We start from the raw sequence: 72089 nt of genomic DNA on the forward strand, positions 1-72089 counted from the left end.
ATATATTTATATATAAAAAAAAGGTTTGGCTCTATATGATCTCTCTTTTAAGTTATTCGACGGGGGGTTCCTTTTCACTTCCACCGTAGAAGGAAGAGAGATTGTTTTGGCTCCGTATGACATCTCATTTTAGGATAGTGCAGAGAAGATGGATGGAGAAATATGAAAGTGTAGTTTTGGTTCTTCTTTAGTAGATTCTTGGTAGAATTTTATACGCTTAAAATTTCCCTTGTGATATTAGGGTTCCAAGCCCATTTTATTCTCCTTTTTTATTCTAGAAAGAAAGAAGAAGGAAGAATTGAATCTCTTTTGTTTTCTTTTGTTATGTTTTCTTTCATAGTGTACATTTGGCCTTTCACTCCGTAGTTAACTGCAAATACTCTTCCGTGAGGTGATGCTTTTAATGTTTTTATTTTACGCATAGTTATAGAGTGAGATGATGTATTGTTTAGTTTTTCTTAGTCGGATGAAGATGAGAAAAAGTTGAGTAAGTGTCATTTGGCAACATGGATTTTGGGTAGTTGGGAATTGAAATTTAAAATGCTCAAATCTAAATCATGCTTTGTTGTTGATATCTTAAATCTGAAAAAAGGGTGTCTGTCTATGCCATTGAAGTGCCATCGAGCAGCTGTCAATGCTATTGAAGTCCCATCGAGAAATTTTGAAAAATTCATATTTTGTTGCTGGAACGTTTTGATGTTTCTACTCGATGTCATCAAAAGTGTTCGATGCCATCGCCAAATTGTCAATGCCATTAAAGGTGCCATCAAGCGTGTGGGCAAAATTACGTAAGTGTAGGATTTGTTTCCAATTTCGATTGTGGTTTTAATAAAAGCTATATATATGGGTGTAATTGGGATTTTGGTTGCAAGAGAGTTGTTCTAGGTTTTCTAAATTTGTTCTTAAGGGTTTCAAGGGTATAGCTTGGCTTGTGAGGAAGATTCGAGGCTTGTTCGAATTGGTAATATATATCTCTTGTTATTTTTTGTTTTCGTAGTGCATCATTGTCACTTGGTGCCATTGTTTTCTTCCCACGAAGGGTTTTTCCACATAAAATTTGGTTTGTTTGTATTTGAACTTGGTTGCATGATTGGAGTACTTTACTTGATGCATCTATGTGTGTCTATGTGGTTCCCCAATAACTGGTATCAAAGCTTATCATTGGGAAGCAAATTAAATATGAAAGCATGTATTAATTGTTTATAATCCAAAGTTCAATGTTGAGAAATATTTCAGGAAAAAAATTGGAACTATGGAAGGTTAACATGACCTGTCTCCTAGTTCAGCAAGGATTAGATGATGCACTCCTTAAGAAGCGACAGGAATCTATGAAAAATGATAATTGAAACAAGATGGATAAGAAAGCGATAACCTCTATCCAATTGTGCTCAATAGATGATTTCCTCTATAATGTTATGAGAGAGAAAATTGCAGCAAGTACATGGGCGAAATTAGATGATATTTATGTAAAGAAATCTCTTGAGAATCGCCTGTACTTAAAGCTTCAGTTGTTCAATATGAAGATGGAAGGTGGGGCTGATGTTGAGGCTCACATTAGTAATTTTAACAAGATAATTTGTAAATTGTTGGATGTGGAGGAAACGATGAAAGATGAGGATCAAGTATGCATCCTATTGAACTCTCCCGACTTCGTATAAGTCATTTAAGGACTTGTTGTGCATCAATAGATCGACCATTAACGTCGATATCGTTATCTCAGCCCTTCATGCAAAAGTGATGAGAAAGGAAAGCGGTGACATGGGTGCCTCTACTGATGCATTGTTTATGAGAGGACAAAATTCTAACCTGGACAATGAGTCTTCTTAATTGAAGTCCAAATCCAAGGGCATGGGCAAATGAAAGTTAAAGTGTTGGAATTATAGGATGTCTGAGCAAATAAAGAAGGATTGTTAGAATCTTAAGGCAAGAAAAGAGAATTTAGACGCTTCTTCCCGGGAAGCCAACACTGTAGAGTTTTATGAATGTACAAGTGGTTATGATGTATTGTCAGTGTCCATGGTCGGACACTTATATGATGATCATAAGTATTAGTGTCCATGGTCTGGGCATCGTATCACATGACTCCTCATCGAAAGTTTTGACCACTATTTAATTCTAACTTTAAAAAGTTTTGATTTAAGTATATGCAAGTATTGCATATATGATAAACATTCAAGTTTATCTTTTAAATATGAAAAATATGTATGTAAGGGTGTTCTTGATTATGTGCATTCTGATATATGGGGGTCGTCGTCCGTGATTTCCGGTAGAGGGTCATCATGGTTCGTCACATTTATTGACGATTATTCCAAGAAGGTATGGGTTTATTTTATAATAAATAAAGCTGATGTTTTCACCAACTTCAACTAGTGGAAGGAAATTATGTAAAAATAGTAAGGGTGAAAAGTAAAGGTACTAAGGACAGATAACGATGGAAAATTTACTTTTCGAGAATTCAATCAATACTATAAGGATGAAGGGATCGTGAGGCACAACACAATGCACTACACACCTAAGCATAATGGTGTGGCTGAGCGGATGAATCGAACTCTCTTGTAGAGGGCCCTATGCATGATCATCAATGTTAGGTTGCGAAAGGAATTGTGAACTAAGGCTGTTAACATAGTTTATTACTTGGTAAATTGGTCCCCTTTTACAACCATCGAATGTAAAATTCTAGAGGAAGTGTGGAGTGGTCAGTAGGTAGATTACTCGGGACTGCATGTATTTGGTTGTGATGCTTACTATCATATATCATTAGTTGAGAGAGATAAGCTAGCCCAAAGAGCTAAGAAATACATCTTTTTCGGCTATGTTGGTGGTGTGAAGGGATACAGGGTGTATGACCGGGTAAAAAAAATCATCATTAGCTGTAATGTCAATTTCGATGAAGGATCCTTGTTCTATAAGAATGAGCATGAGATACCGAAAAAGTTGATGGTGGACATTCAATTAGACTGAGATGAGACAGGTTGGGATAGAGATACAGATAGAGGTACATGAGTAGGTGGAGCAGCGACCTATGAGAAGGAATTCACAACGAGATCGTAGGTTACCAGCGAGATACATGGATGACTCGAATGTCGCGTATGCCTCATTATAAATGATTGGGATCCATCTACTCTTCAGGAGGCTCTTGATGAGACGGATGCTGAAAACTGAAAAGCCGCAATAGATGATGAGATAGATTCCTTATACAAGAACAAGACGTGGGAGCTAGTGATGCTTCCCGTCAGCCAAAAAGTGATCGGGTGCAAGTGGATTTTTAAGAAGAAATGGGATAGGTATAAGGTAAGGTTGGTAGTAAAGGAATATGCTTAGAGAAAAGGTGTCGACTTCACTAAGATATTCACACCTGTGGTGAAATAAGTATCTATCAGATTCGTGTTGGCGCTAGTTGCCTAATACGATTTCGAGCTAGAGTAAATGGATGTGAAGATTGCCTTCCTGCATGTGGAATTGGAAGAGTAGATCTACATGAAGCAACCATAAGGCTTCAAAGTAAAAGGGGTAAAGAACAAGGTTTGCAGGATGAAAATGACATTGTACTATCTGGAACAGTCACTTAAGCAGTGGTATAAAAAGTTTGATTCTTTCATAGTGAGTTAGAGGGTTACTATGAGTGAATATGATCATTGTGTCTATTACATGATATTGAGTGATGAAAAGTTCTTTATCCTAGTGTTGTATGTTAATAACATACTGATTGACAGTCATAGTATGTCTAAGATTGATTTATTAAAGACTCAGCTATCAGGGACATTCGAGATGAAAGATCTAGGGGGTGCAAAGAGGGTTATCAACATTGATATACATAGAGATAGGAAGAGGAGCATGCTATGGTTATCTCACGTTGAATACCTTGAGAAGGTATGTATGAGATGGGGAAGCCAAAGCCGGTCAGCATTCCCCACGCAGCTCACTTAGAGATATCTCCATAATAGTATCTTAAAATAGATGAAGAAAAGTAGGATATGACTCATGTGCCTTATTCGAGCATGGTTGACAGCTTGATTTATCCCATGGTCTGTACTAGACCGAATATTTCACATATGGTAGGTGGTGTTAGCAGACACATGTCTAACCTCAGTAAGCAACATTGGGAAGTAGTGAAATAGTTACTTCGATACATTCAAAGTACGTAGGACTGCGTCTTATCATTTGAGAAATCAAGGGACAAGCTAATTGAATATGTGGATTCTGATTACGCGAGCAGTGTGGATAATAGAAGCTCAAGTTCCGATTACTCATTTGTGTTAGCAGGTGGAGCAATCGGTTGTATGTCAAAGCTTCAACCTATGGTAGCTCTTTTTACAACCGAAGCTGAGTCTATGGTGGTGACATAAGCATTCAAGGAAAGTGTTTAGTTGATGTAAATGATAAATCAGTTAAGGCTTCAGCAGGAGGCTGTGCCGGTTAACTGTGACAATGAAAGCACGATCAATTTAGCTAAAAAAATTTGTTTATCACTCACGTACTAAAAATATTGATGTGTGTCATCATTTTATCTTACAGGTACTTGAGGAAGGATGCGTAACTCTAGAGAAGACTCACACTAGTGTGAATCCAAATGACATGCTTACTAAAGTGCTTCCTATAAAGAAGTTCAAGTTCTGTGCAACTTCTCTAGGCTTAGCGAAGGCGTAAATGGAAGATGAAGTATGCACGATAAGAGATGTTGGAGCTATGATGCAAGGTGAAATTAGAAATGAGGATAAGGAGCTATGAAGAGTGAAGATTGAAGATATGGTGAAGGTTGTTATTGATATCTTAAATTTGAAAAAAAAAAGGTATCTATCTATGCCATTGAAGGTCCCATTGAAGTGTCATCGAGTAGTTGTCAATGCAACCTAAGTCCAATCGAGAAATTTGAAAAATCCATGTTTTGTTGTTGGAACATTTCAGTTTTTCTACTCAATGTCATCGAAGGTGTTCGATGCCATCGAAGTCCCAATGAAGGGGCCATTGAGCGCTCATCCAAAATTGTGTAAGTGCGGGATTTGTTTTCGATTTCGATTATGATTCTCATAGAGGCTCTATATATTGAGGGAATAACTTGGCTTACGAGGAAGATTCGAGAGGCTTGTTGGAATCAGTAATTTCTATCTCTTATAATTTTTTGCTTTCATAGTGCATCACTATCACTTTATGCCATGGTTTTTTCCTCGCAAAGGTTTTTTCACTTAAAATTTTGTTTGCTTGTGTTTTAACTTGGTTTCGCGATTGGAGTACTTTGCTTGATTCATCTCTGTGTTCTTCCATGGTTCCCTAACACGTTTGACACCCTCCAAAAATTTTATTTTCAAATTAAACTTAAATTGAAAATTTTCAAAATAGCCATTTTTAATATTCAAGAGAAAAGGTAGAGTGCAAAATTTTGGATTTTCAAGCCTCTCCAGTTGTAATAATTAATCACTTCTCTTTTCTAAAGCCCCTTTACTTAAAACTCGAGCTGCCAAATATAACTTTTGAATTCCATGGATTGAATGTCCAAGCTTCCAAATATGTGTAAAATATAGGTTTAATAATTCAATATTCAAATTTTTATTATTAAACATATATGATTTCCCATGCCACACGTGGTTGGGTCATACAACTGGATGGTTGTTGTGGAGGAGTATGTCACCTCAGCTGTTTATATTATGTTTATATTGTTGTTTGTATTATAATTTTTTCACTTTTATCATGCTAGGTGGCTATGTCTGTGTAGGTGTATTTTTGTACATTATTCTTTTCCTTGGTTGATATATATTTTTCCTTTCTTTGAGGGTTTGATATAATGCATACCACCAATCTGAAGTTCTGTTATGTGTGGTGATTTCTCTTAGTTTCTCTAAAACCTATTATGGTATCGAAGCAGAAGATCTAAGAAGATCAGATCTTGTGTTCTTTGTATTTTGATTCTTATATGATGGTAAGTCCTTTTTGAAATTTGTGGATTCCTTCTGGTGGTGCTGTACATTTGCAGAGATTTGATTTGAAAAAATAATTGTGACCATACGGTTCTGTTGATTTCTGTCGCACATTGTTCGAGGTAAGATCAGATGCTAGTTGTGATCTTCTGATCTTGATCCGTTAAAAAAATTATGTTTGATTGTACGGATTTTGTTGTTCCTATGCTGAAAAAAAAACTTTATTTTGGTGGATCATTGAAGCTATTTTCTATTGCATGATTTGTTGGTTGATGACACCGTGTTGTGATCTTGCATCTTGTTGTGTTTTCTTTTGTGATTATGGACAAAGAAAGTTTTCACAATGATGATCCTCAGTGTACATTTAATGGTATCAATTATGGGCTTTGGTCTCTTCACTTCTAGGCATTTGTAAAGGGTCATGGTCTTTGGGTGATGGTAAATGGATTTGTTCAAACCCCCAAAATTAGTAGATATTGAGAAACTAGCTGATTATAAAAAGAAGAATAGTCTAATAATGACATGGATTTTTGATTCGGTTGAGAAATCTATTCCTATCATCGGTTAACTCCACATTACACGACTAAATTTATGTGGGATCATTTATCAGTGACATACTAACAAAGTAATGAAGTGTGCCTCTATCATTTAAATAAGGATTTAGTGCACCTCTCCTAAGGTCGTAAAAGTATTCAAGTGTTCTATAATGATACTATGACCATTTGGATTGAGATGGCAGATGATGGACTTGGAGTTTCCTAAGGATTTTCATATTTATCAAGATTTGCATAAGCATGCATATGTTCGGTTGTTTTTGATAAAATTGCACCGGAGGTACAAGCATCTCTGGGTTGTTCTGAACTGTAGTCCTCTTCCATCCATGAATATTGTGATTAATGATTTATTGACAAAAGAACAACCATTTAAGGTTCTTTTCTCAATTCCTTAATCTCTTGATTCCTTTGATATGGCTATGTTAGCTTCATCTAGTACTCCTGATACTCATGTTGTGACATGCTTTGGCTGCAAAAAGGTGGGACGTAAGTTCTCATAGTGTACGAAGTGGTACTCTTACTATCGCTAGACTGGTCATGGCATTTCTGAATGTAAAGTGAAGATTTATTATTATTATTATTATTATTTTCTTAAGGCCAAGGATGGGTGGTCATGGCAGTAGACGTGGTCGTGGTCGTACTTTTGTTGCCGCCCATACTCTTGAGCTTGCAGCTAGTTCTAGTGACTTTGCTAGCTTTGTCTCTGCCATTTCTCTAACCCCTGAGATGATTCAAAGATCATACATTTCCTTTCTATTGCGGGCTTACCAATTATATATCAGTCATCTATTTGGTATATTAATTGTTGTATGTCAAATTATATGATCAATAGTTCTTCTTACACTCGTGATGTTAATCCTTATTTTGGTCATCAAGTTATTTTGATTGTTAATGGTGTATTATTGCCCATTAAGTTAGTTGGTACTTTACAGTTGTCTCCCAATGCTAATCGATCCTTTATTTAAAAAAATGTATTTCAAATTCCTAAATTGTCTTCTAAATTGATTTTTGTGGGTTAGCTTACTGAAAATAATTGTTTGGTTATTTTTCTTAGTAATTTTTGTATTTTGAAGGATCTAGTAACAGAAAAAGTAGTAGGTGTTGGGGACCATTGCACAAAACCTTAGGATCTAGCCTCCCAAAAGCACCAAAATTTTGGGATAATAAAGAAATGAAATAAATTAAAGCATAAACCACATGACATGAGATTTTTACGTAGAAAACCCTCTAAGAGGTAAAAACCATGGGACCTAGTCCAGAGTAACAATTCACTATGAAGTAAAACATTACAACCATCACACGCACACATCGCTTGGATCAAACCTTCTTCACTCACACAAGAATGGATAAGCAATAAGAGATTAATGAAAAACGAAACGATCTCATCGATCATGAGGATGTAGAAGCGCTGAGATGTCAACTGTAAAAACTCCATTCCACAAGCTTCCTCTCTCTTCCTTTTTTTCCCTCTCTCACTCACCTTGGTCGTGAAAACCCTTAACACAATAACTTTAGAAAGCCTTCTCAATGCCCTAGAAAGTCCTAGGGACCCCTATTTATAGTTTAGGCAACTTTCCTTTTGCACCTCTGCAAAACCACCTCCAATTTACGCAGTCCACACAAAATCCGCACAAATCTACATGACCCTCGACTGGTTGAGCATTGTTCACTTGATTGGTTGAGCTAGGCCCTAGACTAGTCGAGGCCAGAAAATTGAACTCGCTGGACTTTGAGTCGAGTGACCCTCGACTGGTCGAGCAGTCCACTCAATTGGGTCGAGCAGCGAGGTGAAACACTCTAATTTTCAATCGGCTGCACTATCTCTCCTCTGAACTAAGGAGAAAAATCCCATCAAATCTCTCCCTTTCTGACTCAGGAGGAATTCACCTTCTTCGAGCCAGCTAAGTTTCTACAAACCTCAAACTTACCCTTAAGCATTGCCTTGGTCATCATGTCTGACCCATTGTCATCCGTGTGAACCTTCTCAAGCTGTAACACCTTCTGTTCCAAAGTATCCCTGATCAAGTGATACCGAATATCTATGTGTTCGACTTGGACTGCTGACCTGGATTCTTGCTCAAGTGTATAGCACTTTGACTATCGCAATAGACCATATGCTGCTCCTGCTTTAGGCCAAGTCCTTAAAGGAACCTCTTCATCCAAAGCATCTCTTTACAAGCCTCTGTGACAGTAATATACTCGACCTCTGTTATCGACAAAGTTACAACCTTCTGTAGTATGCTTTGCTAAGAGACCGCTCTCCCTACAAACATGAACATGAACCCCGACGTAGACTTCCTGGAGTCTATGTCACCTGCCATATCTGATCTGTGTAACCCTCTAATACAGGTTTTCCTTCACCATAACATAGGCTCAACCTAGATGAGCTTCTTAGATACCGCAGTATCCATTTTACCACTGCCCAATGTCCTTTGCTAGGATTGGCAAGATACTGGTTGACAACACTAACACATATGCTATGTCTTGACGCGTACACACTATAACATACATCAAACTTCCTACTACTGACGCGTAGGGTATCTTCCTCATCTCATCCACCTCTGCCTTCATCTTGGGACACTGCTTGTCACTCAATCTGAAGTGACCATCTAATGGAGTACTGACCGGCTTCGTTGCATTCATATTGAACCGCTCTAGGACTTTCTCAATATACCGCTCTTGTGACAACTAAAGCTTCCTGTTGCTTTTGTCATGGGTTATCTTCATTCATAGGATCTGCTTAGCTGGACCCAAGTCTTTCATCGCGAACGACTTGCCCAACTCCTGTTTCAGCCTGTCAATCTTCTTGATCTCTTTTCCCATGATGAGCATGTCATCAATGTATAATAGTAAAACTAAAAAATTACCATCTACGAACTTGCACGTGAACACACAATGGTCCGACTCCGTTCTGTCATACCTATACTTTAACATAAATGAGTCAAACTTCTTGTACATTGCCTTGGTGATTCTTTCAGTCCATACAAGCTCTTCCTCAGCCTATACACCATATGTTCTTTGCCTTCGACTTCAAACCCCTCGGGTTGATGCATGTAAATCTCTTCTTCCAGGTCACCATGGAGAAAGGCAGTTATAACATTTAACTGCTCTATCTCCAGATCCATGCTAGCTGCCAACCCAAGCAACACCCGTATGGATGTCATCTTTACCACTGGTAAGAATATCTCCTCGAAGTCTATACCTTTCCTTTGACCGAACCCTTTCACTACAAGTCTGGCCTTGAACCTCATTTATGAATTCTTCTACTCAATATTCTTTCTGAAAACCCACTTGTTGCTCAGAACTTTCTTGCCCTTAGGTAATTTCACCATATCATAGGTGTGGTTCTTATGCAAGGATTTCATCTCCTCTTGCATAGCTTTCAACCACTCCCCTTTATGCTCGTCGGCTAGGGCCTCAGAATAATCTTCTGGTTCTCCCCCATCAATGAGCATAATGTACTCATGTGGCGAGTACCTCTTTGACGGCTGTCTATTCCTAGATGACCTCCTACCTGTGGCTCAACAGGTGAATCAGGTGGGGGCTGCTCCTCCGGTTCATCTTCTATAGGAACTCCCTCATCCTCTACACCTTACTGTATTCCCCCGTCATCAGACACCACGGGAGGAATAACTGGATCCATGTCCTCTAGCTCACCTGAATTAGGCTTGTTCTTCTCTGGCTTACAAATGTCTTTTATACATTGATCTTCAAAGAATACCATATCTTTGCTCCTGACGAGCTTCTTCTCAGTCGGATCCCATAATCTGTAATCGAACTTTTCATCACCATATCCCAAGAACATACACTGCATGATTTTCATAACGAGCTTGGACCTCTCATCCTTTGGTACATGAACGGATGCCTTGTATCCAAACACCTTGAGATGACTGTACGATGGATCCTATCCAGCCCACACCTTCTCAGGTACTTCTTCATTCAACGAGGTTGATGGAGACATGTTTATCAAACACACTACCGTGTGCATTGCTTCTCCCCAGAACATCTTGGGTAACTTTGTATAGGATAACATGCATCTGATTCTCTCTACAATGGTGCGATTCATTCACGCAGCCACACCATTATGTTGGGGGGTCTTGGGAACTATCTGTTCATGCTGTATACCCAGGGACTTACAATACTCATGGAAGTTATTAATGTATTCACCAACATTGTCAGTGCAGATACACTTCAATGATCTACTTGTCTCTCTCTCGATCATAGCATAAAACAATTTAAACACACCAAAGACCTTGTCCTTGGATTTCAAAGTATAAACTCAAACCCTCCTAGATGCATTATCTATAAAAGTGACAAAATATAATGCCTCACTCAAGGTTTTTGTCCTCATAGGACCACAAACATTAAAATAAACCAAATCTAATGCATACACTTTATTAACATGAGAAGCAGATTTAACAAATAAAATTCTATGTTGTTTCCCTGATAAACAATCAATGCAGGTTTTGAGAGGTATACCTGTCACGTCTGGAAGGAGCCGCTTCTTTGATAGTAGCTGAAGCCATTTTTCACTCATGTGGCCTAAACGCTTATGCCATATGTCAATAGCTGAATCTTCCGCTGCGTTTAATCCACCCTAGCACATACTGACACTTGTCTTGTAAAGGGTGCAACACTTCTCCTCTAGCTACGATCAGTGAACCCTTGATGAGCTTCTAACGCCCACCAACAAATTGACTTTCATAGCCATCATTATCTAACCTTCCCATTGACATCAAGTTGAGGCAAAGGCCTGAAATGTGTCTCACATCCTTGAAAACCAATGTGTAGCCCATATTAGTCTTCATACAAATATCACTGACCCCTACGATCTTCGATATGCCAGAATTTCCCATCTTCATGGTCCCATAGTCACTTAACTTATAGCTTGTGAAGAAATCTCTGCGTGAAGTCGCATAAAATGAGGCTCTCAAATCTATCACCCAGTCTATGTCCTGACTCATAGCCGTGAGATAAACATCGTGATCTGCTGAAAGAATAACTTTAACGTCACCATCTAAAGCGACTACAATGGAATCTGATTCATCTTCCTTCTATTTTCTTTTTCTTTTCTTGTTGTTTTTCTTCTTATGACATTCATGCTTAAAGTGGCCCTTCTTGCCACAATTTCAGCATTCAATATCCTTCCTGGTACTCGACTTGCTTCTTGATTTATCTCGAGTCTTCCTGCCCTTTTTGTTCTTTCATCTCTCCCATTCTTGTGTCACAGGGGCCTCTTGCTGAGTAGACCCCTGAGACTTCCTTTATGTCTCCTCATTGAAGAGACAACTAGTTACTTGTTCCATGAACACCTTTCCGTCTGCGCGCGGAGTTACTTAAAGACACCACCAATGTCTCCCAACTATCATGCAATGAGCTAAGAATAGTAAAGCCTATAATTCATCGTCCAGGACCATTTTCATAACGGAGAGCTAGTTCATTATATTACTGACTTCATTTTTGTGCTCAACCACAAAACTATCATCTTTGAACTTGAGATTCACAAGTTGTCTTATCAGAAAATTTTTATTGTCAGTTGTCTTCCTCTCATACAGCCCTTGCAATTTCAGCCATAGGCTAGTGGTTGAGATCTCTGTAGATACATGGTGGAATACGGAATCGTCCAACTATTAACTAATAAACCCCACCGCTTTCTGGTCCAATTTCTTCCAATCATAATCTGTCATATCCTTTGTTTTTGCAGATATGCCTAAGATTGGAGCATACAAGTCCTTGCAATAAAGTAAGTCCTCTATCTTAGCCTTCCATATGGTCCAATTAGAACCATTGAGACTGATCATCCTTGATGACCCACCTTTCATAATTTAGAACTGATCCCACTCCATTCAACCAACCTGGATGCTCTGATACCACTTTGTTGGGGGCCATTGTACAAAACCTTAAGATTTAGCCTCCTAAAAACACTAGAATTATAGGATAATAAAGCAATGAAATAAATCAAAGCATAAACCACATGACACAAGAGATTTTTACGTGAAAAACCCTCTAAGGGGTAAAAACCACGAGACCTAGTCGAGAGCAACAATTCACTATGAAGTAAAATGTTACAACCGATCGCAAGCACACACCTCTTAGATCAAACATTCTTCACTCACGCAGGAGTGGATAAACAATAAGAGAATAATGAAATAAGAAGAGATCTCACTGATCACGAGGACATATAAGCGATGAGACGTCAAATGCGGAAACTCACTTCCATAAGCTTCCTCTCTCTCCCTTTCTCTCTCTTCCTCTCACCTTAGTTGTGAAAACTCTTAACACAATAGATTTAGAAACACTTCTCAATGCCCTAGAAAAATCCTAGGGACCCTATTTATAGTTTAGCCAACTTCTCTTTCACACCTCTGCGAAACCACCTCCAATTTACGCAGTCTGCACAAAATCTGCGCAAATTTGCGTAAGCCTCGACTAGTCGAGCACTGTTCACTTGACTAGTCGAGGTCAAAAAATTGAGCTCGCTGGACTTTGAGTCGAGTGACTCTCGACTGGTTGAACGGCTCCCTCGACTGGTCGAGCGGTCCACTCTACTGGTCTAGCAGCGCGGTGAAACACTTCGATTTTCAACCGGCTGCACTATCTCTCCTTTGAACTGAGGAGGAAAACCCCATCAGTTGGAAGGGATAGGAGGAATGGCCGCCTCTTCATGCTGGAGTTTCCTTCTGATATCACTTCAGACTCTTGTTTTTTCGCCCCATTTGCTTTAGATATTTCTCATGTTAATAAATTGTAGAGACTTTGGCATTATCACCTTGGTCATCTATATTTTAATATGCTTTACCATTTATTTTTGTCTAATTTATTAGATAAATTGAACATTAATATATCTGCATTGAATTTGATTAGTTCTTCATTTTGTTTATTAAAGCGTAAAACTGCTTCTTTTTCCTTGAGTAATTCTCGTACTTTTGTTATATTTGATTTGGTGTTGTGAATGCCCTCATGTGAGTGCAAAAATCTCACTTTCTTGACTGTCTCTCTATATTTGTTTATATTGGTTTGATTTAAATGTGGGGTTGACTCATAGGTAAAAATGTACGTGACTTGGACTTATCACAAGCCAAATGAAGCTTCAAAGTCTATGGTTGGGTAAAAATAGTAGAATCATTCAATGGTAAAGAAATCATAAGATTTCCTTACTTGAGTGACTCATGCGGTTATTCTACAACTGTAGTTTTTGAGTAATGGTCTTGGTTATAGAAAAGGAAGGGGATAGACACCCTTTTATGCCCTTGCAATGCATGGACTCTACTTCACGGGATTTTATTGTCTTTAGGGGGATTCAAAGGAATTTTAGCATCACTACATCTAGCATTACTTCGTTGAGTTTAAAATCTTGGTAGGTGAAAAATAAAGTAAACAACACTTAAGACTTACATTGTAGAGTTTAAGAGCTAGGGTAAGAAAATAAAATGAAAAAGAAGGTAGATATGGGAGAGGATCGCAAAGATAAAATAGAAAGTTGGGTATGTGTGTATGTATGCTGGTGATATGCCTAGAATGTGCAAACTGATGTAACGCCCTGAAATTCGGGGGTCGAGCATAACTCAGCTCCCGAGTTCCAAAACATCACTTATGCAACATATTTAATGATGGATGTATGTTGTCTATATTAGTGCATAAAACATGGAATAGATTAAGCCAAAACACAGATATAATTCAGGGATAAGTGAAGAAAGCAAGCGGAAGACTTATAGAAATATATGTGTACAAGTATATATCCCTGAAGTACATACACAAACCAGGTTGTAGTGAAAGTGTTACTATCAAATTACAAGTATTAGATTACATCATTTAATTTCCCAAAAATAATCCCAGAGTCCCGCGCATCAGAACAAGCTCGCTAGAACCCGTCTGAAAACTGCATATAAGAGAGAGCAGCCTCATCATCATCCATCTCCCGCTCTGCCTCAGAAGTCGCATCAACATCTGCAACATCAGAACCTAAGACAGAGTCTGGTGGGTGTTTAACACCGCCCCAGAACGTGGGAGTGAGTGATCAACTCAGTGGAACATTAAGGCACTGGTTAACATGTTATCAGTTCAATCAAGCAGTAATGATAAAGTAAAACAATTAAACAAGTCCTAAGTACTCTTGTTAATGCAAAGATGTATACAAAATGATGCGTGCCCTCATGCGTACACCCTCAGCGTCTTCATCTTACGTTACGCATGACACCACCTCAAAGTGCTCCACATCTACAAAGCACATGCAAATGCGGTGCATGGATATGATTACCAAGTTATTATTAGTCCTTTTCATACAGCAGGATTGGGAAACTAAGATACCTTCCTCATGTCACCATCCAAACAGTGATCCATTCTAGAGTCATTAGTCCTAGACATCTCATACGATCATATGGTTGTAGGTCGTTGCAAAGGGCTCGTCACCAATAAATGCACGCCTTTCATACCTTTATTACCACAGTTCGGCTCGTCACCTCATTGCGGTATCCAGGTATGCTCGAGGTTACTACAAAGAGCTCGTCACCAATCAATGTAGGCCGACAGCACGAATATAGTGTCCCATACCACCATAATCGGCTCACGAGTTTAGTTGCTCACTGGTCACTACGGGGAGGCTCGTCACCCCAGCGTAGGCCGACAGTATGAATATAGTGTCCCATACCACCATAATCGGCTCACGAGTTTAGTTGCTCACTGGTCACTACGGGGAGGCTTGTCACCCCAGCGTAGGCCAAAAGCTCGACCACGGTGTCCCATACCACCATGTCCGGCTCATGAGTCTTAGCGGATCAAGTACAATGGTTAATAAGATTTCATCGGTAAGTTGGGTACCCTAGATTCAAGTAGTAGCGTCCATACATGGTGAACATACATCGGAAAATCGGGTTACTTGACGAACTCGACTAGCACGAGCGCACGGTGGGTTGAGCGACATAGAGTGCACAAACACTCCACGTGGCCAAACCACTGCCGACAACTCTAATACGACTCGGGTTCGTCTAATCACGTCCTTTGTGGCGAAAGCGATCTCAGCCACAACCTTAAGGCAGATTACCGATTTTCTGGACTATTCATAGTCCCAAACACATTACCCTACAATAAATATTCGTATTAAATGTAGAACAGTAAAGGAACAACAACTCAAATCATGTGGTACTCAAGCATTTGAAGAATATCAACTTAACATAAATGTAAGCATAAGTAATGCTTGAAATTAAATAACAAGGAATGTAACTAGCAAGAAGGAAATCACAGACACTAGTGGGAGAGTTGAGAATCGCTTCTCAACGCCCATACTAGGTTGAAATATCACACATTAGATCATTCAGACATTTCTACAAACACTTAGAATACATGATACAACATATATGACGTATGTTGAAATACATGCATTTGGACAATTCCTTTTACCAAGGAGTTGTCATACACACATCTAGCATACATACATGACAAATAATCATGGCAAACACAAGTGCATATTTTATACGTATACGGTACTTTATACATACACATAGAATACACAAATCTCAATATAATACATGCATATCAGGAACGCAAAGTAAATACAACATTTGACATGTGAAATCTCATCCATAACAAGAATAAATCATTAACTGGCATTGAAAGCCTTGAAAACCATAACTATACACTTAAAGTCCGCATCTTAAGCCAGAAAAGAACACCGAATTGATTTCAGACGAGTTGTCTTCGTCAACGGCGATAGAATACCCTAAAGCAAGGATAGAAATGAGATACAACAACACCAAGACTATTCTAAGCTCTAACACAGATTAGGGTTAGGTTAACTTACCCAAAGATGAACTCAGAATCGTCAGAATAACGATTCAAAGCGAAGGTTCAAGGATGAAGAAGAACAGGAAAGAATCCAAGATGATTCACCAACTTCTCTCTCACTTTCTCTCTCTCTTCCACTCTCTCTCCAAGCTAGGGTTAGAGAAAATTCGTATGGAAAAGAGAGCTAGGGTTTAAGGACTATAAATAGGCCTATTATTGATGAAAATAACCCCAGGGCCAAGGTATACTTGGTTATAACCAAAGCAAGCCTCTCTCGATCCAACGAAGCACTTCTTGTGGGCCTAAAACCACGAAAGGTCGGACTTAAGCTCACTGACCATGGATCTAGGTCAGGCTGAGTTTTCGTACCGACCGACTCTTCAGATCAGCCGTGGCAGACCACACTCAATTCAACGGTCACTGAATCTCGATCAGGTCCACAAGCATAAGGATATGCCTGGGCCACCTTCCCTGATCAGAAGGTGAAATTGGGTCAAAATCCAACGGTCAGATAGCTTAAAATCATCGCGCAAGCGACACGACTCAGATTTTATAAAAGCTTAATAAATATCCAACCGTTCTCACACTCTTCACTCCGAACTCAATCAAATCGACCCAGAACATCACATGGACTTGATTTTCAAGGTGATAGTCAAGCCCAACATAGTGACCGTAACAGCCTAAGATCATCGCTATCGGACTTTCGACGCGCGGTCCAGGTCCGATCCAGAACTTCCAAAAATTCTCCAGAACAACTGGATTTAGCGATGGATCCCAGATTTTAGAGTAACATAGCGCTAATTAATCTACAAGTTTTGAGTCATGCAGATCGAATTTAAAGTGATTGATGCGAATTTCACAAGCAATCGAGTATAGCGCTAATTACCCCAAAAAACAACTACTTAGGGAAAGATAAGCACAAAATTTTCCAGGGTCATTACAATCTACCCCCCTTAAAGAAAATTTCGTCCTCGAAATTCATACCTTCTCATAATCTTCAAGGATCTGAGGGTAGCTTTTCCTGACCTCAGCTTCAGATTCCCAAGTAGCCTCTTCCACACCATGATGCGTCCATAGCACCTTCACAAGAGGGATAACCTTGCTACGCAATATTTGCTCCTTCCTATCCAGAATACGCGTCGGTCGCAGGACATAAGTGACATCCTCACTCAACTACACTTGCTCCCAACTGATAATATGCGAAGGATCAGGAACATACTTCTTCAGCATAGAAACATGAAATACGTTATGCACGCCCGCAAGAGGTGTGGGCAAAGCAAGGCGGTATGCTACCGCTCCCACTCGATCCAGAACTTGAAATGGACCAATAAATCTCGGCGTCAGCTTCCCCTTCTTACGGAACCGCAGAACTCCCTTCATAGGAGAGACCTTCAGAAACACATAGTCTCCAACCTCAAACTCAAGCGGTCGACACCTCGTATCAGCATAACTCTTCTGCCTACTCTTGGCTGTCAGAAGTCGACGTCGAATGATGTCAACCTTCTCTGAAGTCACCTGCACCAACTTCGGGCCAAGCAAACTACGCTCACTAATTTCTGCCCAACAATGTGGTGCTCTGCATGGGCGACCATACAACGCCTCATAGGGAGCCATGCCGATACTCGCCTGAAAACTGTTATTATACGCGAACTCTGCATACTGAAGACAATCATCCCAACTGTCCTTGAAATTCAGAACACAAGCTCGCAACATATCTTCCAGGACTTGATTCACGCGTTCCGTCTGCCCATCTGTTTGCGGATGAAACGCGGTGCTGAACTTCAGTTTCACACCCATCGCTTCCTGAATATGAGTCCAGAAGATAGATGTAAAACGAGTGTCTCTATCAGACACAATCTCCAGGGGAACTCCATGCAGACGTACTATCTCCTTGATATACAACCTAGCCAACTCGTCTGCAGAGTTAGTGACTCTGATCGGTAAGAAATGCGCCAACTTCGTTAATCGATCGACGATCACCCAAATAGAATCATATCCCTTTCTCGTCCTCGGCAACCTAGAAATAAAATCCATAGAGATGAAGTCTCACTTCCATTCAGCTATGGGCATGGGCTGCAGCAACCTAGGAGGTTGGCGATGCTCTGCCTTGACCTGCTGGCACGTGAGACAACGAGAAACAAATTCAGCAATCTGGACCTTCATATTGTCCCACCAATAAGACTTCTTCATATCCTGATACATCTTCGTGCTACCTGGATGAATCGCAAGCTTAGAACTATGGGCTAACTCGAGAACCTCCCGTCTCAAGTTAGGGATGTCAGGAACACATAACCGGCCACGAAAACGTAGGCCCCCATCAGAACTAATACTGCAGTCGGAGTTCTCATCTGTACCAACATGCTTCCTCATCTTCACCAAAAGCTCATCATCTGCCTGAGCTGCAACGATCCTCTCGTCGATAAGGGGCTGTACACGAATGTGTGCGATAACCTCATACGGCTCAACCACCGTAAGCTTCTGCTCAAAATCACGCATGAACTCCAACATATCCCACTCTGCTATCATCAGTGGAGCCGCAAACTCAATAGCCTTCTTGCGACTCAATGCATCTGCCACAAGGTTCACCTTGCCCGGATGGTAAGAAACATCGAACTTGAAATCTTTCAATGTTTCCATCCATCGGCGTTGCCTCATATTCAAGTCACGCTGCGTGAAGATATACTTAAGGCTCTTGTGGTCGCAAAAGAGCTCGAACTCCTCATCATAGAGGTAAAGTCTCCAAAGCTTTGCGAATATGACAGCTGCTAATTCTAGGTCGTGCGTAGGGTAATTCTCTTTGTGTTTCATCAACTGACGCGAAGCATAAGCAATCACCCTGTCCTTCTGCATAAGGACACAACCCAGACCAACGCAAGAGGCGTTAGTATATATAATATACTTAACCCCTTGCTCTGGCAATACTAGCACAGGGGCGAACGTCAACTTGTCCTTCAGCTCCTGAAAAGCTAACTCCGCCTGCTCATTCTAAGCAAACTTCAAATCCTTCCGTGTCAGCTGCGACAACGGTCTGGCAATCTTCGAGAAGTCCTGAATAAAGCATCGATAATAGCCTGCAAGACCCAGAAAACTCCTTACCTCAGTAACCGAACCAGGCTGCTTCCAGTCCTGCACTGCAGCTACCTTGGCAAGATCGACAGTTATCCCTTCCTTGGACACCACATGTCCCAGGAACTTGACTTCCTCTTTTCAGAAATCACACTTCTTGAACTACGCGAAAAGCTGATTCTTCCTCAGAGTATCCAAAACCGCTCTTAAGTGCTCCTCGTGTTCTTCCCGGCTCGCCGAATAAATTAAGATGTCATCGATAAAGACAATGACGAATCGGAACAAGAATGACCGAAACACCCTGTTCATCAGATCCATGAACACGGCCGGTGAGTTCGTAAGACTGAACGACATCTCAAGGAACTCATAATGACCGAAGCTAGTCCTGAAACCCATCCTTGACGCGCAACTGATGATACCCTGACTGCAGATCAACTTTCGAAAAGTACCGTGCCCCCGTCAACTGATCAAACAGATCATCAATCTTGGGCAAATGGTACTTATTCTTCACAATTACCAAATTCAACCTGCGATAATCAATACACAATCGTAAGGAACCATCCTTCTTCTTTACAAACAAAACAGGTGCTCCCCGAGGAGACACACTAGGCCGAATAAAACCCAAATCCAGCAAACCATCTATCTGCTTCCTCAACTCCTCCATTTCACTCGGAGGCATATGATAGGTGGGTAAAGAAATGGGCGCCGCACCAGGCATGAGGTCGATAGAAAAATCAATCTCACGCTGAGGAGGTAATCTAGGAATCGACTCAAACACATCTTCAAACTCCCGAACTACCGGCGTACTAACTAACGCCGATTCAGCCATACTCTCCAACAGAGAAGAATAATAATCAATACAAAGAGGGTAACTGACATGAACTGGGAAAGGAACAGTCTCGCCCTCAGGTCCATGGATCGTCACTGATCTAGCTTCACAATCAATCTCAGCTCGCATGCTTTGATACCAACTTGTAACGCCCTGAAATTCGGGGGTCGAGCATAACTCGGCTCCCGAGTTCCAAAACATCACTTATGCAACATAATTAATGAGAGATGTATGTTGACTGTATTAGTACATAAAACATGGAATAGATTAAGCCAAAACAGATATGATTCAGGGATAAGTGAATAAAGCAAGCGGAAGACTTATAGTAAAATATGTGTACAAGTGTAAGTCCTCTGAATTACATATACAACCAGATCATGTAAAAGTGTTATTTATCAAAATTATAAGTACAAGTTACATCATTTCAGTTCCCAAAATAATCATCCCATAGATCCCGCGCAACAGATCGAGGCTCGCTAGAACCCGTCTGAAAACTGCATATAGGAGAAGGCGTCATCCAGCTCCCGCTCTGCCTCAGACGTCGCATCCACATCTGCAACATCGGGGCCTAAGACAGAGTCTGGTGGGTGTTTAACACTGCCCGAAACGTGGGAGTGAGTGATCAACTCGGTGGAACAATAAGGCACTGGTTAACATGTTATCAGTTCAATCAAACAGTAATGATAAAGCATGACAATTAAATAAATCCTAAGTACTCTTGTTAATGCAAGTATGAATGCAATATGATGCGTGCCCACACGCGTACACCCTCACCGACTTCTTCCTACGTCTCGCATGACATCCACTCAAAGTGCGCCACATCTACAAAGCACATGCAAATGCGGTGCATGGATATGATTACCAAGTTGTTATTAGTCCATTTCACACAGAAGGATTGGGAAGCTAAGATACTTCCTCATATCACCATCCAAAAAGTGATCCATACTAGGGTCGTCAATCCTAGACATCTCATACGATCATATAGTTGAGGTCGTAGCAAAGGGCTCGTCACCAATCAATGCACGCCTTTCATGCCCTTACTACCACGGATCGGCTCGTCACCTCCTTGCGGTATCCGGTATGCTCGAGGTCACTACAAAGGGCTCGTCACCAATCAATGTAGGCCGCAAGACGAATATAGTGTCCCATACCACCATAATCGGCTCACGAGTTTAGTTGCTCACTCGGTCACTACGGGAGGCTCGTCACCCCAGCTGGACGGCTCGACCACGGTGTCCCATACCACCATGTCCGCTCATGAGTCTTAGCGGATCGTACCATGGTTATTAGGATTTCACCGGTAAGTTCGGTACCCTAGATTCAAGCGAGCGTCCATACATGGTTAACATACACTCGGACAATCGGGTTAGTTGACGAACTCGACTAGCACGAGCGCACGTTGAATTGACGACATAGAGTGCGCAAACACTCCGCGTGACCAAACCACTTGCCGCCAACTCTAATACGACTCGGGTTCGTCTAATGCGTCTCACGTGGCGAAAGCAATCTCAACCACGACCAAAGGGTCAATTACCGATTTCTGGACTAAGGCATAGTCCCAAACATCCTACACTACGACAGATATTCATATGGAATGTAAAACAATAATGGAACAACCACTCAAATCATGGTGCATACACATCTGAAGAATATCAATTTAACATAAATGTAAGCATAGGAATGCTTGAATTTAAATAACTTGGAATGTAAATGCATAAGGAAATCATGCGCATCCATAGGAGTATTGAGAATCACTTCTCAACGCCTGCATTTAGTGTAATCAGTTACACGTAGATCATTCATGCATTTCTACAAACACTTAGCATTCATGGAACAACATACATGACGTATGTTGAAACACATGCACTTAGACATTTCCTTTTCCCAAGGAGTTGTCATACATGCATCTAGCATACATACATGACCAATAATCATGGCAAGCACAAGTGCGTATTTTATACGTATACGGTACTTTATAAATACACTTAGAATACACAAATCTCAATATAGCACATGCATATCGGAAAGCAATGCAAACATAACATTTGACATGTGAAATCTCATCCATAACAAGAATAAATCACTAATCGGGATTGAAAGCCTTGAAAACCATAACCTATACACTTAAAGTCCGCACCTTAAGCGAAGAAAGAACCGCCGAACTGATTTAGACGAGTTGTCTTCGTCAACGGCGCAAGAATACCCTAAAATAAGGATAGAAATGAGATACAACAACACCAAGTCTAATCTAAGCTCTAACACAGGTTAGGGTTAGGTTAACTTACCCCAAAAGAACTCAGAATCGTCAGAGGAACGATTCAAAGTGAAGGTTCAAAGGTGAAGAAGAACAAGGAAGAATCAAGGTGATTCACCAACCAATCTCTCTCACTTCCTCTCTCTTTTCCACTCTCTTTCCAAGCTAGGGTTAGAGAAAATTCGTATGGAAATGAGAGCTAGGGTTTAAGGACTATATATAGGCCTTAAAATGATGGAAATAACCCCAGTGTCAAGTTATACTTAGGTTATAACCAAAGTACGCCTTTCTCGATCCAACGAAGCACTTGGTGGGCCTATAACCACGAAAGGTCGGACTTAAGCTCACGACCATGGATCTAGGTCAGCCTGAGTTTTCGTACCGACGGCTCTTCAGATCAGCCGTGGCGACCACACTCAATTCAACGGCCACTGAATCTCGATCAAGTCCACAAGCACTAGGATATGCCTGGGCCAACCATCCCGATCGAGGGTGAAATTGGGTCGAGAATCCAACGGTCGAATGCTTAAAATCGTCGCGCAAGCGACACGACTCAATTTCATAAAAGCTTATTAAATTCCAACCGTTCTCACACTCTTCACTCCGAACTCAACCAAATCGACCTAGAAATCCGATCGACTTGATTTTCGAGGTGAAGACCAAGCCCAACTCGGTGCAAGCTAAGATCATCGCCATCGGACTTTCGACGCGCGGCTCAGGTCCGATCCAGCTTCCAAAAATTCCCCAGAACAACTGGATTTAGCGATGGATCCCAGATTTCAGAGTAACGTAGCGCTCACTAATCTGCACGTTTAGAGCCATGCAGATACAATTTAAAGTGATTGATGCGAATTTCACAAGCAATCAAGTAGAGCGCTAATTACCCCAAAAACAACTACTTAAGGAAAGATTAGCACAAAAATTCCAAGGTCGTTACAATCTACCCCCCTTAAAGAAAATTTCGTCCTCGAAATTCATACCTTCGTATAATCCTCAAGGATCAGAGGGTAGGTCTTCCGCTTCAGATTCCCAAGTAGCCTCTTCTACGCCATGATGCGACCATAACACCTTCACGAGAGGGATAACCTTGCTACGCAGTACCTGCTCCTTTCTATCCAGAATACGTGTCGGTTGCAGTACATAAGTGGCATCCTCACTTAACTGCACTTGCTCCCAACTGATAATATGCGAAGGATCAGGAACGTACTTCTTCAGCATAGAAACGTGAAATACGTTATGCACGCCCGCAAGAGGTGTGGGCAACGCAAGGCGGTAAGCTACCGCTCCCACTCGATCCAGAACTTGAAATGGACCAATAAATCTCGGCGTCAGCTTTCCCTTCTTACCGAACCGCAAAACTCCCTTCATAGGAGAGACCTTCAGAAAAACATGATCTCCCACTATGAACTCAAGCGGTCGACGCCTCGTATCAGCATAACTCTTCTGCCTCGCTATCTGAAGTCGACGTCGAATGATGTCAACCTTCTCTCAAGTCACCTGCACCAACTTCGGGCCAAGCAAACTACGCTCACCAATTTCGCCCAACAATGTGGTGCTCGCACGGCGACCATACAACGCCTCGTAGGGAGCCATGCCGATACTCGCCGAAACTATTATTATACGCGAACTCTGCATACTGAAGACAATCATCCCAACTGTCTTTGAAATCCAAAACACAAGCTCGCAACATATCCTCCAGGACTTGATTCACGCGCTCCGTCTGCCCATCTGTTTACGGATGAAACGCGGTGCTGAACTTTAGTTTCACACCCATTGCTTCCTGGATACGAGTCCAGAAGATAGATGTAAAACGCGTGTCTCTATCAGACACAATCTCCAGGGGAACTCCATGCAGACGCACTATCTCCTTGATATACAACCTAGCCAACTCGTCTGCAGAGTAAGTGACTCTGATCGGTAAGAAATGCGCCGACTTCGTTAATCAATCGACGATCACCCAAATAGAGTCAAATCCCTTTCTCGTCCCCAGACCCATAAATAAAATCCATAGAGATGAAATCCCACTTCCATTCGCTATGGGCATGGGCTGAGCAAACCAGAGGTCGGCGATGCTCTGCCTTGACTTGCCGGCACGTGAGACAACGAGAAACAAATTCAGAATTGACCTTCATATTGTCCCACCAATAAGACCTCTTCATATCCCGATACATCTTCGTGCTACCAGGATGCATCGCAAGCTTAGAACTATGGGCTAACTCGAGAACCTCACGCCTCAAGTCAGGGATGTTAGGAACACATAACCGCCACGAAAACGTAGGCCCCCATCGGAACTAACACTCCACGGAGTTCTCATCTGTACCAACCCGCCGCCTCATCTTCACTAAGAGCTCATCATCTGCTGAGCCGCAACGATCCTCTCGTCGATAGCGGGGTATACGAATGTGTGCGATAACCTCATTACGGCTCAACCACCGTAAGCTTCGCTCAAAATCGCGCACGAACTCCAACATCTCCCACTCTGTCATCGGAGCCGCAAACTCCAAAGCCTTCTTGCGACTCAACGCATCCGCCACAAGGTTCGCCTTACCAGGATGGTAAGAAACATCGAACTTGAAGTCCTTCAATGTTTCCATCCATCTGCGCTGCCTCATATTCAAATCACGCTGCGTGAATATATACTTAAGGCTCTTGTGGTCGCAAAAGAGCTCGAACTCCTCACCATAGAGGTAATGTCTCCAAAGCTTTAATGCGAAGATGATGCCAATTCCAGGTCGTGCGTAGGGTAATTCTCTTCGTGTTTCCTTAATCGACGCGAAGCATAAGCAATCACCCCGTCCTTCTGCATAAGGACACAACCTAGACTAACGCGAGAGGCGTCAGATATATAATATACTTAACCCCTTGCTCGCAATACTAGCACAGGGGCGGACGTCAACTTGTCCTTCACTTCCTAAAAAACTCCGCCCGCTCACTCCAAGCAAACTTCAAATCCTTCCGTGTCACCGCGACAACGGTCCGGCAATCTTCGAGAAGTCCCGAATAAAGCGTCGATAATATCCTGCAAGGCCAAGAAAACTCCTCACCTCAGTAACTGAACCAGGCTGCTTCCAGTCCAGCTACCTTGGCAAGGTCGACAGCTATTCCCTCCTTGGACACCACATGTCCCAGGAACTTGACTTCCTCTTTCCAGAAATCACCCTTCTTGAACTGTGCGAAAAGCCGCTGCTCCCTAAGAGTACCCAAAACCGCTCTTAAGTGCTCCTCGTGCTCTGCCCGCTCGCCGAATAAATCAAGATGTCATCAATAAATACAATGACGAATCGAAACAGAAAGGCCGAAATACCCTGCTCATCGATCCATGAACACGGCCGGTGCGTTCGCGACCGAACGACATCACAAGGAACTCATAATGACCGGCCGGTCCGAAGCGGTCTTCGACGTCCCCATCTCGACGCGCAATCGATGATACCTCGATCAGATCAACCTTGAAAAGTACCGTGCCCCCTTCAACCGATCAAACAGGATCATCAATCCCGGGCAAGGGGTACTTATTCTTCACATTTAGGTTCAACTGCGATAATCAATACACAATCGCAAGGAACCATCCTTCTTCTTCACAAACAAAACAGCGCTCCCCAAGGAGACACACTGGGCCGAATAAAACCCAATTCTAGCAAACCATCTATCTGCTTCCTCAACTCCTCCATTTCACTCGGAGGCATCCGATAGGTGGGTAAAGAAATGGGCGCCGCACTAGGCATAAGATCGATAGCAAAATCAATCTCACGCTGAGGAGGTAATCCAGGAATCGACTCAAACACATCTTCAAACTCCTGAACTACCGGCGTACTAACCAACGCCGACTCGGCCGAACTCTCCAACAGAGAAGAATAAAAATCAATACGAATAGGGTAACTGACCTGAACCGGGAAAGTAACAATCTCGCCCTCAGGTCCATGGATCGTCACTGATCTCGCTTCACAATCAATCTCCGCTCGCATCCTCGTGAGCCAATCCATACCCATAATAACATCGTAGTGATAAAGCGGTGCGACTAGCAAATCAACACGGATCGATCCACTTCCATGATCAATCACAACAGCACAACACCAAAACAAACCACATGCATTCCATTAACCAAAATCGTCGCAATACAAGTAGTGCAGCAATACATGAATCACGACCAGGAAAGCATGAAAACAACAACATCTAACACCTCAAACAACCACAACTACTACAACCACTAACAAGCTACAACACTACAACAACACCAACTACAAGCCAACAACGGCCACACACGAAAGAAACACCAAACAAAGCAAAGACGGCCACGACGATGCTACTCGTCGAAATCAGGAGACGGAGGCGGGGCACCCTTATCCCGCAAGCAACACAGATAGACTTCAAAGTCCGGGACATCTTCTTAAACTTGTGCTTAACCAAGCCTCGAAGATCCACCATCTCTTGGTAAAGCGGCTTGCCCTTCTTCAAGCCGTGTAAGACGGGCATCTCGGGCAACCTGCTCGCCCTGCTCCGGCACCACAGGAGGAGAGCGATCACTCGAATCCTTGTGCCTCACTCTCTTCCTCGTCTTGCTCGCTTCTTCCTCGGACTTCGCACCACCTTCAGATAACTCTCATCGTCACCACTCTCGACCCGGCCTCACCCTCGAGGCAAGCCGACGTAACCAACCTCCATCGCCTTAAGGGTCCTCAAGTTGATATGGCGAACAGGACCGGCTTCTCGGCTCCAAGCCTATAGCCAAACTCATGTGCGATCTTGCAAATGAGGCGGCCAAAGGGAAGAGACTCGGTCCGTCTACTCGAACGAGCGATGAGAATAATCTGACGCAAGACGTACGTCGGCACACACAACTTCGCATCCTGCCCCACCTGATATAGAAAATCTACCATCAGGCGCGTACACTCGCTGCGGTTGCTCCACCCGGGATACACATTGAACGTAAAGATGTGGTGAAGCAAACGGAAGTCGTCCGTCATGAAAGAAGCCAAGACTCTTATTCGGCTGCCATTCGACCAGACGACCACACAAGGATCGGGTGCGACGATCCTTCTCGCGCACACTGTCCACATTCTTCTCGCCTGGCATGCACTTCCCCAAGTGGCACCTTCAAGAGTCGGGATATCAAAGCAACATTGATAATTCCAACTCGACCGCTACCACAGGGAATCTTGAACTGCAGAGGATCCAGCGAAGGCTCCAGAATGTTGGCATAGAAGGCCCGAACCGTGCTAGCATTCGCGCGATACTCGCCTTCGAACAAGGGACCCCAACCAGCCCCTTCTAGGCGCTCCAACAAGAAGAACTCTCCAAAGAGCCGCGGATCAACATGAGCCTCAAAAGGACTCTACGCCCCTCATAGACTCCATGCGACAATTTCGCCAACAAGGTCTGACAGGAGCTCGAGGATCGAGGTCCCGCTTCGTCCGGAACTCGCGCGTGGCGGACGTGCTAGCGGCGGCACCTCTCGGCCTCCGTGCACGGGTTGGCGGCTCGGCCCGGCTTCATCCACGGGCGCTCTCTTCTTCCCCATCAAGGAAAGAAGGGAAGAAATGGAAAAGATGGCCGTCACAATCTCAAAGAGGGCCATGAGAACTGAGAGAAAGAGAGAAATAGGAAGATGGTGAAGCTTCCACACAACTATGAGCCAAAAAGGGAATGAAAGGGCTCAAATGAGAGGGAAAGATGGAGAAATCAGCAATGGAATGGAAGATTTGAGAATGGAGTGATGGGTTTGCACGAAAATGGGAGGAAGATGAAGATTTGGGAGAGATTTGAGAGAGTTTGGAGAGGTTTTGGGAGGAAAGGAAAGCTTGGAGGTGGGTGTTGTGAAGGAAATAGATGAAAGGAAGGGTTTTAAAATGAAAACCGTGGAGGGGTGGGCCACACAAGCCTCATGGACGATCGGCCCGCGTCGGCCCGCCGACCGGCGATCCCTCGCCGAACCGGCGATGGCATCGCCGGTCTCTGGACATATCGGCGATGCCTCGCCGATTTGGCGAGGTCCTCTGGTCCTCCTTGGTCCAAATGATGTGGTTCCCCCTCGGGTCCCACAGAAAATGCCCCGATTGGCCCCTTGTGTAGTTTGAAGCCTATCGGGTCATTCTGACAGAAATTCAACCGGCGATTTCTGGAAGGTTTAAGATGAATAATGGGAAGATAGACCATCTACACTCATTAATAGAGGGTCTAGGAAAGGTTTCGGGTCGCTGTGTGTGATCAGGTAAGGGTACAGACACGATCTCGGCAAAGGTTTTCAAGAAACTTTCGCCGATAGAAACTACGGAGCACAAAACACAAAGCGATGATAGACCCACACCCAATTATACTATAGTGGCGACAACGTGCGGTGTGTGACCATAACCCAGGTCCGGTTTAATCCAGATCATGCTCTGATACCAACTTGTAACGCCCTGAAATTCGGGGGTCGAGCATAACTCAGCTCCCGAGTTCCAAAACATCACTTATGCAACATATTTAATGAATGATGTATGTTGACTGTATTAGCACATAAAACATGGAATAGATTAAGCCAAAACACGATATGATTCAGGGATAAGTGAATAAAGCAAGCGGAAGACTTATAGTAAAATATGTGTACAAGTGTAAGTCCTTGAATTACATATACACCCAGATCATGTAAAAGTGTTATTTATCAAAATTATAAGTACAAGTTACATCATTTCAGTTCCCAAAATAATCATCCCATAGATCCCGCGCAACAGATCGAGGCTCGCTAGAACCCGTCTCAAAACCGCATATAGGAGAAGGCACCTCGTCGTCATCCAGCTGCTCTGCCTCGACGTCGCATCCACATCTGCAACATCGGGGCCTAAGAGACAGAGTCCGGTGGGTGTGTAACACCGCCCGAAACGTGGGAGTGAGTGATCAACTCGGTGGAACAATAAGGCACGGGTTAACATGTTATCAGTTCAATCAAACAATAATGATAAAGCAAGACAATTAAATAAATCCTAAGTACTCTTGTTAATGCAAGTATGAATGCAATATGATGCGTGCCCTCACGCGTACACCCTCGCGTCTTCATCTTACGTTACGCATGACATCGCCTCAAAGTGCGCCACATCTACAAAGCACATGCAAATGCGGTGCATGGATATGATTACCAAGTTGTTATTAGTCCATTTCACACAGCAGATTGGGAAGCTAAGATACCTTCCTCATATCACCATCCAACAGTGATCCATACTAGGGTCGTCAATCCTAGACATCTCATACGATCATATAGTTGAGGTCGTAGCAAAGGGCTCGTCACCAATCAATGCACGCCTTTCATGCCCTTACTACCACGGATCGGCTCGTCACCTCCTTGCGGTATCCGGTATGCTCGAGGTCACTACAAAGGGCTCGTCACCAATCAATGTAGGCCGACAAAGACGAATATAGTGTCCCATACCACCATAATCGGCTCACGAGTTTAGTTGCTCACTTGGTCACTACGGGAGGCTCGTCACCCAGCGTAGGCCGACGGCTCGACCACGGTGTCCCATACCACCATGTCCGGCTCATGAGTCTTAGCGGATCGGTACCATGGTTATTAGGATTTCACTGGTAAGTTCGGTACCCTAGATTCAAGCAGAGCGTCCATACATGGTTAACATACACTGGACAATCGGGTTAGTTGACGAACTCGACTAGCACGAGCGCACGTTGAATTGAACGACATAGAGTGCGCAAACACTCCGCGTGGCCAAACCACGCCGCCAACTCTAATACGACTCGGGTTCGTCTAATGCGTCTCACGTGGCGAAAGCAATCTCAACCACGACCAAAGGGTCAATTACCGATTTCTTGGACTAAGGCATAGTCCCAAACATCCTACACTACGACAGATATTCATATGGAATGTAAAACAGGAATGGAACAACCACTCAAATCATGGTGCATACACATCTGAAGAATATCAATTTAACATAAATGTAAGCATAGGAATGCTTGAATTTAAATAACTTGGAATGTAAATGCATAAGGAAATCATGCGCATCCATAGAAGTATTGAGAATCACTTCTCAACGCCCGCATTTAGTGTAATCAATTACACGTAGATCATTCATGCATTTCTACAAACACTTAGCATTCATGGAACAACATACATGACGTATGTTGAAACACATGCACTTAGACATTTCCTTTTCCCAAGGAGTTGTCATACATGCATCTAGCATACATACATGACCAATAATCATGGCAAGCACAAGTGCGTATTTTATACGTATACGGTACTTTATAAATACACTTAGAATACACAAATCTCAATATAGCACATGCATATCAGGAAAGCAATGCAAACATAACATTTGACATGTGAAATCTCATCCATAACAAGAATAAATCACTAACTGGGATTGAAAGCCTTGAAAACCATAACCTATACACTTAAAGTCCGCACCTTAAGCGAAGAAAGAACCGCCGAACTGATTTAGACGAGTTGTCTTCGTCAACGGCGCAAGAATACCCTAAAATAAGGATAGAAATGAGATACAACAACACCAAGTCTAATCTAAGCTCTAACACAGGTTAGGGTTAGGTTAACTTACCCCAAAAGATCTCAGAATCGTCAGAGGAACGATTCAAAGTGAAGGTTCAAAGGTGAAGAAGAACAAGGAAGAATCAAGGTGATTCACCAACCAATCTCTCTCACTTCCTCTCTCTTTTCCACTCTCTTTCCAAGCTAGGGTTAGAGAAAATTCGTATGGAAATGAGAGCTAGGGTTTAAGGACTATATATAGGCCTTAAAATGATGGAAATAACCCCAGGGTCAAGGTATACTTAGGTTATAACCAAAGTACGCCTTTCTCGATCCAACGAAGCACTTCGGTGGGCCTATAACCACGAAAGGTCGGACTTAAGCTCACCGACCATGGATCTAGGTCGGAGTTTTCGTACCGACCGGCTCTTCAGATCGCCGTGGCGGACCACACTCAATTCAACGGTCACTGAAACTCGATCAGTCCACAAGCACTAGGATATGCCGGGGCCAACCATCCTGATCGGAGGGTGAAATTGGGTCCAGAATCCAACGGTCGAATGCTTAAAATCGTCGCGCAAGCGACACGACTCAATTTCATAAAAAGCTTATTAAATTCCAACCGTTCTCACACTCTTCACTCCGAACTCAACCAAATCGACCTGAACATCGGATCGACTTGATTTTCGAGGTGAAGACCAAGCCCAACTCGGTGACCGCAATGACTAAGATCATCGCCATCGGACTTTCGACGCGGGTCAGGTCCGATCCGGATCTTCCAAAAATTCCCCAAACTGGATTTTGCGATGGATCCCAGATTTCCGAGTAACGTAGCGCTCACTAATCGACACGTTTTGAGCTATGCGATACAATTTAAAGTGATTGATGCGAATTTCACAAGCAATCAAGTAAAGCGCTAATTACCCCAAAAACAACTACTTAAGGAAAGATTAGCACAAAATTCCAAGGTCGTTACACATAAGGCCCACTGATAGGCCCATGCTTGCAGTGTAATTCCGCCATGGTATATGTGTTGATTTTGTAACGGGCCACGCCTTGGGAGTAATGCTGGTTTAACGTCCACTCCTTGCATAGGAACAGATCTCAAACCCAAACGCCTAACTGCCGCATAAGATATAAGAGAAGTAGTGGACCCTGTATCCACTAACATAGAAAGGGGAATACCTTCAATGTGCGCTGTCACCTTGAAGGACCTCGACACCAAGTCAGACATAGGCGCTTCAGCTGAAAGCGCATGAACTCGAGCCTGCTGCTGACGAATGAAATGTGTATTTCTAGGGTTTGGCACAGGTTGAAAAGGAAGGGTGCTTTTTTCCCTAGCACTTAGTTGAGTCTCAATCCTAACTATGGTCGTCTTTAATTCCTGATTTGATTGGATTAAAGACTAATTCATTTGAGCTTGAGAGTTCATGAATGCGGTCAATGCATCCTCCATAGATGATCTCTTTGGTAGGGGCACATTGATGTTTTATTTAAACCAACATGATTTAAATGATTTTTAAACTCGCAAGTATACGAATCAGATGTAGATACGGTACGTATTACGAGATCGTTCCCACGAGGACTGGTTGTCACAATTCAAATCTATGATTCTCCTTAACTAATCCAACAAATAATGGAATGAATTACTAAGCACAATTTTATGAAAAAATAAGTAATTAAGAACAGGGAAGAAAATTCAATCAGAGAGAGAGCACTAGGACTTTCGAATCCACCCCTAATTATCCTAACCTTGTTTTGTCTGTTGATTCACCTTGATCTAGATTGATACCACTTATACAGAGAAAGCACAATCTGTGTCCTTAATCGGGCATACAAACTGTCTAATTCCTTTAAGCAATGCCATGAATGACATATCCCATATCCTTGGTCGGGTACATGGAATGTACATTCATTAAAGCACCCTGTTTCTTCCTCTATAGGAAACTTGTTCTTGATCAGACACAAGCACCTATAATAAGCATCCAAACAACATCCATATATATACTTTAATCAAATTCATAGATGGAGAAGTATAGAATTTAAACCCATAAAGCCCACTTAGAGAAAGAAACAAAATAATTGAAATTCAAAGTAAATCAACCAACACAAGAGCTGATCAAATTAAGGGCTTCATCTCAGCCCTAGCTGAGAGATTAGTGACCCATAAAATTCATAAAAAATATTAAATAAAATTCATAAAAAACATCAAACCAAACAATCTCTCTCTCTCTTCTTTCTTCTCTTTCTTCTCTTTCTTCTCTTCCTTGCTCCAGATCTGGAATCCCCTCAATCCCAGGCGTATAAAATCTTCATTATTGGTTCTCTGGAGTCCATCCCGTGCTCTGGAAACTTTGGATCATGAAATCCATGCCTTTAACATCAATTTTCAATTAACGCTCCTGACTTCATCCTGTAACAAGAATACAATTAAAATACTCCATTAAGCATTATCATATACGTAAAATCTGGTAATTACTGGGGTCTGATATGCAATATTTGACCCTGATCAAACATCAGCTCTCATCTGCTGAGCGGGCGGCGCTGAACGCGTAGGAGGAGAATCCGCTCGCGGCCTCTTGTCGAGGAAAGGTGCCTGAAAGTCCGGTCGCGGCCTAGGAACCATCGGTGCTCGCATGCGGGACGACCTATCCCCATCCTACTCTGCTCGCAAGGACATACTCACCAGCTCCGCGTAAGAAGAAATGCTAGCACAGCAAATCTTTGATCGGATCTCAGGTCTCAATCCCTCAGAGAAACGTCGCATCCTCATCGGCTGATCGCCCAGGATCAAAGGAACATAGAGACCCAGCTCAGTAAACCGGTTCTCATACTCCTTCACCGACAACCCTCCCTGGCAGAGGCAAAGGAACTCACTCTCCTTCTCATGTCGGTACGTAACCGGGAAATACTTCTCGTGGAAGCACGCCTCAAACGCCTACCACGACCACTCAAAACCTTCCTCGACAGTGCAAAGAACATTGTCCCACCACAGACTAGCCTCCTTCTCAAACATGAAGGAGGCAAGCTCAACCTGCTCGACCTCTGAACAGTGCAGCGGTCTCAGCATCTTAGAGATGCGGTCGATCCAATACTCGGCCTCCTCGAGTCTATGAGAACCCGCAAACGTAGGAGGTCACAAGCGCTGGAATCACTCGAAAGTGCCGCTGACACTGGCGCTCTCAGATGGAGGCATAGGTGAAACAAGTGGAGTCGCCCCCACAGACTGAGCAAAGATGCCAGCCATGGAAAAGAGGAACTCCTGCTGCTGCTGGTGCTGGTGCTGCTGAAACTCCTGCTGCTGCATTAACAGCATCATCTGCTCAAACCTATCACTAGGCGAAGCAGACGAAGGTGCATGGCTCGGCTCAGGAACCGAGGGCGTGACTGGATGAGCCATAGGTGTCGGCCCAACACCGGCATGAGATGGACCCGCCTGTGGATCTGACTGGCTATCGTTCAAGGGAGGAACCCCAGCAAGCGACTCAATCAAGGAGAGACGGGCCGAAGACTTCGAACCCTTAGGAGGCATCCCTACATTCAACAGAGGATGCAACCTGTCAGATTCTACGTCACATAATCCATCCATACAGCAACACAGCACAACTCCAAAGACAAACAACATGCATTCCATTAAACAAAATCGTCGCAATACAAGTAGTGCAGCAATACATGAATCACGACTAGGAAAGCATGTAAACAACAACATCTAACACTTCAAATAACCACAACAACTACAAACAACTACAACAACTCTAACTACAAAGCCAACAATGGCTACACACAGAAAGAAAACAACAAACAAAGTAAAGGACGGTCACGACGACTGCTACTCGTCAAAATCAGGAGATGGAGGCGGGGCACCCTTATCCTGCAAACGACACAAGATAGACTTCAGAGTTCGAGTCACCTTCTTAAACTTATGTTTAACAAGGCCTCGAAGATCAACAATATCCTGGCGTAAAACAGCCTGCCCTTCTTCAAGCCGTGCGAGACGGGCATCTCTGGCAGTCTCCTCTGCGCCCTGCTCTAGCGCCACAGGAGGAGAGCTATCACTCGTATCCTGTGCCTCATCCTCTTCCTCGTCCTGCTCTGTTTCTTCCTCAATCTCAGCACCACCTTCAGTATAACTCTCTTCAGCATCGCTCTCTGACTCAGCCTCACTCTCTGAGGCATGTCGACCAGAACCGATCTCCATCTGCTTAAGAGTCCTTAGAGTAATATGACGAACAGGAACCGGCTTCTCAGCTTCAAGCCTATAGCCAAACTCATGTGCAAGCTTGCAAATGAGGCAGCCAAATGGAAGTGACTCGGTCCTCCTACTCGAATGAGCGATGAGAATAATCTGGCACAGGATGTACGTCGGCACACACAACTTCGCTTCTTGCCCCACCTGATACAGAAAATCCACCATCAGGCGCGTACACTCATTGCGATTGCTCCACATTGGGTATACATTGAACGTACACATGTGATGAAGCAAACGGAAGTCGTCCGTCATGAAGGTAGCCAGAAGACTCCTATTCGGCTGCCATTCGACCAGACGACCACACAAGGATCGGGTGCGACGATCCCTCTCGCGCACACTGTTCACATTCTTCTCGCTGGCATGCACTTCACCAAGTGGCACAATCAGGAGTTGAGATATTAAAGCAACATTGACAATACCCACTCGTCCGCTACCACAAGGAATCTTAAACTGCAGAGGCTCCAGCGAAGGATTAAGAATATTGGCATAAAAGGCTCGAACAGTGTTAGCATTCGTGCGATACTCGCCCTCAAACAAGGGACACCAACCAGCCCCTTCTAGGCGCTCCAATAATAAAAACTCACCATACAGCTGCGGATCAACATAAGCCTCAAAAAGGACTCTACGGCCTTCATAGACTCCATGCGACAGCTCCACCAACAAAGTTCTACCAATGGGAGCTCGAGGATCGAGATCCCGCTTGGTCTGGAATTCACGAGTGGCGGACGTGCTAGTGGCGGCACCTCTCGGCCTCCGTACACGGGTTGGGCGCTAGGCCCGGTTTCATCCACGGGCGCTCTCTTCTTCCTCATCAAAGAAAGAAGAGTAGAAATGGAAAATATGGCCGTGATGAACTCAAAGAGGGCCATGAGAAATGAGGAAGATGGTGAAACTTCCACACTCTAGAGATCTCAAAAGAGAATGGAAGAGCTCAAATGAGAAGGAAAAGGAGGGAAATCAGCAATGGGAGAGAGGGTTTTGAGATAGGGTGATGGAGTTTGCATGAAAATGGAAGAAGAAGAAGATTTGGAAGAGATTTGGAGAAGATTAGAGAGGGTTTTCAAGAGAAAAGAGAGCTTGGGAGGGGAGGTTGTGAAGGGAATAGGTTAAAGGAAGGGTTTTAAACAGAAAACCGTGGAGGGGTGGGCCACACAAGGCCAAGAAAGCATCGGCCCGCGCCGGCCCGCTGATCGGCGAACCCTCGCCTAACCGGCGATGCCTCGTTGTTTGGGCGAGGTCCTCCTGGTCCCCCATGGTCAGAAATATGTGGGTCCCCCCTTGGGCCCCACAGGAAATGCCCCGATTGGCCCCTTACATGATTTGACGCCTATCGGGCCATTCTGGCAGAAATCTGATTCAAATAAAGATTTCTTGAAGATTTAAAGGTTGAAAAGGGAGGATAGACCATCTAAACTCATTAGTGGATGGTCTAGGAAAGGTTTCGGGTCGCTGTGTGTGATCAAGAGAGAGCACAGACTCGATCTCGGCGAAGGTTTTTAGGAAACTTTCGCCGATAGAAGCTACAGAGCACAAACACAAAAACTACGATAGACCCGCACCCAAATACACTAAAGTGGCGACAACGTGCGGTGTGTGGCCATAACCCAGGTCCGGTTTAATCCAGATCATGCTCTGATACCAACTTGTAACGCCCTGAAATTCGGGGGTCGAGCATAACTCAGCTCCCGAGTTCCAAAACATCACTTATGCAACATATTTAATGATGGATGTATGTTGTCTGTATTAGTGCATAAAACATGGAATAGATTAAGCCAAAACATAGATATAATTCAGGGATAAGTGAAGAAAGCAAGCGGAGGACTTATAGAAATATATGTGTATAAGTGTATATCCTTGAAGTACATACACAAACCAAGTTGTAGTGAAAGTGTTACTATCAAATTACAAGTATTAGATTACATCATTTAATTTTCCAAAAATAATCCCAGAGTCCCGCGCATCAGAACAAGCTCGCTAGAACCCGTCTGAAAACTGCATATAAGAGAAAGCATCCTCATCATCATTCATCTCCCGCTCTGCCTCAGAAGTCGCATCAACATCTGCAACATCAGAACCTAAGACAGTCTGGTGGGTGTTTAACACCGCCACAGAACGTGGGAGTGAGTGATCAACTCAGTGGAACATTAAGGCACTGGTTAACATGTTATCAGTTCAATCAAGCAAGAATGATAAAGAAAAACAATTAAACAAGTTCTAAGTACTCTTGTTAATGCAAGGATGTACGCAAAATGATGCGTGCCCTCACGCGTACACCCTCAGCGTCTTCATCTTACGTTACGCATGACACTACCTCAAAGTGCGCCACATCTACAAAGCACATGCAAATGCGGTGCATGGATATGATTACCAAGTTGTTATTAGTCCTTTTCATACAGCAGGATTGAGAAACTAAGATACCTTCCTCATGTCACCATCCAAACAGTGATCCATTCTATGGTCGTCAGTCCTAGACATCTCATACGATCATATGGTTGTAGGTCGTTGCAAAGGGCTCGTCACCAATCAATGCACGTCTTTCATACCTTTATTACCACAGTTCAGCTCGTCACCTCATTGCGGTATCCAGGTATGCTCGAGGTCACTACAAAGGGCTCGTCACCAATCAATGTAGGCCGACAGCACGAATATAGTATCCCATACCACCATAATCGGTTCACGAGTTTAGTTGCTCACTGGTCACTACGGGGAGGCTCGTCACCCCAGCGTAGGCTGAAAGCTCGACCACGGTGTCCCATACCACCATGTCCGGCTCATGAGTCTTAGCGGATCAAGTACCATGGTTAATAGGATTTCATCGGTAAGTTGGGTACCCTAGATTCAAGCAGTAGCGTCCATACATGGTGAACATACATCGGACAATCGGGTTACTTGACGAACTCGACTAGCACGAGCGCACGTTGGGTTGAGTGACATAGAGTGCGCAAACACTTCGCGTGGCCAAACCACTGCCGACAACTCTAATACGACTCGGGTTCGTCTAATCACGTCCATTGTGGCAAAAGCGATCTCAGCCACAACCTTAAGGCAGATTATCAATTTCCCGGACTATTCATAGTCCCAAACACATTACCCTACAATAGATATTTGTATTAAATGTAGAACAGTAAAGGAACAACAACTCAAATCATGTGGTGCTCAAGCATTTGAAGAATATCAACTTAACATAAATGTAAGCATAAGTAATGCTTGAAATTAAATAACAAGGAATGTAACTAGCAAGAAGGAAATCACAGACACTAGTGGGAGAGTTGAGAATCGCTTCTCAATGCCCATACTAGGTTGAAATATCACACATTAGATCATTCAGACATTTCTACAAACACTTAGAATACATGATACAACATATATGACGTATGTTGAAATACATGCATTTGGACAATTCCTTTTACCAAGGAGTTGTCATACACACATCTAGCATACATACATGACAAATAATCATGGCAAACACAAGTACATATTTTATACGTATACGGTACTTTATACATACACATAGAATACACAAATCTCAATATAATACATGCATATCAGGAACGCAAAGTAAATATAACATTTGGCATGTGAAATCTCATCCATAATAAGAATAAATCATTAACTGGCATTGAAAGCCTTGAAAACCATAACCTATACACTTAAAGTCCGCACCTTCAGCCAGAAAAGAACACCGAATTGATTTCAGACGAGTTGTCTTCGTCAACGGCGATAGAATACCCTAAAGCAAGGATAGAAATGAGATACAACAACACCAAGACTATTCTAAGCTCTAACACAGATTAGGGTTAGGTTAACTTACCCAAAGATGAACTCAGAATTGTCAGAATAACGATTCAAAGCAAAGGTTCAAGGATGAAGAAGAATAGGAAAGAATCCAAGATGATTCACCAACTTCTCTCTCACTTTCTCTCTCTCTTCCACTCTCTCTCCAAGCTAGGGTTAGAGAAAATTCATATGGAAAAGAGAGCTAGGGTTTAAGGACTATAAATAGGCCTATTATTGATGAAAATAACCCAGGGCCAAGGTGTACTTAGGTTATAACCAAAGCAAGCCTCTCTCGATCTAACGAAGCACTTCTGGTGGGCCTAAAACCATGAAAGGTCGGACTTAAGCTCATTGACCATGGATCTAGGTCAGGCTGAGTTTTCGTATCGACCGGCTCTTCAGATCAGCCGTGGTGGACCACACTCAATTCAACGGTCACTGAATCTCAATCAGGTCCACAAGCACAAGGATATGCCTGGGCCACCTTCCCTGATCAGAAGGTGAAATTGGGTCAAAATCCAACGGTCAGATAGCTTAAAATCGTCGCGCAAGTGACACGACTCAGATTTCATAAAAGCTTAATAAATATCCAACCGTTCTCACACTCTTCACTCCGAACTCAATTAAATCGACCCAGAACATCACATGGACTTGATTTTTAAGGTGATAGTCAAGCCCAACATAGTGACCGTAACAGCCTAAGATCATCGCTATCGGACTTTCGACGCGCGGTCCAGGTCCGATCCAGAACTACCAAAAATTCTCCAGAACAACTGGATTTAGCGATGGATCCCAGATTTCAGAGTAATATAGCGCTAATTAATCTACAAGTTTTGAGTCATGCAGATCGAATTTAAAGTGATTGATGCGAATTTCATAAGCAATCGAGTATAGCGCTAATTACCCAAAAAAAAACTACTTAGGGAAAGATAAGCACAAAATTTTCCAGGGTCATTACAACTGAAATGCAAGTGGATTTGAGATGTGAGAAGGAAAATGGGAGAACTGACACCCTTTCTTCAAAAGGGATGGTTGGATATTCCCAATTTCAATCATACTAGTTAAGTTGGAATATTTGTGCTTTTAGTTGGGTAAAGTAAAAGTCAGACCTTTTTCAGAGTTGATAGGGGACTAAAGCTGATCTTGACGTACATTGGTTTGAGTTGGCGATGGCGTGTTAGCTTTAGATTGATCCGGTGCCTTTTTCAGTCGTCCAAGGTCACTCCAGCGACTTTTCCCCTCTCAACTCACAACCCCTTTTCCCTCTCTTTGGTGCCTTCGTCTGCTTATTGTTCCGTCCCTAGCCCTTTTGCAGTGATCCCCTTAAATAAGGTTGGGAAATCCTAATAACTGCCCTTCGAGGGTAGTTTTCTGGCATTTGAACCTTCTCTACATTTTTCCAACCACACTACAGAAGGAATAAAAAATCGGGAGCCACCATAATTGCGACCACACTTAGAAACAACTCTTGGTGGACTATAATTATTCAGAAAAGGTCCTTCATGGGCTATTCATGAGAAAACCTCTTATTTTAAAAGGTAATCCCATATGGTGCTCCACAGGTACTTCGGAGGATGGTCTCCTCATTTGCCTTGCCATCTGCTTGGTTTGACAATGACCAATCTAATCTGATGGTTGTCTCTAGAACTTGCCCTAAGTTGTATCATGTCCAACATGTATGACTGTGTAGTGAGTGTCGAGCATTATAAATTCTTCTTCTTCTTCTTCTTTTTTATTTTATTTTATTTTATTTTATTTTTATTTTTAAGTTTAACTAAAGTCAAATAATAGTTTTAATCTTATTTAAGGTGGGGTATCTATAAGTGCATATTGATGTATGGGGTCCTTCCTCCTGGACTGCAATATTATGTTATATTTATAAATGATTTTACTCAGTTTACATGAATCTATTTCGTACATTTTAAATCACAAGTTTTTAACATTTACCGATAGTTTTCCTCTATGGTGGATTCTCAAGTTGGAAAGAAAATTAAAGTGATGTGTTCTGATTCAGGGGAGAGGATACATTTCTTTGAAATTTCCTTTATATTTGCATGATCATGGGGTTATTCATCAAATGACCTTTTTTGACACCCATGAGAAAAATGGGGTGGTTGAACGGAAGAACCGCCATATTGTGGAGACTGAATACATTTATATATGTTACATTTGGTATATCTTATTAATCATATGCTAATGCTCCTTCTAAGTAATGTCTTTCCCTATTTTATCATGTTTGGCATATTACCTAATTATTCATCATTTCGTGTGTTTAGGTTTGTTTATTATGTTCATCTTCCTACTTGAAAACATAAGAAACTATCCCCCAAGTTCACTTAGTGTATATATTTGGGCTTTAGTGATACCCAAAATGGGTTTTATTGTTATGATGTTAGTTATAGAGGGGTACGTATTTCTCATAATAGAGTTTTTCTGTAGCATGTACCTTTCTATTCCAAGTCATTTATCATTATTGTTCCACCTGATTTTTTTTTCCCTCTGGACTAACTAATTTTTCAGATATTTCAATTGCTTCTTTTGTTCCTAATCCTTTACAAATTTATCAATATCATCCTAGAGCATCACCACCTCTTACTCCTTATCTGAGCACTCCACCTATTGCAGATCCTCGTCCTCCTCCTATTACTAATCTGATTCCCCCTCCTGTTTGTCACTCTACTCGGCCTTATAAATCTCTTAATCATTTGATTTACTTTATGTTTACCATGTATTCCATGTTAGATTATATTTTTGTCCCTACCTCCTATTTATAGGCCTCTTCTCAGAGTTGTTGGCGATATGTTGTGGTAGCGGAGCTTGAAGCATTGACTAAGAAGCATATATGAGACCTAGTTCCACATCCTCTAGGCTAGCAGGTTATCTGCAACAAATGGATATATTCCATGAAGTTGGAATCTAATGAATCTCATTCTCGGTACAAAGCATGGCTGGTTGCTCAAGGATACTCTTAGGAATATGAGACTGATTATGATGAGACATTTGCCCCAGTGGAGAAAATGAAAATTGTTCGTACCCTTCTCGTTGTTGCCTTAGTTCGTACTTGGCAAAATTTTTAGATGAATGTGAAGACTGACTTTCTTCATGGTGACCTGCATGAGACGGTGTATATGGCACAACCACTTGGCTCTGATGATGGTTTGAGAGATATGGTGTGTCATTCGAGAAAAGAAATGTAAAGCCTCAAATAGGATCCACGAGCCTAGTTCTAGTGTTTTCATTATGTGGTTGTTAGTCCTAGCTTATGTCATAGTGGATATGACCCATCTTTACTTGCACCACTTCCCATGACATTATCTCATTCCGATTTATGTGCATGACTGTTGTTGACTGATAATGACTCTTATGAGATTATTGAGTTACAAATGATTTTATGTTCTTCATTTCATATGAAGGATTGGATCCCTTTTATTTTTTAGGCCTCGAGATCTCTTGATCTTAAAGTAGGATTCTTGTTAGCTAGCATAAGTATACCATAGATCTCACTGCTCTTGTACAATTGATTGATCATAAGTTTGTTCAAACTCCTATGGAGCTGAATGTTTAATATGGGCTTGACGATGATAACCTTTTGGAGCAGCCCACACTTTATCATTGCTTGGTGGGTCATTTGGTGTCTTTGATGATGACTTGTCCCGATATTGCATATGTTGTCCAAGTTGTCAGTTAATTTGTTTCTGTCCCGAGAACTCTTTATATGACTGCCATGCTTTGGATTATTCGGTACTTAACAAGGATGATGGACCGATGTTTATTTTCTCTTCCAGTACTCCTTTATAACTTCATGCATATTTTGATACAAACTGGGTTGGTTATGCTTTCACACACCATTCTACTATTAGACATTATGTATTTTTTGTTACTTCTTTCATCTCTTAAAAGTGTAAGAAATAATCCACGGTCTCCAAGTCCAGCACAATGGCTGAATATCATGTGATGTCTGCTACATGCAGTGAGATTATGTAGATTTGGGGCATTCTATCAAATCTTAGTTTTCATCTCAAAGCTCCGACTCCACTTTATGTGGATAATATCAATGCAGTTCAGATTGCTTCCGACACTATCTTTAATGAGAGGATGAAGTACATAGAGGTTGATTGTCACTTTATTTGAGACAAGTATTAGTCCGGCATCATTTGTCTTGCTCATATGGCATCTTACGATCAGATTACCAATATTTTCATCAAGACACTGCCTTCTGCACACAATTCCTTGTTGCAAACTGCTACTAGTTGATAACATGCATGCTCATGCCACACATGGCTGGGTTGTATAGTTGGATGGCCATGGTAGATGTGGGTTTGTCCTATCACCTGTACGTTTGTATTATGTTTGTATTTTTATTTTTATTTTCATCTCTTATCCCTTAGTCCATGTTGGGTGGCTATGTCTATATAAGGGTATTTTTATACATTATTTTCTTCCTTGGTTGATATATATTGTCACTTTCTTCAAGGATTTGAAATAATGCAAACCTTACAAATATGGAGTTCTGTTATGCGTGGTAATTTTTCTTGATTTTCTCCGTGACCTGTCACTTGTATGTTGTCGAACATCCATTGCAGGTTATCTTGGTTGGTGTCACTCCCTTGTGTACATTGCACTAATGAATGACTAAAAATATAGTGACCATGTATCCTTCAACTCTTCACTCTCTTTTGGATGTGATCCGGACTATTCTTCTACTGGCCTACTACGGATGAGACACATAGAGAAAAGGGTCGATCATCCACTAGAGATCCTCACCATCCGTTCAAAGGTGTTGAAAATGTGGGCAAAAATCTTATTGACAGTACATCTACACCATCCATACTTGGGTATTGAAATGTGGATAAAAGTCTCATCGACCGGAGATCCACACCAAAAATAGAAAGGATTGAGATGTAGACCGTTGTTTGTAAACATCCTTTGGATGGAAAGTGAAAATCTCCAATCAGTGGGATTTTCCCTAGATGGCACACCAGTGGCGGTACCAACTAGATGAACTGTCCGGATCTACTATGCGGCGGTGAAAATGAGGAGCAAGTCTCTTTTCTTAGGCTAATAAAGCATGTTTAAATTAAGAAACAACAACTGTGTAGATGTAATCATCCATACAAAAGTAGAAGTCCAGGTAGAAAGTATAGCTTCCACATGATAACTTCGACTCTAGGGATCTGGGTTTGATATGATAATCAAGAAGCATTAAAAACGGAATTTTGGGGGGTCCACGCATAGTGCTAGAGAAGATATTATCCTGATTACGAGGAAAAGGGGAAATGGTCCATTTTTTTCTCTATGGCTTATGATGCTGTGTATAGATATAGTCCAAGTGAGCTTCGGATGTCATCCTTCTCTTCAAGCATTCTTCATCTCCATTGCCACAATCTTCCATCGCCATCAGCTGCAGAAGTTACCGGAAACCAAAATTCCAACACATCAAAATCAAACAACAAAAATAAGATCCTTTTACACTTCGGGGAATACAATAGTACTAAGTTGCACCATTCTTTTACCAAAAATAGAAAGGAAAGGGTAATATATGGACAGAGTAGATGTAGAAAGCAGCAGTGATATGGTATAATGGTAAACTCATCTCCTCTTTAGTATGAGTATATATATATATATATATATATATATATTCACACACACATATATAGAGAGGAATGCTAATATGCGCATCTTTGCACATGTGTTATGGGTACAAAATTTGAACGGTCCACATGATGCAGCACCCCTTGAAACCGCACAAGCCCAACTTTCAGCCCGATACAGAACTCTGGTGGGCCATGGCAAAAAGATACATTTTCCTCCCTTGATTTGCATTTCTCTTTGATATGGACACTAGAGTTTTGGATGAAGCTGAAAATCGGGCCTATAGAGTTTGAAGGAGTGCCGCATCATGCAGACCATTCAAATTCTATACCTATGACATATGTACAAAGGTGCGTAGGTGAGGATTCCTCTCTCTCTCTCTCTCTCTCTCTCTCTCTCTCTATATATATATATATATATAGAGAGAGAGAGAGAGAGAGAGAGATACTTAACTACGCACCAGTTCTCATGAGTTCTCGTGAGAACTTTTTGAGAAATCATTTTTGGGGATATGAGCCCAAAATTTGAATCGTCCACCTAATGCATCACCCTATGAAACCCTAAGGGCCCAACTTTTACCCTCATCCAAAGCTCTGGTGGTCCATGACAAAGGAAATAGATTCCTCCCTTAATTTGCCTCTCTTTCGTCTTGGCCTACCAAAGTTTTGGATCAGGGTAAAAGTTGGGCCCTTGTGGTTTCATGGGGTGCTTCATTAGGTGGTCGGTTCAAATTTTGAACTTATATCATCATAAATGAGTTCTCAAAAGGTTCTCAGCAGAACTCGGAAGAACTGGTGCATAGCCGGCATTCCTCTCTCTCTCTCTCTCTCTCTCTCTCTCTCTCTCTCTATATATATATATATATATATGTTGGGGAAAAAATATGACAAGTTCAGAGACTCGGTTATGGAGTGAACCAACTCTACTAAAACCGACCGAAGGATCCGAGCACATCGTTCAGATCGAGTAAGATAAAGCTAAAGGAGAGACTTGTTCGGATTTGTGGGAAATGAACCCCGACCGAAGTGGAGAGTCGAGAGCCTTATGCAAGTATAGGACACATCAAGTTGACTTGGTCAATGAGGCAGCAACGTCTAAAAAGACCTGTTAAAAGTTCTAAATCAGAAAGCCGCCCGACCGACTATAAAACCAACCCATGTATGGTTGGTTGTAGTATCAGCTATCGGATAGAAGGAAAACATCGGCCCTGAACCGACCTAGTTTCATCCAATAGTAGGCGAAAAGTCTCCTATGGAAGCCAGCCGAGATTACGAATCTATTAAGGCCGAGTCAAGCAAAGGAGAGACGGTGTAATCTTAAACACCGTCTCGAGAATTTTGTAGAAGGATCCCCGATCCCGGAAATCTCAGGATCGGGAAGTATCCATAAACAAAATATCGTGTAAATCAAATCTCCAATATATTGGGAAAGGATGCCCATACAGCGGGATCCTCTTTCTCTTATAAATAGGAGAGACTCTAAGGATGAAAAGTACGTAAAATATTCTCTCCAAAACCCCCTCAACACTATAAGACCCAGATTTCTAGCCTGACTTTGGCATCGGAGGGTCCCCTACTCTAGTCAGGGTCTCCTTTGTCTTCTTCTTGTGCAGGTAATCGAAGGAAGTCCGAGGGACGATCAGATTTTTGTATCAACAGTTTGGTGCCGTCTGTGGGAATCGATACAAAAAGTCGTTTCCTACGCTCTATCCAAAGGTTGAAAAACGTGCTTTAATGGTGGTTACTAGAAAGATGGTGCCAGAAGATCCGAATGAGGCTGCTGCCATTGAGCCGTCGGATGCAAACGCTATTCGAGGGACTCAAGGCCAGAATTTCACTACTCGACCAGCGACCTCTGCTGGGACGAACACTTAGCGGAACCGAGGTAATGAGCGACTGGATAAAGAGGTACAGGAACTCAGATCCGACATCAACATCATGAAACAGCTGTTGGAACAAATACACCGGCAGCAAGTTCCACCGGATGTTGAAACGGCTAACGCCCCACAGCAAGTTGCTGATCCCGAGCCTGATACTCTGCAACCGCCAATCCCTCAGAGAAGTTAGCACCAAGGTCCGTCCGAGCCGACCCCCGCTCATTCCGTTACTGCCGTTCTACCCCCCGCTGACCTCCAACATGAAATTGATCGGCGAAGACGAAGTCGGCCTCCAATTGAGGGAATGGCCAAAAGTAACGAACCTTGGAAAGCCGACCTCCAAGATTTCAGGAGGGAGGTGCGGGAGGAGATTGAAGACGTGAATCAGGGTCGTGATTTGTGCCAGAATCGGCTCGAAACAAAAGCGTCCCCATTTGTAGAGGAAGTAATGCAGGCCCGACTACTGGAACGTTTCCGTCTTTCACAAATTACGCCTTTCACGGGTAAATCCGACCCAACCGAGCACATCGAATGCTTCCGAACGTATATGAAATTACATGATGCCTCGGATGCCGTGATATGCCGAGCCTTCTCCCTCACCCTAGCTAACGTAGCCCGACTTTGGTTCAAACAGCTGAAACCAAAGTTCATCCGAACCTTCATAGAACTTAGTGACGCCTTCCTGACTAATTTTATTGGCGGGAAGAAGAAGTTCAAACATCCAGCGCACCTGAACAATATAGTCCAAAAGGAGGGAGAATTGTTGAAAGACTATATTAAACGATTAAACTTCGAATCGCTCCAAGTCCGGAAACATTCAGAAGAGACAACACTTAACTCCATCATACAAGGCGTAAGGGATAAGCCATTTTTGGCGTCCTTAGACAAGAATCCACCCGAAACTTTAGCGGAGTTCATGATTCGGTCAGATAAATACACAGACGCTAAGGAAACGCGAAACTTACACGAGGCCATCTAGAACGCAAAAACCACAGCCAAAGGGTCGGCCAAAAGTGAGGTTGACTCGGCCGGAGGGAAGAAGCGCAAGGACGACCGAACACGTGACGAATGCAAGTCAGGAAAGCGACCCGACCGAACATTCTCTACATACTCCCCGCTTAACAAACCTCGGGAACAGGTGCTGATGAAAATCAAAAGTGAAGGATTCATGGATTGGCCAAATAAGCTTCGGAGTAATCCAAACCAACGGAATAAGGACAAGTACTGTCACTATCATCGCGATCATGGTCATAATACAAGTGATTGCTATCATTTGAAGGAAGAGATTGAAAGGCTTATCCAAGAAGGTCGACTCAAAAAACATGTCGAGAGAATAGGAACAATAGAAGAACGACCGAGCGACAACCTAGCTATGGAAGAAATTCGGACAATAGTCGAAGGACCCCTGTGCGGCGGCGACTCAAATAACGCCTGGAAAAATCACGCCATAAGCCTCAGCTGACCTGAATCCGATATTTTGATCATAGCTCGGCCTTCGAAAGAGAGGAGGAAGGAAAAGTATTGTATCTCGTTCACTGATGAAGATGCCTGAGGGATCCATCATCCACATGATGATGCATTGGTCATTACTCTGACTATTGCTAACCGAAGGGTGTTCCGCATTCTCATCGACACAGGGTCATCAGCCGATATATTATTCACTCAGGCATTCGACAGGATCCGTGTTGAATGATCCACGTTACAACCGGTTCGTACCCCGTTGCTAGGATTCTCAGGGGGACAGATACTCCCGGAGGGGATCATTTCACTACCGCTCACAGCCGGGAATCATCCGCACCAAGCAACAACAATGGTTGATTTCCTGATAGTTGACCAATCGTCTGTGTACAACGCTATACTCGGTCGGCCCTCTCTGAGTATCCTCCAAGCCGTCGTATATACGTACCACCTCTCCATAAAATTTTCGACTGAGTCGGGAGTAGGAGTCGTCAAAGGAGATCAACAAGACACGAGGCGTTGCTACATGACAGCTGTAAAGAGACCCGCCGAGAAAGCTCCAGCAGAAGTATCAATTATCGAGTCACTAGACCCCCGGGTTGAGACGCATGAACGAGGGCAGCCAGCTGAAGATTTTGTTTCAGTGCCCTTGGTCGGGGCAGACGAGTCCAAAACGGTGCAAATTGGCTCGTCTCTGCAACCACCGTTGAAGGATAATCTGGTAGCCCTGCTCCGACGATATGCTCACGTATTTGCTTGGAGCCATGAAGATATGCAAGGAATCGACCCATTAGTGATCACCCACCGACTCAATGTTGATCCGACCTACCGGCTGATCCGACAGAAGTGACGACCTCTTGGCCTCGAAAGGTACGTAGTCATAGGAGAAGAGGTTAGCAAGCTCCTGAAAGCAGAATTCATAGAGGAGATATACTATTCAGAATGGGTAGTAAATGTCGTACTGGTGAAGAAAGCTAACGGGAAATGACGAGTCTGTATAAACTATACCGACTTAAATAAAGCCTGCCCGAAAGATAGCATTCCTCTTCTAAGGATAGATCAGTTGGTAGATAGTACCACGGGGCATGAACTTCTTAGCTTTATAGATGCGTATTCAGGGTATAATCAAATTGTAATGCATTAGTCCGATAAATCTAAAACAACCTTTGTCACTGACAAAGGCCTTTATTGTTACCGTGTGATGCCATTTGGTTTGAAAAATGCTGGTGCGACTTATCAGAGATTGGTAAACAGACTCTTTGCTCGGCTGATTGGCCGAACGATGGAAGTGTACATTGACGACATGCTCGTCAAAAGTGTACGCGCGACCGATCATATAGCCGACTTAGAAGAAATGTTCCTCATCTTGCGTAAGTTCTAAATGAAACTAAATCCGAGCAAGTGCTCCTTTGGCGTAAGCTCGGGAAAGTTCCTCGGTTTCTTGGTCAGTCAGCGAGGGATAGAGGCTAACCTGGAAAAGATAAAAGTCTTGCTTAACATGGAGTCTCCAAAAATGATTAAAGATATACAAAGATTGACTGGTCGAGTAGCAGCACTTAATCGTTTCCTGTCCAGAGCCATGGATAAATGTCTCTCATTCTTCAAACAATTGAAGGGACGACAAACGTCGAATTGGACGGAAGAGTGCGAAGCAGTGTTCCAGCAGTTAAAGTCATACCTTGGATCTCCCCTAGTCTTATCAAAACCTGAGTTAGCAGAAGCTTTGTTGCTGTATCTGGCGGTGTCCGAGGTGGCAGTTAGTTCGGCCCTGATACGTGAGCACAAAGGAAAACAGTTGCCGGTTTATTACGTCAACAAAGCACTATTACAGGCAGAGACGAGATACCCACTCTTGGAAAAGGTAGTCCTAGTTCTAGTAGTCTCCTCGTGCCAACTTCGACCATATTTCCAAGCCATAACATCATCGTTATGACAGATCTTCCATTGCGTCAGGTTCTACAGAAACCGGATGCATCCTGCCGACTTACGAAATGGGCGATCGAACTCAGCGAGTTCGACATTCAATATAAGCCGAGAGTGGCAATCAAAGGGCAAACTGTGGCCGACTTCATTGCTGAAGTAACACCGCAAGACAACGTAACGAATAGGCATACTGCCGAGCCCATTGAAGAATTAACTACTGCTTCTCCTGTCTCATCGGCCAATCTGATACCCTGGAAATTATATGTCGACGGTTCCTCCAACTTTAAGGCAAGTGGGGCAGGATTAGTTCTGAAAACTCCAGATCAGACCTACATGCAATATGCCTTAAGACTCGGATTTCAAGCGTTAAACAATATAACAGAATATGAAGCATTGTTACTCGGCCTTCGACTCGCGGCCAGCCTGGGTGTTAGGCATTTAAATGTTTTCAGCGATTCTCCGCTGGTCGTCAACCAAGTTACCGGTACATATCAAACACGAAAAGAACAATTAAAAGTGTATATGGAGAAATGAAAGAACTGATCAAAGGTTTTCAATATTGTATTATTACTCGAATCCCTCGGACAGAGAATACCAAAGCCGACCTGTTAGCAAAACTTGCATCCGCTGAAGAAGACGATATACCCAGGTCTGTTCCAATCGAGTACGTAGCAAAGCCAAGTATCGAGGAACCAGTTAGTTGATCGTACATATGATCGACACGGAACCTTCTTGGATTGATCCGATCGTTCGATATCTTAATAAGGTTGAATTGCCTGAAGACCGCGACGAGGCCGGACGATTAAAAGTCCGAGCCTCCCGTTATACCATATTCAACAGGGCATTATACAAGAAAGGTTATTACACTCCATTACTGGGATGTCTAAACCCCAGCGAAGCGGACTATGTACTACGAAAAATCCATGAAGGGATCTGCGGGAACCATTTAGGAGGATGGTCACTCGCGCATAAGGTGTTGCATCAGGGATACTACTGGCTGACCATCCAACACGATGCTCATTCAGAAATGCGATAGATGTCATAGATTCACAAATTACCCGAGACGACCTCCAGAAGAACTAACACCTATGACCGGTCCTTGGCCCTTCGCACAAAGCGGAATCGACATCATGACGCCGCTTCCAGTTGGAAAAGGCCAGACTAAGTTCACTATCGTGGCCGTTGATTACTTCACGAAATGGGCCGAGGCCGAGCCATTGGCAAGAATAACCGAACAAAAGATCATTGATTTTGTGTGGAAAAATATTGTTTGTCGGTTCGGGATACCCCAGACCATTATTACCGACAACGGGAAGCAGTTCAACAATAATAGCTTTCGAGAGATGTGTGGCAACTTCGGGATCAGAAACATGTGCTCATCACCCCACCATCCTCAGACGAACGGGCAGGTTGAGGTAGTCAACAAGATCATCAAACACCACCTCCGGACTAAGCTCGGCCAAGCCAAAGGAACGTGGGCTGAAGACTCCCGAAAATACTGTGGGCATATTGAACTACAGCACGAACTGCTATGGGCGAAACTCCTTTCTCCCTTACTTATGGCTCAGAAGCCGTCACTCTAGTCGAGATTGGATTGCCTTCAGCCCGAGTCAGTTCATTTGACGAAGAGGATAATGAACAACTCCTGGCACTCGGACTCGATCTTGTTGACGAACAAAGAGAAAGAGCTCGGCAACTTATGAGAGCTCGGCAATAGCAGGTTACTCGTTTCTACAACGCCCGAGTCAAAGTCAGACATTTTCGAGTGGGAGACATGGTTCTCCAAAAGGCGTTCCTCAACACTAAGGAAGTCGGCTCAAGAATGCTGGGACCTAACTGAGAAGGGCCCTATATCGTCTCAGCCACCATTCGACCAAGGACATATCAGTTGGAAGACCTAACTGGACAACTACTGTCTCACCCATGGAACGCCAAGCATCTGAAAACCTATTACCCCTAAAGTCCGCACGGCAAAGCAAATGAAAAAGACTTGAAAAAAAAACAGGCATGTAAACTGTGTCAAAAATGAATAAAATGAAACTGTTCATATTCATTTATAAGCGTGCTACATCGAGTTACATCTTGCTTTGATAATACATTGTTAGACTATAAAGGGGCAAAGGAAAGATCGGTCACAACGTGCAAATGTCTTCTTCGGTTAACGCTATTCTCGAACTGGGCCGGAGCTGGTGTCAGTGCAAAAAATGGAGCCGATGATGGTATTAAAATCTGAGTTCCTATCGGAGGTGATGATGGTAACAAAAATCGAGCTTCAGAGCTCTCAAGGGTCATTCGAAACGACCTCTGGAGCCTGAATCGCTTCAGGCTCGACCCCGGTACCAACTGCAACATCGTCAGGCTCAGCCTCTTCAGTCGCTGGATCCTCGGGAGGCCCATCCTCAAAACTGGAGAGGTCAAGGTCGGGGAAAAATTGCTTCACCCCTTAGATGCAAGCTTGGTACCCGCTAGCATATAGGTGGTCTCTCTCGTCCTCGAACTTCGGAGATTCAAGGAAGTCTTTTACGGCCTTCTCTCCTGCCTCTTTCATGGCCACCTCGAGCACCGTTTTTGTATCGGCCTTCAGCCGGGTCAGCTTATCCTCCGAGGCATCACGGGCCAGGCAAAATTGTCGACTCTCCTCCGTGGCCCCCTTCAGTAGCTAAGTCATTCGAGCACATTCGGCTCTAGCGTCTTCAGTCGCTTTCCGAGCCAAACTCAACTCGCCAGTCAAACGGCCGACCCTAGTGAAGGCGATCTCAAATTGGGCTTCTACCTCTGCTGCCCGTCTCTGAGACGCTTCGACGTCCGTCACATTTTTCTAAGCTTCTCCGCCTCAGTCAGGTCTACGCTGGCTCTCAGTAGGCAAGGAGCGAGCTGCAACAAAAAAAACTTGTTACTAAGTCTGATTATAGCTAAAAGAGACAAAGCACTAGAGAACGAAATTTGAAACCCCACCTAGAGCAAGACCTTGGCAGCATGGGAGAGTATCATACTCCCAGGAGCTTCGAAGATGGAAACGAATTCCCTTTCGCTCCCGGCAGAAATAGCCCAAGGCACCATATCCGCCACGGCCCGATGGAAGGAGGATTGCTCCTGCGAAGCCGACTCCTCCCTCGAACTCTCCCCTCTCTGCTCCTCTCTATGCCCTGAGACTCGTTCAGTGACTTGTGTTGGCTCAGGAGCTACTCGGGACTCGGCAGGAACATCCTCCGTCCTCTCTTCGGGGTCAGAAAGATTGACGACGGGCAGGGCGGTCGAGGTAGCGGCGATGGGGCCAGGAGGCTCGCGGTCGAGGGAGCGGTCTTAACCTTCTTTGGGGGCCGAGGCTCTGATATAAGGACTGACCGAGGAGGAGCCTTTAGCTTTGACGGTCTCAGGAGGGGTCGAGCTTCGGCCATTTCTGTGTCAGACAAAACACAGAATCAGAAAAATTCCAAGATCTGTCTTCCGGGCTCAACTTCCACAAGTCTCTGATCCGAGCTAAAGCGTTGGCTGATAACTTCGGCTTTCTCTTGGAGATATTTGCAGAAGACATTCAGTTAGATCCAAGAGGAGGTTAGCAGAACAAGACGAGGAACAAGGCATGCCGAGTCACCTGCTTTAGAGAACACCCGGGGAACGAGGGATTGGAACAGTCCAGGCTCGGCAGTTTTCCAGCGACCGCATGCCCAGAACCATCTCTCTCTCCAGTGCTTGTTAGAGGTAGGAGGGTCGGTTATCAAAGAACCACCCTTGTTCCGCCAAGCACTCAAAAAATACCAGCCGGGTTGCGAAGTATTCGGCCGAACTTGGTATAGATAGAGGAACTCGTCCACAGTCAGTGGGGGCTGCTCAGCTTCAGCCCACAACACTGCACATCCAAAAAAGTTGCTCCACCCATTCGGGACTATCTGCCTAGGAGCTATCCTGAGTCGGGAAAGAAAATCCCGAACAATGGGTTGTAAGGGAAGATGTAAGCCACATTGCATGGTTACTTGAAAAATTGCGACTATTCCAGGAGGGGGATGGTCGAGCAATTCATTTGGAAGCGGAAGTTGAAGAATTACTAAGTCAGGGACATGATACCCTATTCGAATCCTATGTAAGTCCATCTCAGTCAAAACTGAGGGAACTAGCCCCCTTTGTTCATCTCCGACCTCTTCACTCTCGGCAGCCTCTCCTTCTTCGGCCGCCGACTCAGCGATTCAAGTCGATCTCCGTAGGGGGACCGATTCAGTGGTTCCCCCAAACTCTGCCCTCATCGGTTTCCTAGGGAGAGCCGATTCAGAGGTTCCTAATTCTTCCTCCTCGTCTTCTAAGTCATCCCCTGAAAAAAAGGGGGTGGGCCTGCCCGGGGTATGTCTCAAGACAGAGGGGTCCTCAGGGGTAGGACGTTCCGCTGGGGTCCCACTGGATATCCTTGCGGAGAGCTGGAAAGCCTCATTAGCACTCATCGCCATCTCCGCCAATAAGGAAGGAGATTCCGAAACATTTCAAAAATGTTCTGTTTCGCCCTCATCATCAGAAATCTCTCCCTGGGGATTTGAAGGATGCATAGTCACTAAACGTCGAAAAGAAAAGGGGGGAAAGATAAGACTCACCGGAAGGACGATAAGCACACAGTTGAGGAGAGAAGAAGGCAAAGACGGAGAAGAAAGGTAAACCGTAAACGCAGCTGAGGAGGAAGAATGGGGAGGAAAATGAATTGGGCAGACGAAATCGTGAAAGACGATCCCGCCCTTCTTTTTATAGTCGAGCCATGTGGCAGCAGCATTTAAGGAGGAGTCCAATCGACGCCTATTTCGACTCCCATGCCCGACGCGTGGCGCACGCCGACTGACACAAGTAACATCTTCGCTACGCGTCTGGTGCTCATAAGCGGACGAAACGACTCGATGGTTGTTCGCTCGTGTGACCTCGAGTAATGATCCGTCGCGCGTCAAGAACGAAACAAGAAGCAATAAATACCCCATCATAACCTTGGTCTGCAATACAGTACTCCTTAGTGCCGACGTAACTGACACAAAGAATAGGGGGCTTACTGTTGGGGAAAAAATTATGACAAGTCCGGAGACTCGGTTATGAAGTGAACCAACTCTAATAAAACCGACCGAAGGATCCGAGCACATTGTTCGGATCGAGCAAGATAAAGTTAAAGGAGAGACTTGCCCGGATTTGTGGGAAATGAACCCCGACCGAAGTGGAGAGTCGAGAGCCTTATGCAAGTATAGGACACATCAAGTTGACTCGGTAAATGAGGCAGTAACGTCTAAAAAGACCTGTTAAAAGTTCTAAATCAGAAAGTCACCTAATCGACTATAAAAACAACCCATGTATGGTTGGTTGTAGTATCGGCTATCGGATAGAAGGAAAACATCGGCCCTGAACCAACCTAGTTTCGTCCAATAGTAGGCGAAAAGTCTCATATGTAAGCCAGCCGAGATTACGAATCTATTAAGGCCTAGTCAAGCAAAGGAGAGACGGTGTAATCTTAAACATCGTCCCGAGAATTTTGTAGAAGGATCCCTGATCCCGAAAATCTCGGGATCGGGAAGTATCCATAAACAAAATATCGTGTAAATCAAATCTCTAAGATATCGGGAAAGGATCCTCATACGGCGGGATTCTCTTTCTCTTATAAATAGGAGAGACTCTAAGGATGAAAGGTACGCAAAATACTCTCTCCAAAACCATCTCAACACTATAAGATACAGATTCCTAGCCTGACTTTGGCATTGGAGGGTCCCCTACTTTAGCCAGGGTCTCCTTTGTCTTCTTCTTATGCAGGTAATCGAAGGAAGTCCGAGGGACGATCAAATTTTTACATCAACAATATATATATATATATATATATATATATATATATATATATATATATATATATATATATATATATATATATATATATAGATATCAAATGGAAACTCTTTTGGGTTTTCAATTTTTACAAATACCACTCCCCTTTCTCACATAATCATTGCATTCCACCACATATTAACACAATTATTTTTGAGAACTCAACCATTTTTATCCTATATCATGCGCAACTAGTTGCAGACTTGTGGGCCCACCATAGTGTGTTGGGCGAGTTGAAAAATGCTAGCCTGGTTTGAATTCAGGTTGAGCAAATTTTGGTCAAGTTAGTTTGGGTTGGGAACAAACATGCACATTTGGGTTGGGTCAGGCTATGTTAGGGTTGGGTTGAGGTTGAGGTTGTGTTAGGTTGGGTTGGGTTGAGCACCAAAAACTTCATGTTAGGCACCTTGGGTTGGAATTCGAGCCCCGTTGGGTTGTGGGTGGTTCTCTTGAGTTTGGGTCGGCCTTAAGTTGACCCTCAACCCGACCCAACCTACTTAATTAAGTTGCACCCCTCGTAGAGCATGTTTGCTATCCAAACCATTCATTGTTTTCAATGCATGAAAATGGGACAATCTGCCAAGCAGGCTGATCCAACCATCAGGAAGTCCACCACCTTGGCACCCCAGGAATTTGGGCGATCCAATTATCAAGAGGTCCATCCAGTGATTTTTTGACACTTTTTTAGTTGTTATCCATTGTTTTGTATAGTGTGGCCCACATGATGATGATAACGTGAGTGGCTTGATTTTTTAGGCGATCAATAGTGGGCGACTATGGTGGATGAGTTGGATGCCATTCACCAATAACAATGACTCCACACTCTAGCAAAAGAAACTCCACAGGACAAGTACTTTGGTACAGATTCCCATGCCATCTTTATCAGATGAAAGGTGCTTCCAATAACTTCAAACAGACGGGAGGTGACTACAGTTGTCATAAAACAAAGGGAGGTATTTACAAATAATATCTCCGATAACAAATTAGTGGTTTGCTACCTGAATGCTAACACTAGCCTGTCCACACGCAAGCATACGAGCCAAAATGACAAATATAAGATCCGGCCTTTTCAGCAGTTGGGCCATACTGTTTAAGATCCTTTGTTCCGAAGAAGAAACAGGACGTTTCACTCTTCAGGTGGGCCACATCATGCAAAACAAGTGGATGGCTGGAAAATTGGTATAGTGATCTGTATGCTTTTTTCACTGTGGTGAACCCAAAGAGTGAAACGCCCAGATTTTTAGGACGCGGTTTGGCTAGTGACACGAACACTAGCCATCTAGCTGTGTCAAAGCTCTGTGAACCCCATCATGATGTATGCGTTTTATCCATACCGTCCATCCATTTGGCCTTATGATTTGAGGAGATGTTCCCAAAAATAAGGCAGATTCAAATCTCAGGTGGACCACACCACAGGAAACAATGTTGATTGAATTTCCACCATTAAAAACTTCCTAGGCCCGCTAATTTTTATTTTCCATCCAACCCGTTGATATTGTCACATAGACCTGGATGAAGGGAAAAAACAAATATTATCAGCTTGGTCAAAAACTTCTAAAGCTCTCAAAAAGTTTTCAACAGTGTGTGTTCAATCTCCACTGTTTCCCGTGGTGAACCTTACCTGAGATTTGGGTCTGGCTTATTTTTGGGCTCATGCCCTAAAATCAGATGAAAAAAATGAATGGATAGCCTGGATAAAACACATACATCATGGTGGATCCCACAAAGCTTTAAGATCAACTAGCTAGCTGATGTCCGGGTCCCTAGCCAAACATCTAAACAGGTAATAAGATGTCGGACGAAAATAAACAGGCTAGACTTCTCTCATAGTCCAACACACACACACACACACACGCTCACGCTGGTGGAATTTCCTCCCCCCCACCCCGCACACGCACACACACACTCACGCTGGTGGAATTTCACCACGTATGGGTACTCGAACCCTTGACTGGGAGTTGAAACTCCTGAGAGTCTACCACCCGAGCAAGAGTAAGGACCCACCGTACTAATGATGGTGATCCAGATCGTCCAAATCGATGAAGCAAACGTGATATACCATAATCTAAAACTTACCCTAAGAAGATGATAGTAATAATCTAAAATTTCTCTTAGAATTTGGCCTACACACTACTTAAGGTTGAACCTTTCATTTTATAGCCTTTAATTGGAGAATGTGGATCGCCTGGGACCCTTGACGCAGGAAGTTTCAGCTGTCAGAAGCTAGGTGGAACCCACCATGATGTTTGTGATAAATTTATCTCATTTGAACACAGGCTCGTGCGAGGACACGAGCTAAATAAAAAAATAAAATAAAACCCTTGAGAGCTCATTTTAAGATATGAGGTAAAAAAATAAAAAAATAAAAAGAAAAAGAAGAGGAAGAAGAAGAAGAAGATAGATCCAAAACTCCACCCCACATGAAAAATTGAAAAGGGAAATTACTAAAACCTTCTCAACTACAAATATTTCAACGGTGGGTGTTTAGTTTTCTGTCATGTGGCCTATTTAAGTTTTGGATCTGCCTCGTATTTTTCTCACGACCTAGCATGAGTTGAAAAACGGATGAATGGGGTGGATTTCTCAAACATCAAGGTGGGCTCCACTGGGATGTGTAAAATTGCTTGATAAGTATGATTTTACCCGCACCCACCAAAAAAAGAAAAAAAAAAACTCCCCACGATTTGGGTTGTCGTTGTACATGACTGCGACACATGAGGAAGATCAGTCAATCACTATTCAATATTTCCTATTCATCTTCGTACACAATTGCCTGTCACAAAATGTTTCTCACACTGGCATGTGAAGGATAGAATCCAGAACAGGAACGGTTCAGATCATCATCTAAGATCCAACGGAGGGTGGAAACCCTGCCAGGTACGGAACTTACGGGGCATCGTATACTGTCAAAACCCGTGAACCGTGTACTAGGGGCATGATATATAGTATATATAAAAATGTAGGACCCTAGCGCAAAAAAAAAAAGAAAAAGAAGAAGACAAAAGACCAAAAAAAAAAAAAAAAACATCTTACAGTCCATGAATCTTCTTCCTCTATTTCTTTTGAATGGCCCACTTCAGAAAATAGATTAACCATCACCTCCTCCTTCCCTATAATGAAAATGGTCCATACATATATTTAAGCATAAAAAGAAGAAAGCAGTTTTAGCCTCTGAGACAGTGAGAGAGGATGAGGAGGAATTTTTCTTACCTTGTTTTGGAGTTGGGAGACGGGTAGCTCTTGTTGTGTAGCATGGCAGAAGGAAAAGGAGGAGGAGGGAGAGGAGAAGCTGGCGAGAATGCTTCATGGTTTTTGAGAGAGAGAGAGAGAGAGAGAGAGAGAGAGATGAGAAAACAATGGTGGATGTATAGATATAAAGAGAAATGTTGATACACAACTGGTTGTACGTCCAACTAGTTTGCGTGTGGGGCCCACACTATACCCACTCTGCAGTAGAATTTTTGAAAGAATTTGAGAAAGAAAATGATATAAACTGATTGGCAGAAAAGTAGTGGAGGTAATATGAGAAAATCAAAAGCAAGCAGTTGCACCACCATCTCCTTCGTAGGGCCCACTTCCCCTTCCATTATTCCTCTGCATTCTCCTCCCCCACCAAGTCTCCTTCGTCTGACATATTCCATACAAAGACGGGCTGCACTACTAACTTAGTTTGCCACCATTTCTGCGGTGATTCATACTTCTCACATGTGGCAAGACTTAGAGCTATCCAGACCATCCAAATCGTGGGTCACATTGTAGATGGAACATATTTTAAAAGTAACACTAATCGAGCAATCCTAACCATCCAATCGGTGAATATCAATTAGACAGTAAATATAAAATATTGGGTGGTACAAATTCATCCGGAAAAATCTGATGGTTTATATTATCTTCTCAATGTAATTTTTGAATTATACACCATCTACACCTGGATCAATGATTTTGCCGGTTTGGATAGGGTACAATTATTCCATGTGTAAGGTTGGAGAGTCCCCATCATCTTACAAGGAGTACTGTAGCCCAAGAGAGATCCTTCTCAATTGTAAGATCTACAACCGTGGATTTACACTTTACTCGAGCTTCTAGTTTTGACAAGTGGGCCCGGTGGGTCAATAATCTAAACCATGTTTTCTTTTGGGCCCACTCTGAATGAGCTATTCACTGACAGAAAGATCCTAACCTTGGGATTTGTGGCTTGTAGATAGACGATTGAAAAGTAGAATCACATGATCTGCTCTCAAGATTGGTGGTTAAACCTTCAAACATCGGAGAGTTTTGTGGATTGGTCCATCCAAGTTGGGAAGCAACGGACCAATAGTCTTGATTATTGTACCATAAGCCCTACCTGTCAGAGCTAGAAAACCCGAGCATACTAGGGAAAGCCTCAGGTCGAGTATGTATGATTTCTCTGAGGCAACCCATTAACAAACGAGGCCCTTTTGAACATGTTCGCACAGGAATGCGGATACGGAGCTCTCTTGACAGAAGTAGAATGCAGTCTCTCTCTCTCTACTGGCGGTGCATGTGGAAACCAGGTGCTTTTTTTGACCGTTGATCTGACTGACACATTGTATATGTGATATGGTTCAGAAATCGCTGGGATTATCGGATTACCGTTTCTATGATTTGTACTAGTAGAATGTAAACCGTTCATCTACCAGTTTATTGCACCAAATGGATGGTGAAACACAATTGATTCCCTATTATCTACACTCGGCTGATTACAAATAGATTTAAGGGTTTAAAAGATGCCACGTGATCATTATATCACACATTATGTATATGAACTTCAAAAGGAGTTAGAGATAGTGTACATGTGGCAACGTTAAATACTATAATTCTTTCAAAAATAATTCTACGTTGAATCCAGTTCCATGACTCAAATGTAAAATATGATGCCATGAATTTTTTTACCGTAATAGCTTAAGTTCGTTGATATGTGTATTTAACTCATCTGGTAAACAACGTTTTACCTGTGCTGATTTAGATATGGTTTATTTTATAAAAATTGCTTAGAAACAGGCTTAGAATTATGTAAAATCATTAGATTTTTCAAAACTTCTAGACCAAAAATAATTATGAAAATATCACTAAGTTATATCCTTGATTTTTAAATTGCATGGCTCGTATGATCTGTCTGACCTAATATTTTATCCCATGACTATTTATCATAAATTAACCATACACGTAGAATTTCAACCCTTATATCATAGTAAAAGTTACCCAATTTCCAAATAAGCCAATTAACCATTGATTATAGTATCCATCAAATGAGTACAGTTCGTGGGTAATTGTAATCGAATATATTTCTTCATGTAAATGACTCGGATTGCCCATCTTATAGACCGAATGTGAGTGTGAGTGCATCACCTTGATAAGCCTTTTCTCAAGAGCCAATTAATCCGTTTTAAGCTTATCAAATCTTTTCAAATTTAGATCTTGTGGGATCCCGATATTTTGCAACATCGCTCATGTGCACATGTGTCCCAACACGCCTTTGTTCTTTGCTGTAGACCATATCGCCTAGACGAGGTACGCGAGACACACGAGGCGTCTAAGGTACCCGAGTGACCAGAGTGACTCGAGCGGCTCCCGCTCCACCACTTGAGGATCCCGTTCCTCCGCCCGAGGATCTTATTCGATAGTTCCCATTCCTCCACTTGATACTGCTGCACCTACACCCGAGGCCCCTGCAGATCCTTCACCTCCGACTGAGACCAGCGCAACCCCTACCATACCTGTTGGTGTAGAGCAGTTGCAACAGATGCTTCAGGCTATGAGCCGCCCTCCAAGGGTAGGGCAGATGCCTCGCGGAGACCCCAGAGTAGACATAGCAGGAGCGCGCGAGCGCCTTGTTGAGAGAGTTCCTTCGGCTCGATCCCGCAATTCCAGGGAGAGCCCAATCCAACAGCATCAAAGAGGTGGCGCTCCTGAGTGGAGAAGATGTTTGAGACTATGAGATGTATGACCCAGCAGCAGGTCCCTTTGGCTGTGTATTTGTTTGAGGGTGAGGCCGAGCACTGGTGGACCTCCGTCACCCATGCTGAAGGAGTTGACTTCGTATGGACATGCGAGGACTTCGTTGATCGATTCGACTGACAATACTTCCCCGACCACATTCGTTAGCAGCGAGCATGGGAGTTCAAGACCCTAGTGCAGGGAGACATGTCCGTGGCTCAGTACGCAGCCTGTTTTGTGGCACTATGTAACGTCTCGAAAAAATTCATACAAAGACCCGAGTACCATCTCAGGAAGAAATCCTTAATGACCGAATTCTTTAGAAATTACATGAAAATTAGTTAAGTACTAAGTTAAAAGAATCGATGAATTATCTTGTACCATTATTTGTACGAACTGCAAGACCCAAAACCATTAGAAACGCTAACTCAACATTATCTAAAGACCTAGGAGTAATCTCAAAACCCAGTTGCGCTCGGGAGCACATTAAAACTTCGTATCGGACCTAGACCGCGCATCAAAAGTTCGATTACCGCGAAACTATAAGGTTATGACCGCCATACTGGGCTTGACAAGCCTCGTGGGAATCGAGCCCAAATAGTATCCAGAAATGCACAACTTAAGCCCTGAGCAAAGTGTGTGAGAAGCACGAATGTCTTTAGAAAATGAACTCAAACTTAAGTAAATTGGACCATTCGCTTGCGGGCGAAATTGAAGGTTTCAGACCGTCAGTTTCTGACCAAACTTTACTCGTGGATCAGAAAAATTTTCCTACACATGTCAGTATACTTGTGGCCTTGATCGAGTGACGATGACCGTTGAACTGAAACAGGTCCTCCACGGTCGATCTACAAATCCGATCAGACCGAAACCTTAACCTGGCTTAGATCTATGGTCAGGGAATTTACTCCACGACTTAGGTGAGAAATGGGCCTCCAGATGAGTCCTGTTTGCCCAAAATAGACACCCTTTAGCTATAACTTAAGTATACCATGGCCCTGGGGCCATTGACATCAGTTCTGGGCCTATATAATGCTCTTAAACCACCCCTCTCTCATTCCATACGAATTCTCTAACTCTAGGAGAGAGAAGAGAGAAAAGAGAAGAAAAGAGTGAGGAGAAAAGAGAGATCTGTGGATTGTTGTTGGGATTCACTCCTACTACACCACGAACCGAATCATCTCTCCTGTTTCGTCACGCCGTCGATTTTAAATATGATTTGGGTAAGAAATCCTAACCCTAATCCTGTTTTAGGGATTCAAATAGAGGAAGTGACGAAATAGCTAACCTATTTCATGTTTTAGGTAGTCATTGTGCTGTAGATGGAAGCATAGTATACGAACCGAGTTCGTAACGACCGAACCAACGAAAGGTGCGGACTATAAATGTTTAGGTTATGGTTTTCAAGGCTTTCAATGTCAGCAATGATTTATGTCTGACTTTATTGCTATCATATGATATTAGTTATGACGTTTTGATAAACTATACATGTGTGAAATATGTAAATATAAAAATGCATCCTATGTGTTTGTTGAAATGTTTGAATGAATGTGAAATCTTGATTTGTACTTATAGTAAGTTCTAATCTTAAATACATGTATGTTATATACTTTAAAACCGATGTTGTGAAATGAATTGCTATAATTCATGTCGTAATAAGTCTAGTCTATGTATTTGGAAATGTGTAGTCTAAGTGTTTGTTAAAATGTCTGAATAAGATTTTGTTAATGGATTGTACTTATTAAGTGTATTAAGACAGGATTCTTAGTTTCCTTGGTCATATGAATAGTTTTTCTTCATGTCTTGTAAATTGTCAATATATGACTTATGGATGAAATGCATATGTATGTTAACTTATCTAATGTGTTGGATAAAATGCTCAAATGAGATTTATATTTAAATTGATTGTTAAATGTTGTTATGAATATCACATGTATCCACATGCTACATTTGAGTATGTTTGGGACTACTGCATAGTCCAGGTAATCGGTAATGATTCCCGATTGAGTGGCCAAATTTGTTTCACCACATTAGGCACGTTCGATGAATCCGAGCCGTACGCTAATTGTCAATAGTGGTTAGGCCACGTGGAGTGCTCATGCGTTCCATGTTGATCAATTCAGTGTGCGCTCATACCAATCGCACTTGTGAAATAACCCAATTGACCTATTGTGTGTTTACCATGTATGGACACTACTGCTTGAATTTAAGATACCACTTACCAATGTAAAGCTCATTTAACCATGGTACCAAGATCTGCTAAAACTCATGAGCTAGACATGGTGGTGTATGGGACACCGTGGTCGAGCTGTCGGCCTACGTTGGGGTGACGAGCCTCCCCGTAGTAACCAGTGAGCAACCCAAACTCGTAAGCCAAATATGGTGGTGTATGGGACACCGTATTCGAGCTGTCGGCCTACGTTCAGGTGACGAGCCTCCCGTAGTGACCTCGAGTATAAATTTAGGCCTACACTGAGGTGACGAGCCTCTCCGTAGTGACCTCGAGTGTGAACTCGTGAACTTACCTATCCACTGCTTTTCATTAGGGGTGATGCCCTACAACTTGCCTATCGTATGTAATTAACTAGGATTGACGACCCTAGATGGATCATTATTTGGGTAAGTGATATAAAGGGAGGTACCTTAGCTTTCCGAATCTATTGTATGAATAAATCTAATTAAGTACTGGCTAACACGTCCATGCACCGCATTGCATGTGCTTTGGCGAGGAAGCGTACATTTAGGGAGTTTTCCATGCGCGACCATAAGATGAAGTTTCTGAGGGAGTGCAGGCGAGGGCATGCATCATTACGCATATCATTCCTGCATTAATAAGAGTACTTAAGATATGATCATTGTATTGCTTTATCATTACTGCTTGACTGAATTGATAACATGTTAACCTTTGCCTTAAGTACCACTGAGTTGATCACTCACTCCCACTCTGGGACGGTGTTTTAAAACACCAACCATACTTTGATTTAGATGCAAGTTCCGATGCAGCTTACGCGACGGAGCTAAACTTCATAGATGAGGAGGAGGAATTCTCCTATATTCAGCTATCAGACGGGTCTCTGTAGACCTTATTCTGATTCGATGAGATTAAAGGGTTACATGGATTAGTCAGACAATTACATTATGATATTTTATAAATTTTGGAAGAAAAACTTGTATTATTTAGCCTGGTAGCATACTTTATATGTTCATATCAGTTTTTCGCTTGCCCAATTTAAGTAACTCTAGAGTATGATATGCTATGTTGGTGTAATCCCACTCATGTTTAATTCACTAATATGGACAATATTTAATCATCGTTATCTATGTTGCATAAGTGATGCATTGGAACTTGGGATTTGAGCGTTGCTCGACTCTCAATTTTTGGGGCGTTACACACTATTTAGGTTCAAATCGTATTTGGTTGACAATGAGGGGTGGAAGGCCCGCCGTTTCGAGAACGACTTGCGTTACGGCCTCTAAGGTCATGTTATTGGGCACGAGCTCCCGACCTTCGAGGAGGTAGTACGGAGGGCTCAGATTTACGAGGCTGATTGGGCCGGTACATAGAGCGATCGTGATCAGAGGAGTGACCAGAAGAGGAAGGCCCCCTCCGGTGGCCCCCATCAGCAGCAGTGTTGATAGTGGCAGAGGCACACGACCCGTTAAGCACTAGTAGCACCGCCAGAACCACCCCAGAGGTCATTTGTAGGGACGTGTTTTAGATGCGGTAGAGTAGGGCACCATATTCATGAGTGCCCCTGCGCTCAGTAGCAGCAGCAGCCGAGAGCACCTCAGCAGCCTCCATAGTAACAGCGACCTTAGCAATAACGACCGCAGCCACCCCCGCCGTAGAGGCCCTAGTAACAGCTGAGACAACAGTATGGGCTGCCACAACGTCAACAGCAGCAGCAACACCCTCAGAGGAGATAGGCACCTCCCCAGCCAACTCAAGTTAGATTTTATATAGCTCAGCAGGACCTACAGTCCTCTAGAGGAGTTGTTGAGGGTATTCTTCCTGTCTCTACATGCATTACTCAAGTTCTGTTTAATTCTGGTGTATCTCATTCTTTTCTGTCTGAGTATTTCTGCTATTCGACTGGATTATCGACAGAGTCTGCCTATGAGGGATTGACCATATCGACGTCCTTGGAAAAGACTATAGTGCTAGGCCAATGTTGTTTGTCTTACCCCGTCCTGGTCGAGGAGACTTTCTTGCCTGCTGATTTGTTCGTGTTACCGATGTCAGAGTTCGACATCATCCTAAGAATGAATTGGGTTACCGAGTACCACGCCATCTTAGACTACTTTGCTAGGACAGTCACGTTCGGTATACCCGGCTTACCTCAGTTCCAGTTTATTGCCGAGCCCAGAGGAGAGCCGTTGTCTTGTTTTATGTCGTGTGTAGTAGAGGAGCCCGTGAAAGTGAGTGTTGATCAGTTGCCAGTGGTCTGTGATTTTCTCGATGTATTTCAGGAGATTCCGGGATTACTGCTACGCTAGCATGTTGAGTTCTAGATTGATCTTGTGTCTAGTCCCATTCCTATCTCGAAGGCCCCGTATCGTATGACACTGATGAAGTTGTGAGAGTTACCGCGGCTGTTAGACGAGTTACGTGAGTTGAGTTTCATTCGTCCGAGCAGTTTGCCGTGGGGAGCGCCGGTACTATTTGTCAGGAAGACGGATGACTTATTGAGGCTCCGCGTGGATTACCATGAGCTTAACCGGGTCACGATCAATAACAAGTATCCACTTCCGAGGATTGATGATTTGTTTGATTAGCTGCAGGGTGCATAGTTCTTTTCGAAGATTGACCTGCTTTTCGGCTATCATCAGATTCGAGTCCGAGAGGAGGACATTCCAAAGATGGCTTTCAAGATGTGCTATGGTCACTTTGAGTTTCAGGTCATGTCCTTCGAATTGACCAATGCGCCCGCAGTCTTCATGCAGTTGATGAATGCGGTCTCCATCCTTATCCCGATTAGTTTATTGTGGTCTTCATCAATGACATTCTAATTTATTCGTGGACTCACGAGGAACATGAGCAGCATCTGGAGATCACCTTATAGACCTTCCGTGCCCACCAGATATATGCAAAGCTTGAGAAGTGCGAGTTTTCGCAGGAGAAGGTGAAGTTCCTTTGTCATGTGGTGATGAGGGAGGGTTTATAGTGGACCTCTCGAAGGTTGATGCAGTGCTTCAGTGGGTTCAGCCCTCGAGCGCGTCCGAGATCCGCAGTTTTCTTGGTTTGATGAGATATTATGGAGATTCTCCCGTATTGTAGCACTGCTGACCAGGTTGACCTCGAAGGGCGTAGAGTTTGTGTGGAGTGATGCCTGTGATCGAGTATTTATGGAGGTGAAGGACCGCCTCACGTCCACTCCTATCCTCACTCTTCCCTTTGGGAGTGATGGATTTGTTGTATTTACCGATGCTTCGCGTATTGGTTTAGGTGTTGTCCCAATACAGCATGGGAAGCCGGTAGCTTATACATCTCGTCAGCTCAAGGTCAATGAGCTAAACTACCCCATGCATGATTTGGAGCTGGCAGCAGTTGTCTTTGCAATGAATGTGTAGAGGCATTATCTTTATGGGGTTAGGTTCAAGCTCTTCTCCGACCACAAGAGCTTGAGGTATCTTTTCCCTCCGTCCGAGTTGAACATGAGGCAGAGACGTTAGATGAAACTCCTGAAGGATTACATTCAGTACCACCCAAGCAAGGCGAATGTGGTGGAGGATGCCCTTAGCTGTCAGCCACAAGGCCTGATGGCACACATGATGATTCAGGAGTGAAAGATGCTTGAGGATGTGTCAGCGTTTGACTTTGAGATCGGCTTACATCCTTCTATTGTGTAGTTATCAACCCTATCGATTTAACCCTCTCTTGTACCAAGGGTGATCGAGGTTCAGCAGGCAGATGAGTCGTTACATAATTATTAGGCAAAGGCAGCATCTAAGAGTCAGTCAGATTGGTAGATTGGTTCTGATGGTGGACTTCACATCATATGTCAGTTGTGTGTCCCAGATGTTTCAGAGTTGCACAAAGATCTTATGACCGAGGCACATCGATTATGGTTTTCTATCCATCTTAGCTTGACGAAGATGTATCGTGATATGAGGCGTCGGTATTTTTAGGCAGAGATGAAGCCCCAGATAACCAGTTTTGTGGCCGAGTGTGACACATGCTAGCATGTCAAGGCCGATCATCAGAGTCCCCCAAGTCCATTGCAGCTGTTGAGCGTCCCGATGTGAAAGTGAGAGCACATATCCACAGATTTCATTATGGGCATGCCGAGGACTTAACGCAGTCATGACGCCATCTGGGTTGTCATGGATCATCTGACGAAGTTGGCATATTTTTTTGCGATTCATACGACTTGACATTTAGACCGGCTTGTCAGATTGTTCGTTGATGAAATTGTGAGACTTCATGGTGTTCCAGTTTTGATCATTTTTTACTAAGACCCGAGGATCACATCTCAGTTTTAGAGGAGCTTCCAGAAGGCTATGGTGTCTGCCTTACAATTCATGACATAGGGGAGGATGTGAGGTCGAGCACCGTCTTCCTCAAGAGGATAACTATTCTGAATCCACGGAACTTCTCTGGACTCCTCACAGAGACTTCTCGAATCCACGAGGAAAGAAAGCAGAAAATAGAAATAAATTCTAATAAATTCGAAATTGATTGATGAATAATTAAAAATGAGTTCACAACCCTTTAAATAAGGGTACCAAGCAATGGGAAAGAAATCAGAATCAAACTACAACTCAAACTCCTAGAATCCGCGACTTATTATAAATAGTAAACTTACTATTTATAGACGGTCGTGATGTCTACTAGTATGCAAGGTTTTCGGCCAAAAATAGCAAGTGTCCTATTTAGCTTCACCAAACCATTCTCCTAATTATTCTAAGCCCTTTTCACGTTGGGCGCAACCCCTAAAGCCCGATGGATGAAGAGTTATAATCAAACTAAAACTTACTATTTATAGTAAAAACAAAATTAAAACAGGGAAACGACCGTCGATCAAGGGTTTTTTCACAATTCTGGGCTATGTAACCTGACATAGTAAGGTTGGTTGGCTAAAGTAGCTCGTTCTACCCCAAAATCATATATTATATGTTAGATAACTCATTCCGGATTGCAAGATACGCCCGATCTAAGGTCCGATGGTCCGGATCACTTCTGTCGTTGACCAGGCCTTTTCTGATCCATCTTGGCCATGAAACTGTCCGCGACCCGCTCTACATCAGTCCCCTCCACTTCAAAAGAACTCGTCCTCGAGTTCTCATCTTGCGCTGGTTCATGATACTCGGTCAGGTCCGCGACGTTGAAAGTCCGTGAGATTGCCATGTCATCTGGAAGATCAACAATATAAGCGTTGTCATTGATCTTTTGGATGATTGGTACCGGTCCAATCTTTTTATTCTTCAACTTGTTGTACGTTCCGGTCGAAAATCGTTCTTTGCGTAGATGGACCATTACTTGGTCGCCCACCTCGAACACTTTTTGTCGCCGATGCTTGTCCGCTTGCTCCTTGTACTTTTCGTTCGAGGCATGTAGCTTGGTTTGTACCTCCGCATGAATGCCCATGATCTTGTCAGCCATATGTTCCGCTGCAATGCTCATGCCTGAGAGCTTGGGCAGAGGGACCAAGTTTAGTGTGTGGCGAGGTACTCGTCCATAAATAACCTGGAACGGGGATTTTTCGGTTGAGAGGTTCACCATGTTGTCGAATGCAAACTCCGCTTGAGACAAGGCCAAATCCCACTGCTTCGGTTTTTCTCTTGAAATACATTGAAGGAAGTTTCCCAACGTGCGATTCACAACCTCAGTTTGACCGTCAGTCTGTGGGTGGTAGGCACTGCTGAACTGAAGTCGTGTATCAAATCGAGTCCACAAAGTCTGCCAAAAGTGGCTTATGAACTTCGTGTTACGGTTAGAAGTAATAGTCTTGGGAACCTCGTGTAGCTGCACAATTTCTCTGAAGAATAGATTCACCACATGTGTTGCATCGAGAGTCTTCTTGCACGGAACAAAGTGCATCATCTTGGAGAAACGATCTACTACCACGAACACCGAATCCATGCCGCGTTGTGTTCGAGGGAGACCAAGCACGAAGTCCATAGATAAATCCTCCCAAGGGCCATCAGGCACGGGTAATGGAGTATAAAGGCCCATATTATGAGATTGCCCCTTAGAGGTTTGACAAATATAACAATGTTGGACTGCCTTTCCCACATCACGTACCAATTGTGGCCAGTAATAGCGTTCTTCCACAAGAGCTCGCGTCTTGTCTCGCCCAAGGTGTCCATTGAGGCCACCTCCATGTAGCTCTTGGATTATCCGTTCCCTTAGCGAACTATTTGGGATGCATAGTCGATTTTCCTTGAAAAGGAACCCGTCTTGCATATGTAAGTCGTCGGGTGACCTTCTTGGCATCTAACCCATGCTTCCTTGAAGTCGTCTTCCTCGGCATATATGTCTTTGAGGCACTCGAACTCGACAACCACATTGCTCGTAGTGACTAACAAAGTTGCACGGTGACTTAGTGCATTAGCTACTTTGTTCTGTTGCCCTGACTTATGTTTTAGTACGAACGTGAATTCCTACAAAAATGAGATCCATCTAGCATACACACGGTTAATGTTAGCTTGACTATTAATGAATTTGAGAGCTTGATGGTCCGTGTAAAGTATGAATTCCCTTTGAATCAAATAATGTCGCTAGTGCCACAGTGCCTGGACCACCATGTATAACTCGATTTCATATGTAGACCACTTCTTACGTGCATCGCTAAGTTTCTCGCTGTAGAAGGTTACCGACCTACCTTCTTGAGACAAAACTCCTCCAATTCTGACATATGAGGCATCACATTCGACTTCAAATAGTTTGTCGAAGTTAGGAAGTACAAGAACCGGGGTCGTGGATAATCTGCGCTTGATTTCGGCAAAGCTCCTGTCGGCTTCGTCAATCCACTGAAACTGCCATTTCTTCATGCAATCTGTGATTGGTGATACAATGGTATTGAAAATTTTCACGAACCGATGATACAATGTCACCAGTCCATGAAAACTTCGTACTTCGTGAATATTTGTAGGAACCGGCCATTCTCTGATTGCCTTCACCTTTTCCTCATCCACCCAAATGCCCGTAGATGTGACGAAAAAACGCAGGAACAATAGGCTATCAGTCATGAAGCTACACTTTTTTAAATTGAGGTACAAGTTATTTTTAGTGAGCACTTGAAGGACCTTCTTGAGGTGTTCTTGATTGTATATCAAAATATCATCGAAGTAAACCACAACGAACCGCCCAATGAAAGGTTTCAGAACTTGGTTCATCAATCTCATAAATGTATTAGGCGCATTTGAAAGATCGAAGGGCATGACCATCCATTCGTATAATCCTTCCTTAGTTTTAAAGGTCATTTTTCACTCATCACCCGACCGTATTCGAATCTGATGGTAGCCGCTCCTTAGGTCCAATTTAGAGAATGTTTTTGCACCCTCTAGCATGTCCAGCATATCGTCCAATCGTGGTATAGGAAACCTGTATTTTATGGTGATTTTATTGATGGCTTGGCTGTCGACACACATGCGCCAACTCCTCTCTTTCTTTGGAGTTAATAGAGCTGGTACAACACATGGACTCATGCTCTCTCGAATAAGACCCTTACGGATCAACTCCTCTACTTGTCCCTGTAGAATGTTGCACTCATTTGGACTCATTCGATAATGGAGACGATTAGGTAAATTGGACCCAGGGATAAAGTCGATATGGTGTTGGATATCCCGCATAGGGGGTAACCCATCGGGAAGGTCATCGGGCCAGATTTCTTTGAATTCATGTAGTAGGGGTCTTAGTCTTTCAGGGATGTTGGTAGGCTCGAGTTCTTCCCCTTTTACAATTAATGCATAAGTCTATCATGTTTCCTTAGATTCTTCCACGAAGTCCTGTATGGTTAAGAGAAAACGACCCTCCACTTTAGAAGTTTCAGGTGGTCCCTCTGGATCCATAGGGGCCAATATGGTCTTCCGGTCGTCCTTAACGAAGACATATATATTATCTCTCCCTTTATGAGTGGCGTCACGGTCAGATTGCCAGGGTCGATCGAGAAGTATGTGACATGCTTTCATGTCAACCACATCGCATACTACTTCATCCTTATAATGTTTGCCAATTGAAAAGGATATGGTGCACTGTTCAGTTACCTTTGTTTCGCTGACCTTCTTGATCCAACCGATTGTATATGGAGAGGGATGACGCTCCGTTTTTAATTATAATTTTTTTACCATGACCTTGGAGACGATGTTCTCGCTGCTCCCACTGTCAATGATCTCGTCACAAACCTTTCGATTCACCGTACACCTAGTGCGGAAGATGTTATGCCGCTGTGGATGCACTTCTTTTCTTGGCGTATATAATAGTCGCCTCACGACGAGTGACTCGCCGTGATCTTGCTGAATCCAACCTGAATCATCTACCTCATCCTCGGTGGTATGCTCCTGTTCTTCAATATCTGAATCTTCATAAGCGTTATCAGCACTACCATCATTGA

At 43.2% G+C, this 72089-nt stretch overlaps 1 protein-coding gene across 1 annotated transcript; it reads right to left on the reverse strand.

Annotated features, from left to right (window-relative positions):
- Nucleotides 1-43968: 43968 nt before the first annotated feature.
- LOC131235269 (putative phytosulfokines 6) lies at nucleotides 43969-59116 on the reverse strand. The gene is made up of 3 exons (XM_058232405.1): nucleotides 58786-59116; nucleotides 58609-58685; nucleotides 43969-44292 (listed from the first exon to the last, which is right to left on the reverse strand). The coding sequence occupies exons 1-3, from the start codon at nucleotides 58880-58882 to the stop codon at nucleotides 44185-44187; spliced, it is 282 nt and encodes a 93-aa protein (XP_058088388.1). The 5' UTR covers nucleotides 58883-59116; the 3' UTR covers nucleotides 43969-44184.
- Between the last annotated feature and the right edge of the window lie 12973 nt (nucleotides 59117-72089).

This window comes from Magnolia sinica, chromosome 19, assembly GCF_029962835.1.
Source record: "Magnolia sinica isolate HGM2019 chromosome 19, MsV1, whole genome shotgun sequence".
Lineage (NCBI taxonomy): Eukaryota > Viridiplantae > Streptophyta > Magnoliopsida > Magnoliales > Magnoliaceae > Magnolia > Magnolia sinica.

Excerpts from the sequence above, each read along its gene's own strand:
- LOC131235269 (XM_058232405.1), bottom strand. The coding sequence starts at position 58,882 with ATGAAGCATTCTCGCCAGCTTCTCCTCTCCCTCCTCCTCCTTTTCCTT. Across the intron at positions 58,686-58,785 it reads TCTCCCAACTCCAAAACAAG|GGAAGGAGGAGGTGATGGTT; the intron begins GTAAGAAAAATT and ends TTTTCATTATAG. Across the intron at positions 44,293-58,608 it reads AGGAAGAAGATTCATGGACT|CTGATGGCGATGGAAGATTG; the intron begins GTAAGATGTTTT and ends TAACTTCTGCAG.